We start from the raw sequence: 72,089 nt of genomic DNA on the forward strand, positions 1-72,089 counted from the left end.
GCCCCAAATAGGCATCTTGGCATAGTGAAAAGAGACCTAACTTTAGAGGCAAAGGACCAGGTTCAAATTCTGTTTCTGACATTATCTTTGTGACCTTGGACAAGTCACTTAATTTTCTTGGGTCTCAGTTTCCTCATTTGCAAAATGAAGGGAGCTGGATGTGATCACCTCTGTAATTGTTTTTATCTCTATATCAATGAACGTGTGACTTGTGAACCTATGACCTCATGGAAGGAGTTAATATTTGAGTTAGATTTTAAAGTCTTGAGTAGGAATTTAATGGGTCAAAATGGTGAGAGATGTCCCAGGCACAAGAAATAATTTCAGTCAGGGCAGAGGGGTGGGAACACACAGGCTGCATTTGGTAGACAAAGGACAGTCCAGTTTGGCTGCCTTATAAAATTCCTAGAGAAGAATAACAAGAGATAAGGTGGGTGCCAGATTGTGAAGGTCCTTGGTTTCCCAACAAAGACATGTGATCTTTATTCAAAAGGCACAAGAGAATCACCAAAGATTTTCTGAGGAGACAAGTGACTAGCCAATAGCAATGGAAGAGGCATATTTTCATATTTTGCAATCTGAGAACCACATTTTGGGGTCCATTGAATGAATTGTATCTCACAAAATGGCCTGAAGTCTAATATTTTACAAGTATTAGGAAGGAGAAGAAGTTCATGATCCAGTGACATTCTTGAAACTTGCCCATCTGAGGAAATTTTTTTTTAAGAGTATTCCATTTTTTTTCAGAAAGAAGAGTGCTACCACTGTCTTATATGAGATCTGAAAACCTACAAAAAGTGTAGCTCCTATCCCTCTTTTAAAATTCAATTCAACAAGTATTCATTGATGACTTACTTTGTGTCAGATGGTTAGGCATGGTGGGACATAAAGATGTATGATAGCTCCTGTCTTTACCAAGGGAATAGAATAAGCATTTATACAATGCCAACTGTGTACTAGGCACTAAACTAAGTACTTTCTCAGAAATATTATCTCACTTGATTTTCATAATAACCCTTTGGAGGAATAACCCTATGTATCCATTTTACAGTTGAGGAAATTGAAGCAAACAGAAGTGAAGTGACTTGCTCAGGGTCATATGACTGGAAAGCACCTGAGGCTGAATTTGAACTCAGGTCTTCTTGGCTCTAGGGTCAGTGCTCTATCTACTGAGCCACCAACTGCTAGATCCCAAAACTTACAGCTTCTCACATTGTTGCGAAGACCAGTGACATCACTGAGTGAAATCCTGGTTCACAAGTGAATTGTATTTAAGTGAGGCATCAGCCTCATGCTCGCTTACAGAGGCTCTGAAGTCCAGTGGCAGGACAAAAGTCAGGACAACTGGAGATGGTCCAGGGTGCAGTAGATACCCTGGCATCTTCAATGTCTGACCAAGCTCTAAGTGCTTTTCATCACCTGTGTCCATTACCCTTGGAACAAATTGTTCTCATCTACCCATTGTGCCCAAGGCAGTCTTCACATGCTTGGATTAGACACCCCACTAACCATGGTTTCTAAGCCCACTGGTTACTCTCAATAGCCTCACTTCTTTTGAAATTTAATTTGACTCAATAAGTTTTTGTTTTTCCTTCCAGGAAATTTTGAAATGCTATCCTAAATTGCCTGCTATGCTCCAATACTTTAGAAGAATGATAATTCCCTCTGCTTGGGATATTTCCTCTTGAAATGGAACCTGAAACCAATAGTAGACAGTCTTCAAGAGTTGCCATGGAGGCATCACTCTTGTCACCAGCCTGCTGGTGGTAAGCCTCTTGCAATGTTACGAATCTAGTCTTACCCTCAGAGCATAGTGGGACCTGACATAGCTTGAGCTTTGCTTAGTATAGCTGATGTAGCCACTGAGAACTCGGGGTCACCTTCATGCCAGGATTAAGTATTAGAGGAGTACTTTAGTGAAAACCCTAATTGTCACTGACTTTTTTCTTTTTTCCAAAATTGAATGCCACGTTGGCTGAAGGTCCTCCTTTTGAGTTTTCTGAGAGCCAATAGCACTGAAATTTCAAAGGAATTTCCAAGGATTACAGTGACTGTTACCAATGAGCTTGTGATTCTGAAGTGTCATTTCCATTAAAAAGAAATTTAAGAGGGACTTCTAGTTAAACTGATTAGACAGATCACCCAACTCCTACATACCAATTCCATCAAAAACCTGAAATCCACACCAGACTTACAATCAAACAATCCAATAAGAAACTACTGTAAGTGATTTCTGACACCTCAGAATTCTACAAAAGGTCAGCCCATAGGTAGCAGGAAAGGGGGAAAGCAGAAAAGTCAGTGAACAGCAACAAGCCAGAGACACATACAGCCTAAAGGGATCTGTGTCCATCAGTAGCAATAATAGAGGTCCCTCCCCAAGAAGCCCAAAGCAGGTCAGAAAACCCCAGAATGAGCTCAGAAAATCTCAGGGTGGTATCCTTAGAGCTCTGGGTAAATGAGAAAATGGAATAGCCATGCTCAGACTAGGACACCCCCAGTCTCCAAGGTCCCTGACTTTCTATTCTGAGATCCAATACTCTGAACCTCAAGGATCAGTATAAGAACACAAGACTGGACCAACCAGGACCAAATATTCTCCTCCCACTCAGTTCCACCAGAACCATACCAGGGAGCAGAGCCTGGTCCTTGGACAAAGCTCCAATTCATGAGCCAAGCCTGGAGAGATGAGTAAGCCAAACATAGTGCCTCTGGTCTAAATAAATAGATATAAATGTAAATAAATCTAAATAGATAAATGTAGATCTTTAGATTCCCCCAAAGGAGAGAACTACTTCATAACAAAGCAAAAACAATGCAAGGGGAAAATGGTTTTACACAAGGAATACATGAACACTTAGAAGAAATAATACAAAAAGCAAAAGAAAATGAAATACAAGCTCTTGAAGAAAAAAACTGGAGGGAGAAAAATAGCTTAGCATAGAAAGTGGTAAACTGAACCCAAGGACAGAATTCCTGAAAACTGGAATGGAAGAAACAGAAATCAATGACTGCACACGACAGCAAGAAATATTAAAACAAAATCCAAGTATTGAAAAATAGAAGAAAATGTAAGCTATTTGATATAAAAAGCCACTGACCTGAAAAGCAGATCAAGGAAATATAATTTAAGAGTCAATGGATTCCTTGAAAAAGAAAACATGCCTGAACACTATATTTTCAAGATTGTTAATGGAAACTTCTTTCATCCACTGGAATGAGAGCACAAATCCACTGATCACCTGCTGAAAGAAACCCCAAAGGGAAAAGTCCTAAGAATTTCCTAGCCAAAATATAGTGCTCCCATATAAAAGAAAAAAATAGCCAGTTCTGCTATAACTCGTGTTTTTAAAATGAGAATTTGCTCCAAGTTGATTGTGAAATTTTTTATTTTTTATTAGTGAATTTGTATCCAAGAACAACAACAGCTAACATTTACGTAGTGTTTACTATGTGTTAGACTCTGCAGTAAGCACCTGACAATTAATTATTGCCTCACTTGATCCTCAGAATAACTCTGTGAGGTAGGTGCTATTATAATCTCTATTTTACAGAAAAAAATCGAGGCCAAAAAATAGAGTTAAGTGACTTGCCCAAGATCACACAGTTAGTAAGTATCTGAGACCAGATTTGAACTCAGGCCTTCCTGACCCCAGGTCTACCATTCTACACTGCAACACCCTTCCAACATCCACTTCCACAAGCAAATTTCAGACTTTTGTCTAGGTAAAGTTCTATATTTATTCTGTATCTTCTGGTGCAGTAGGAACTGTGAGCTGAGAAGGTCTTTACCACCTTTACTCTGACTTTTCCACATCCCCTTCTGCCACAGCCTCTCATCTGAGACCCAGAGATGAGACATGCCACTGCCCAACTGGCTCATGCTGCCTGCCAGTCAGAACAGAAGCCTGAGGCTGTGGGTTTTATCACTACTTATTGTACCATATATATAATTTTTAATCATGTAGCGCAAATAAAACTGTGCTACCATTTTTAATTAGGCTCCTATCTTTTTTTTATGTCAGTGAGGAAGTTTTTGAGCATTGTGCCCCCAACCCCATTTTCCTCCTATGCTCTCTGTTTTTTATTGCACAATTTTGCATAGTGCTTTTGGAAATTATGCAGGTCAAATTAAAGCAGGACAGCATGCATTGCATATATTCAGAAAGAAGGAGTTCAGGATCACATGAGACCTGGCATCTTCTCCTACTAATGAGAAGAGATCTTGAAATACAATAGTCCAAAATACAAAAGAGTCAGGCTTACAACAGAGAATTACTTAATCTGAAAAGTTGAGTATAATCCCAGACTTTTAAAGAAATAGAAGGACTTTCAAGCATTTCTGATGAAAAGATCAGAACTGAATAGGAACTTTGAAATACAAATACAAGAGTCAAGAAAAACCCAGAAAGTGAATTTATTTGAGCAGTTGGGAGGGATGATATGATAACAAAGTACTATTGTTCTAATGGGGGAGAAAGGCTAAGTGTCTTTTCAGAACCTTAGCATCCTTAAAGGACACTAAAGGGGTTAAATTAGAAAAATAAAAGAGAATAGGGGGCTAGATTGGGTCTGTTCTGGGGCTTTTAGAAGGGGAAAGAAAATGGAGGTTAAAGGAATAAGCCAGTATAGAAAGGAAGAAGGGAAAAGAACGGGTTATTTCTCATCACTAAAGTGTGTGAAACATAGAGTACACAAACATGGCAGAAGAGGTGGAGGGTACAGGCAGCAGATGAAACTCACTCATCTGAAATGGGTAAAAGAGTGTTGAACACTCAGAGAGTTTAGTGCAGAAATATATCAAACTTGTCAGGGAAAAGAGCAGTGATATGGATAGAGTCAGTTAAGAGGGAAGGTCATGTTGGGGAGGGAATAGTCGCAACTGAAACAAACTTTTATCCTGAAGAGTGAGTTAAAAGAAAAAAGATGAAAAGCAAAGAACTAGACTCTAAGAGGGTGACTGCCCACCAACTGAGGAATACTTGAAAAAATTGTGGTATATGAATTTAATTGAATTTTATTGCATTGTAAGAAATGGCAAAAGAGATTATTTCAGAAAATTCTGGGTAGAATGAACCGATGGAGATTAATGTCAATAGAATCAGGAGAACAATTTATATTAGGGTAACAAGAATATAAAAAGAAATAGCTTTGAAAGACTTAAGAATTCTGACCAATGCAGTGATGAATGATGTTTCCAGAGGACTTATGCTTAAGCATATGGAGTCAAGGTACGGAAAAAGACACAAAATTTTTGGCATGACCGATGATTAATTATGCCTAATTGTTGCAATAATTGTTTATCTTCCTGTTTTTTAATTGGGGATAGGATAAGGAGGGAGAGTTAACAGTAGTAATGCAAAAAAGAAAGGACCATGGAAATATTTTTTAACTGCACAAAAGACAACAATTGTGGTATATGAATTTAATTTAATATCATTGCGCTATAGGAAATGACAAAATGGATTATTTCAGAAAATCACAATACACAAAAGTGCATTGTAAAAAAATGCACAAAAGAATGGAAGGATTTTCAGAAGGAAGCACAGGCAAACATTTTCGAAAGTAATGTGGAATTATTTTTTAAGTGAATGATATAAATGGAAATTCACAGTTTCATATATGATACTTTTCCTATATTTTGCTGTACATATGAAAACATTCTTTCTTTGGTATTTAAGTTGAGAATAAAAAATAAATTTTTAAAAAAGATGAGATATGGTGGTACTGGTAATATGGTAAAACTGGTGATATGTGTTTTCCCATTGCTTGAACCCCAGATTACAATAATTATTAACAAAGTGGGTCAATACTGGATGGGTCCATAAAGTTATTTTGTGGGAGGTGCTTTACAAATCCCCTTATAACACCTTGGGTTCTCTTTAGTAGCACCCTCATTTAATATACTTTAAAGCCTAGTCTTGGTGAAGAATGAAAGAGAATTTTGAGGTATTTTATTTTTTGCTGATACCGATGAAATCTGCTCACAGATTTCAAGACGGCAGTAAATTCTGAAGTGCCTTTACAAAGTTTCATTCCATGTCAATCTCCTATAGTTGTGTTGATGGTTCTAGACATCTTTCTGGAGGTGACTCTGTCCAAACTGTCCTTGGCCTCCTCCAGAAAGCTTTTCCTGGTGAACTGAACTCAGAAATCCTATCCCTTCTCTGAAATCCTATGACATGGACAGTATTCAATCAACATTTCTCAAGCAGTTACTGTATGTAAGTCACTGTTCTAGGTACAGGATAACAAGATAAAAATAAAATAATCCCTGTTCTTACAAGGAATTTACATTCTTCAGGGGATACCCACCATGGCAACAGACAAGATAACACAAAACATGAAGAAAGTTAAAGTAATTTTAAGAGGGAGAGAAGACTTACAAACAGAAATATTAGGAATGATTTTGGGGAGGAAAGGGGAGAGTAGCACCTGAACTATGTTTTGAAGGAAGCTAGTGATTTTAATCCTATAAATCCTTCCTGGACAAATGAAGAAGGAATGCATTCTAGTAATAGGGGACCATTTGAGCAAAGGTACAGAGGCAATTACATACTGTCTTGTGATATTCTTTATTTTTTTACTCGTGAATTTTTATCCAACAAACTCAAATGTACACATCCTATGAGCAGGGATTGTGACATCTTTACAGTTTACATCGCCCATTGCATCTACAATATATAGTATGCACCCAATGACAATTTGTTGAATTCAGTTGGCTGGTGGTCTTAGATCAGACCTTCATTTCCTGAAAATTGCTCAGGAAATTATTTCAATTTGGCAAGAGTGTGCCATCAGACATGAGACCCTTTGAGAATGAACTGGGAGCTCACACCGAATGACTTTTGAAGGGCAAAGGGGCAGTTGACTTCATGTGGAGGAACCTCCCAGTTCTGCTCTATTTCATTGCTTTGAAGCTGCCTCTGTTGGTAATCATTCACCCTCTCTTGGCTTTCCCTCTCTGCTATTGCTGGGGATCTGATGGTTTGAGATGGGTGATCTCTATCTTCAAAGCCACAGGGTTAGGATAAGCATGCCTTATGGGAACAGCATGCATCATTGAGACTTTGCTAGGGGAGGAGGACACAAATATCCCTTGTGGAGACTCTTTATGGGGCCAGCTTGAATTTTATTCTGCCTCTGATGCCTTTCTGGCCATGGTGTGGATGTCCACTATCATTTCTGGGCTTTTCCTTCACCCACTATTGGCATCCTAGTCATATTAGCCACAAATAACTAGGCTGGCAGAGATGTGTGCTGGCTCTAGTAAAAATTAATGTAGCCAGAGAAAACTACAAAGACCTCTCTAAATTGATACAGAGTGAAGTCAGTAGAACCAAAAGAACATATACTATAACAACAGAATGTATACAATAACACTATAAAGAAAACACCTTTGAAAGAACTTGAGAAGTTTCATCAACCATGCTTCCAGAGGGCCAAAGATGAAGTACGATGCCCACCTTCTCAAGAGGTGCAACGAGACAGGCATTTTTGGACGTGAACAATGCAGAAATCTGCTTTGCTTAGCCACGCATATTTGCAATAAGGATTTTCCTTTTCCTTTTTCTGCCCAATGGGAGTGAGTGGGAGAGAAAAATCTTGTTTGTTCACTGAAAAAATTAATTAAAAAAATAAATATATGCATCCATATGTCTCCTCAGTCTGCCTGGTCAGAAGCAACAGAGTGGCCAAAACATACCCCTTTCTAGTTCAACATCTTGTCTATTTCAAGTGCCTGGCTACTCAGACTCTTGTTCAAGCACTGTCCCTAAGTTTATAGCTAGAAGAGTATGTTGCTGCTCTATACTAACTCCTTCCAAAGTTGCCTTCATCATCATTGCCACAATCCTTTTTCTCATTCTCATGATGTATCTCTCAAGAATGTGCCTTAAAGGCAAGGACTATTCCATTTTTGTCTTTGCATTGCAAAGAGCCTAGCACAATAAATACTTAATTGATTGGTTGATTATCCTAGGATATTTTGAAAAGAGAGATGGATCTGGAGTCAGAGGAACTATATCTGTGACTTTGGACAATTCACTTAACTTGGCCTCAGTTTCCCTATCTATAAAATAAGACTGTCCAAGAGGAATTCTAAGGTTCCTTCCAATTTTCTATCTATGATCCACCATCCTATCTCTCTTTGGTAGTAATAATCAATAATAATAATATCCAGCATTTATATAACCCTTCAAAGTTTGCAAAGTGCTTTACAAACAGTAACTCATTTTATCCTCCTTGTAGACAAAGACATGGAGGCAGAGAGATTGAGTGACTTGCATAGGGTCACACAGCTTGGAAGTATCTGAAGCAGGATTTGATCGCAGCTCTTCTTGATCCACCTTGCCTCCTAGCTTGCAATCTAGTGAATGCATAAGGTGAACACAGACATGTAAAATAAATATGTAAAGTTCCTAATCTGCATGGGGTGATGACTTATGTCCAAGGTTCTTTCACTATAACACCAGTGCCTTATTAAGAATCAAAGGGTCCGGGTTTAAAACCTGGCTCTTTCTTTTTCTAGCTTTGTGAACTTAGGCAAATCCACACCCATTCAGTTAATGTGTACTAAGTGCCTAGTATGTGCTAAGTGCTGGGGAACCCAAAATTAAAACCAACCTATCACTGGCCTCATGAAACTCCCATTTCACTAGGAGGATACGCTGTGTACAGAAACAAGTAAATAAAGACTAATTTTAGGAGCGTGGGAGCCCCAGAATGGAAGGTAGATGGGGAGAATCAGGGAAAGTCTTACCATAGGAGGCAGCCCCCAAGCTGACCTTTGAAGAAAACTGGGGATTCTCTGAGATGGTGAAGAGGATGTACATTACAAACATGGGGGAGGAGGAAAGAGGGGGTGTGGTCCTCAGTGAGGGTCATGATTCTAAGGTCTGAATAATTAGAAGGCTGGTGATACCCTAAAAAGAAACCATTAGCACAAAGGAGAGAATGGTTGTTTTAGGGAAATACAACAGGTTCTGTTTTAGATATGGTGAGTCTGAGATGCTAATGATACCTGCAGGTGGAGAGGTCCAACAGGGAATGTGGGACTGAGGCTTTACAGATAAGTAAACTGATGAATCAATGGCCCAATATTAGCCAGCTTGTACCTATCGGATATGAATTTCGAACCCTAATTCCAAGTACAGAACTCTATTTATTTATTCTATCAACCTTAGTCACGGTCTTATCCTTGGCCTGATCCATTCTTATATTTTTTTCCACTTTAGGCCTCTTGGGAACATGTACATGAAAGACAGAGAGGGGCAGGGAACCTGTGACCGTGAAACAAGTTGTAGCCAACTGGCCCACACAGGGACTGGACCTTTGACCTTAGCTTCATTCTAGGCAAATGTAATGATTCTGCCCATGGAGCTCTCAGAGCTCATCTGCCTTATTGGCTTGTTCCACACCCACCTTTTGTGTAGGGAAGACTCTGAAATATCCAAATATGGTAAATAAAGGTAAAGTGCTAATAGCAGTAGCTGGGACCGCAAAGCTGTGAAATCTGCCCTCCTTGGCTCAGAATTATTTGAGGCAGTAGGCTCTTTCCCCACCTCCCATCACCTGTTGTCTTTCTCCCCTCCCTCTGCTCCTGCAATGCCAACTACCTGAATTTACACTGTCTGTAGGATATGCAAAAGGACATTTTAAAGGATCATCTTAGCCATTCCCCTGCCTTCAAGCAGGACTTTAGCCAGAGAAAACAGGACCATAACTTCCGGATACCTTAGGAGCATGTTACAATGGAAAGATCACAACTATTGTAGTCAGGGGATTGCCACCTACAACATCTGTGACATGTGGGTATTCACTTAATTCTCTGATGTCTGAAGAACTTCAGTTTCCTTATCTGTAAAATGAAACAGTTGAACTTAATTAACTTCAAGGTTCTTTCCATCTTGGAAGGAAATAAGCATTTATTCAGTGCCTACTGTGAGCCTGACACTACGTGCTTTACAAAACTTACCTCGCTTGATCCTCACAACAACCCTGGGAGGTAGGTGCTATTATTACTCCCATTTTACAGTTGAGAAAATTGAGGCAGAGAGAGGCTAAGTGACTCACCCAAGTTCATATCATGTCACTTAAGTGTCTGCTGTCAGATTTGAACTTAACTCTTCCTGACTTGAGACTTAGCACTTTCTCCACTATTCCACGAATAACTAGCTTCCAAGGTCCCTTCCCATTCTATTATCTATGAAGTCCCTTCTAATGCCACAATAATCTTTCGATCTCTGACTGTCCTCTAGGTAAAAAACGTGATAACATCCAAAGCTGACCAACTTTCTGAGGTTAAGAAGTCTTTCTACCTATCTAACCCTGTTCCCTCCTAATGTTTCTCACCAAAAGTCAAATCTATACTAATCCATACTATACCCAGCTCCTGTCTAAAGACTACAACCATAGAACATCTTATAGCTGAAAGGGGCCATAATGATTGTCCAATCAAACCACCTCATTTTATCCCTTATCCTTTAAATATAAAATAAGGTTACTAAAGGCATGAATTTCTATTGGCAAATTTCTGGCACCTCTACCATGGGGGAAATTTTGGGGGTAATGTGGGAAGTAGGATCATAGATTGAAAGCATGGAAGCCACCTTTGAAGAGTTGTCCAACCTCTTCATTTTATAGATAAGGAAATGGAAACTAAGAGATGTAAGGTGATTTGTTCAGGATTTGAATACAGGTCCTCTGAAGCTAAATGCAAGTGCTCCTTTTACTTGGTGCTCATTAAATAGTGCCATGCAAGGAACAATGGGCAAAGTTGACTCTGAGAATACAAGGGTGTCAGTGCCCATGCCCAGGGAGAATTTATTGGGGCTCATCTTAAGACCACCCTCTTTGAAGGGCTGTTGAGTGGAAGAGGGATTATTCTTTCCCTGCTGAGTCCCACAGATAAGAATTTGGAGGGTGAAAGTTGCTAAGAGGCAGGGTAAGTTTGGTGTAAAGAAAAGTTGCCTAACAATGAGAGGGATTGGGGAGGGGGGCTTCAGAAGGGAGATGATTCCCCATCCTCGAAGGTCTCATGCAGAAGCTGAAGGATCGCTTGCCCAGTGCCTTCTGGAAGGAATGCTTGACCAATCAATAAATCAATAGCTATCTGTTAATTACAGTCAGATGTATAGGTGCGGTGAGGTGGCCAATGACATCCCTTCCTACTCTGAGATTCTATGGTTCTATGACTGCCATTTGTACACGTTAAAATACGCCTGTGCTACAGATAGTGTGGTTGCCCCCTCCCCAAGGAGCATTCACCTCATTCACCTCCCTTCCTCTTTTCTGTGGGTGGGGGAGCAGAGAACAGTGGGAAAAAAAAGTCCCAAGTGGAAGATGAAGTGAGTAAAAGACACTGAAGGGAGGTCACAGGATGGGGTACAAGGGTAGGGAGGCATTTCTTTCAGCGGCACTCGATGTTCTAGAGCACAGGGACAGAAAGACTAGCATAGCCCTGGGCTAAAACCTTAAGACTTTATCCACCCTGTATAAGCAGTTGGGGGGCAGGTTAAAGGTGGGAGTGGCCTGAAAAAAATAGCCAGATGGCTGTTCTTCCTCCATTCAGATCCTCTGACTCCTCTGGGTGAGTGGCCATATCTGAGCCCAGTTCTTCAGTCTTGGAAGCCTCCTGACCATGGGTGACTTTGGTGGTCATATCATCCCGGGCCTTGCTATCTTCATCTTTGGGATCTACCAAGGAGTGTTGACATCACTGGCACTGCTCAGGGACCAGTTTCCCCCAGACCTTCCCAGGAGCCAGAAGAGATGGGGCTGGCTGTGGCAGTTGCCCCTGGGTGGGCTGCTGAAGGTGCTGTTTGGCATAGCCTCATTCGTGCATGAGATCTCCAGCTTTCATGCCACCTTGATTGTGACTGACTACAATGACCCATATTTTAGCATCATATTCCCCACAGTGTGGCAGCATGTCACCATGTTCACTGTCTTCTTCTTGAGTGGACTTGTGGATCTGGTGAGCCAGGGCTGCCTGGCCAGGAGACGGCAGGGCCTGGAGGTGGGGGCTCAGGTCTTGGCAATACTCGTGCTGATCCCGCTGATGTCCTGTCACCTCTGGCATATGGAAGGACTGGAGAAACAAAGCCATATTCTTCTCCTGTTTTCCATCTCCCTGCTTGCCTTAGCGATGACCATGGAGCTCTGGGTTCCCAACCAACCGCAGCTTTGGCTAATCAAGACCTGGCTTATACTAGTGACGGGGACATGGTTGATGCATATGGCCTTCATACTCTTCTATCCACTCACTGCGCACGCATGGCATTACTATACCATAGAAAACATCATGTTCCTCACCACCTTCTTCTGCTGGCACCTAGTAGCAGATGCCTTGATTCTGGGGGTCATCTATATCTTCTCCACCCTCTGGCACCAGTACTGTGACCTGGCCCCAGACTTAAGTGGGAGCGATGAGGCTAAGTATCACTTGTGTCTTGTTGAATCTCCAGATGAGGAGCTACAAGAGGCAGAGTTGGAAGGTCATATCCAGAATACGTTCTTTTTGGAGAGCACACCTTAAGATCTAGAAACCTCAGGATCCAAGAGTAATTTGGGTTCCTCAGACTTCCCTCTTTTCCTGACTTCTCTTCACTCTGTGTGTTTCTCTCTTCCACTGATTCCCAAATAAAGGCAGCAATCCTTCCCATCTATCTATCCAACAGTTGTCTGTGGGTGGGGTGGGGGTGATGATGAGGGAGGAGAGGAGGGTGGAATGTAGGGAAGAAGGAAGCAGGATAAGGAGAGGGAACTATGGACATTTATGTTCTTCCTCCAAAAAGGGTTTCCCTAGATGTCTCTATTTTTTCCCCTGAGTTCAGGCCAGGCCATGCTTGCATGTCCACACCACATTCCAATTCCTGGGTCTTGCCCTTATTCTTTTCATAGAATACTCTAACTCCCCTTACTTCCCTCTACCAATCCATATCCGCCATGCTCTCCAGGTGAAAGTCATCCCCTCTAGGAATGCTTTTCTGATGAACTTCATTCTAAATTGTTACTCCTGCATCCTTACAATTGCTTCCTTTCTGGGTACATATTAGATCATAGGCTCAAGGGAAGGGACTCTCTGTTCACCAACAGCACCTTGTAGAATGTTCTACCCTCAGGAAGTGTTCAGCAGAGGCCTGTTAGCATTCTCCCATCTCCAGCTTTCCCTACCTAAAGAAAGTCTGTAGCACCCCCTCCCAGGGTTGTTGATGGATAGCACTGTCTCATGCCTTCATTCTACCTGTTCCTATCACAATTCCAAAGCTTGAATCAATTCTCAAAAAGGAGGCAAAGTTTATCTAAATGATCTTTGTTGGTGTTTGCTTCTAGAGTGTCATAAACCCTCTGATCCAGCTCTGTACCATCACTGAAACCTTCTTGATAAGGAAAGAAAGTGGAGAATGGAAAGGAAATGAAACTGAAATGACCCAAGACAAATCTACAGCACAATAAAATTGTTCTAGGCTCTCGCAAACGGTGTCTTTGTGCTCTCTGTCCTTAAATATCTGGGTTTGGGGTCAAATGAAGACTATGAATGGAATTCTCTCTAATTCTCCTAGTTATTTGTGCATTTCTGGCCAGGTTGCCTTCATTTTTCCATCTGTAAAATGGACCTAATAATTCTTCTCTGATTTTCCTTAGCATTGTTGTGAGAATCTTATGAAGTACTGAATGTAAAAGCAATTAAACTATTGACTCTGTCTCCTCAACCTCTACTTTCTCCTTGTGGAGTCTTCTCCTCCATTTGTTACCCCTCATGTTTCTGGGGTGATCAGATGTCCCAGGACCCCTCAAATCGATGCCTCAGCTGGATTTGTCTTTCTCAGAAGCCCCCTATGTTTTAAACTTTCCCCAACGGCCTCCCCTCTATCAAAATTCACTTCTCAATACTGGGAAGAATGCCGGAGAGGGAGTCAGAGGACCTGGGTTTGAATCCTACCGCTTCCTCCAACTACTTTGGGAAAGTGACTTCATCTCCCTGGGTCTCAGTTTCCTCATTTGTAAAATTAGGGAGTTGGATAAGATGACTTCTAATGTCTCTCCCAGCTCTTCTATGATCCTATCCATCAGTCATTAAACATTTATTAAACATCTGCTATGTGCTCAGAATTGTGTTAAGCACTAAAGATACGAATAAAAGCAAAGATCCATCCCCACCCTCTAGGAGCTCAGTCTAATGGGGGGCACAGCATGCAAGCAACTATGTGCAAGCCAGCTCTGTACAGGATAAATAGGAAATAATCACCAGAGGGAGGGCACCAGGATTAAGAAGGCTTGGGGAAATTTTCTGAAAAAAAGTGGGATTTTATTTGGAACATGAAGCGGGGGACAGCAAGATAAAATGCCTGGAGCCAAGAGATGAAATATTTTGCTTCAGGGACAGCAAGGAGGTCAGCAAGCAGCTAGGTGGCACAGTGGATGGGGTGCCTGCTCTGGAGTCAAGAAGACCTGAGTTCAGCTTGGTTCAAGGCATCCAATAGGCACCATTGGAGATTCTTTACTGGAGGTCAGCAGAAAAGTTAGGGCTGAATAAGTAGATTTGGAAATCATCAGATTCTCATCCTATCTCAGACTATTAGAGCTAATGCTTTCTACCAATCCATCACCACTATTGTGCTCTTGGCCTTTAAAGTATTCTCTCTTGAACAATACCCCTCTCTGTAGGATTATTTAGTCCATGATTGGAAAGGTCCTTAAAAACCTTCAGGTTCAAACCTCTCCATTTTGTAGATTTGAAAAATGAGGCCCAGAGAGATTATGTATGTTTCCTGAGGTCACTCAGGAAGTAGCAGCATCAGAATTGGAACCCAGTTCCTCTGACTTGAAATTTGATGTTCCTTCCATTGTTACACACATGCCAAGCTAAGGGTACTTCATGAGGGATTTCCTATACTCACAAAATCTCACCTCAAAGATTGATCAAATCTAGATAGGAAGAAAGAAAAATGATAGGTAGGTAGAGAAAGAGAAGGGAGTAAGCACTTATATAATACCCACTGTATACCAGCAGCTGTGCTAAGCACTTTTTATAAATGTTATCTTACGACAACCCTGGGAAGTAGCTGATGTTATCCCCATTTTACAGTGGAAGAAACTGAGGCGAGGTGAGATATCTAAGGTCATACTAGCTAGTAAGTGTCTGAGGTCATATTTGAACTCAGGTCTTCCAGCATTGACCACTAGCAATGTAAAATGCCCTGAGTTAGATAGCACTTCAAGGACACAGAAATGACCTCTACTAAAGCAGTTAGGAGTCTATCACTTAATAGATAAGTCTTAGTGAGTTTCTTGAAACTCAATCAATCCCCATTTATTAAGAACTCTCTGTATGCCAGGTTCAGTGCCCAATACATTTAATAAATGACCTCCAGGAACCCAAGTGATTTGGCCAGGGTTGCAAAGTTGATATTTGAATGCAGAGCTTTCTCATTCCAAATCCAGTACTAGTCACTCACCTACCTCCCTGTTGAATTTGTTCATTTAAATTGGAGCCTTGCAAAAGATGTGCATTTTCTATTCAATTCCACCAGGGGGTACTATCTTCACACTAGCCTGACCAGTCTTTCCATTCTTCATAAACAAGATGTGACCAACCCAGAGAAGTGGGGGATGGGGAGAAGGAGGCGAGCAGAAGGGAAAATCCACAGAGAAAGCCCTGGGCAGCTTTTCGGGAATATCCAGAAAGCATTCGATGGGGCTGTTTCCCATTAAACCTTGGGTTGCTCGTACGGAATTAACAGAGATTCAAAATCGTGGAATTCTTAGAAACAGGGAGAGGAAAAACCCATTTGGAATTTCCTTAGGGAAAAAAAGGAAAGCAAAGAAATACATCCAACTCCAGCTTTGTTTTTCAATATCCCCAAATTTCTGGTTTTCTAATGAGTTCTAAAAATGTTCAGGACAAGCAGGGATAATCAAACGAGATTTATATATTCATGTAGATGAGAGAAAAAAGTGATTTCATTAAGTGCCCATAAAAACTAGGGAAAATACTTTTTCTTAATCTCAGTAAAATTGTCATTGACAAATATTGGTGAACTTTATGCAAACTCTGCATGTGAACATTCAATGAGGCAATGATGAATAATACTATTCTAATACTATACTATGAGTCCTTGAATCTGTGTTTACAAAGAACTTTAGATATATTCCTAATGAATTCAGCACCTGGCAGAAGAGCCTTGCCAAATACTTGTGAACTGATTACCCCATTTTATCTTTATAACAACCTTCTGAACAGTCAATGAGCATTTATTAAGCACCTACTCTTTTCTAGGCACTATGCTAAATTCTGGGAAATTATCCATTTTACAGATGAGGAAACTGAGGAAAGCAGAGGTTAGGTGACTTGCCCAGGGTCACACAAGCTAGCAAATGTCTGAGGCAGAATTTATAAAAACAGTGTCTTCTTGACTTCAAGTCTAGCACTGTCTATTTATAGAATATTTAAAAGACTTGGCCTCTGTATTCAAGGAGTAGTCATCACAACGAAGGAGGAACCAAAATGACATTTCTGAAGTTGATGAATATTAACTTAATAGTTGTAAGAATCTAGGAAAATCATTTAAACCTCGGTTTTCGTGTTCGTTCATTTTTAAAATAGGGATAATGATGCTGCCCCTCCTCCCACCTCCTAGGGATGTAGCAGTGAAAACCTGGGAAGTTACTAAAAAAAAAATCTGGAAAATGGGCTTGATAAAGGCCTCCACCTCCTGGTGCTGTGAGGATTAAATGAGATAATATTTATCATAAACTTAGCACAGTTTCAGGCATTCCCTTCCCAAAAGTATCTACAAAATTTACATGTTGCTGGTTCCTTCTTTAGAACATAAGATTCCTAAGGGTAAGGGTAAAGTTTGTCTTTACTTATGTACCTCCCCTCCCCCAGCATTTAATGCAGTACTTAGCACTCAGTAAGTTCTTAATAAATGCCTTTGGTTAGATTATTTTATTAGATTAGAGCTTTACAATTAAGATCTTATTTGATCCTTGGGACAATGCGGGGGTGGTGCTATTATTATCCCTATTTTACTGCTAGGAAGTAAAGTGACTTGCTGAGGGCTACTTGGCTAGTAAACTTTTGGGGCAAGATTTGAACTCAGGTTTTCCTGACTCCAAGTCTCACAGTCTCTATCCATTGAGATACTTTAGAACTAGAAGGAATCTTAGATACTAAGTAGTACCAGCTCTTCATTTTATTTGTGAGGAAACTGAAGTACAAGGAGATTAATGAACTTAACTGCTTAAAGCAAAATGGCAGTGGAACCCAGCTGTTCACTCCAAATCCCCACTCTATATACTAGGCTAGGCAATCCCCAACAGATTTGATTACATTTTTTCCGTAGACTCCTCCCTCCTTCGTGACTGAGATGAGACTGATTTCTCCTTGCTTCTACATGTATTTTTATATTTGAAGAGGAATTTACACCTTTGAATTTCTCACTCTCCTTGGCTTGAAGATCATTTGCTCAGTAACCAAGCTATGACCTGTGTGCTTAAAATTGTGCTTCTTGTGCAAAGAAAGTAGAATCAGACCTCTGCTGAATTCTTCCATTCATTGTGTTCAAGGAAATATACTCCAATGGAACTCTATGGCTCTCATTTTAAAAATCGGTCAATTTAGAGGAAAGTCACTTTCCTAGAATTCAATGTATTGACTTTTGGGGAAGGAAGTAGGGTTGACTTCCAAAAAAAGAAAAGACCAGTTTACATTTGGGGGCAGCTGGGTGGGGTACAGTAGAAAGAGGTCTAGACCTGAAGACTCATATTTGTGAGTCTCAAAATCCTTCCTCAGACACTTAGCTATGTGACCCTGGGCAAGTCACTTAACCCTGTTTGCCTCAGTTTCCTCATCTGTAGAATGAGCTGGAGAAGGGAATAACAAAACACTCCAGCATCTTTGCCAAGAAAACCCCAAATGGAGTCATTAAGAGTCAGACATGACCGAACAAGTTCATATTTATATTTATACATTTGTATTCCTGAAATTGATTCTCTTTCATATTCCTCAGCCTTGGATTTGGTGCCTTTTTTTTTTTTTCTGGTAGTTAAATCTGTGTTTACATGGGCTTAAATGGGTTGCATTGGGTGCCCATAAAAGTCATTCGAATATAGAAAAAATGTTCTTAATGTAATTTGAAACTAAAGGGACCAGTATAGCAGGTTGTATGTTATAACTGAAAACTCTGTGCCTTTGAAAAATCCTCTCCAGCTCCAAATTCCTAGATCTCTCACAAAGCACAAAGGAGAAGTCACTAAATGTTACCTGTAATTTGCCTGGCATAACTAGGTCTCAGATAAAGAAGGTAAAGTGTTTGAAGTGGATGAACAGCCGGCCTCAGTCAAGAAGAGAGGGGTTAATGCTCAATTCTTCACATACTAACTGTGACCCTACAGAAGTCTTAACTTCAGTTTCCAGGATTGTAAGGTCATTTAACTTCTTAGTCCTACAGATAACTATGAAGGTGAGAGAGTTTTCTCAATAGGAACCTTCTACGAGGATGTAAACACAGGTTTAGAGAGGGAAGGGGAGGAAGGAAGGAAGGAAGGAAAGTTTTAACTGTATTTAACAGAGATGCAGTTGGAATCAGTGGATAAAAGACTGACTTTGGAGTCAGGCAAATCTGCATTCGAATCCTATCTCTATACTAAATGTTTGAGCCTGAGCAAGTCACCTAATGTCTTCCTGCTAAAGGCAATTAGCTTTCTAAAGCAAGAGTTCTAAACCTGGGGACTTTCTCACAGATTTCAGGAGGTCTGTGAACTAGTTTTTAGAAATATTTTGATAATTGCATTTTTTTTCCTACTCTCTTCTTTACTTTTTTGCTTTCCTTTCCTAGTTCTCTCCTTCCTGTCTTCCTTCATTTCCTGTCTTTCTACCTTCTTTCCTTTCTCTTCTTTTTAACTTCCTTCTTTCCTTCTTTTCCTTGCTTTCTTCCCCAGGGAGCTTGCCATTGGATCATAGACTATTAGAACCAGAAGGTCCCTTAAAGATGAGGTACTCCAGCCCCCTCCTTTTATAAATGAGAAAGCTGACACCCAGAAAGTTTGACTTGCCCAAGGCCACAGTAAGTAGCAGTAAAAACAGAGCTATATTTCAAACTCTGGTCTTTATGATTAGTGCACATGGGCAAGAGATCACCATTTCACAAACTCTTTTATTTCTTTATTAGATCTATTGTTTTGAGCTGTAACTGAAGCATCCCCAACTACAAAACTTACTCTCCCACTCCTCCAATTTGAATTATATTCTTACAAGCCATGTCCTTGCTAGAGCATAAAAGGGTCATACCCTTACATACTTCCTGCTTATCCCCCTCCCCCCCCCCATATTATAGAATCTTACAACCAATAGGATCAAAAAAGTAATTTAGCCTTTGGCAACTGGTGGCACAGTGGTTACAGCACTAGGCCTGGAATCAGGACCTGCTTTCAAATCTGACTTCTTGTAATAAGATATTTACCAACAGTGTAATCCTAGACAAGCCATTTAACCTCTGTTTTCCTCAGGTTCCTCAACTATAAAATGGAAATATTAATAGCACCTACTAACAGGGTTGTAATATTTGTAAAAAAAAAAAAAAGTATCTGGCACTTGGCAAGCACTATATAAATCCTTATTCATTTCCCCATTCCACCCCTACCTCCTTCATTTAGTCTAAAACTGTCACCTTGCAGAGGAAATGGACCCAGAAACTATGCCAAAGGCTATAAAACCCTGTATACCCTTTGACCTACCACTACCACTACTAGGTTTGTATTCCAAAAAAATTAAAAAGAAAAAAGACCTATATGTACAAAAATATTTATAGCAGCTCTTTTCTGGGGGAGCAAAGAAATAGAAATTGAGGGAATGTCCATCATCTGGGGAATGGTTGAAAACATTTCGGTGTGTGACTGTGATTCAACATTATTGTGAGAAATGATGAGCAGGATACTCTTAGAAAAACCTGAAAAGACTTACATGAGCTGATGCAAAGTGAAATGTATTGTGCACAAAGTAACAGCAATAATGTAAGATTATCAACTGTGAATGACCTAGCTATTTTCAGCAAGATAATTATCCAAAACAACTCTGAAAGATATAGGATGAAAAATGCTGTCCATCCCAAGAGAAAACTGATGGTATCTGAATACAGATTGAAGCACACTTTTTTTTAACTTTATTTTTCTTGAGGATTTTTTAAAGTCTATGTTTTCTTTCACAACATGACTACTATGGAAATGTTTTATATGACTACACATGTATAAACTATATCTAATTGCTTGCCCTCTCAATGAGGGTGAGTGTGGGGTGGGGTAGGGTGGGGTGGGGAGGGATGAAGGCAGAGAATTTGGAACTCAAAGTTTTAAAAATGAATGTTAAAAATTGTTTTTACATGTTATTGGGGAAAAATAAAATGCTAAATAAATAATAAAATAAAATTGGAACAGTTAAGGACATGGAGCAAGAAAAGCAAAATGACTTGATATGAGGTATGTGAGTATTGAAATGGAAACTGGAACCTGATTTGGCTTCTTTTGCCTCTCTCTGCTCTAAAGGAAAAAAACTCAAAGGTAGAGGAGCACTGGTATTTATGTCCCAGGAGACGCTGAGAAGGAGAATCCAAGGGTTCAGGGATCCTCATCCCTTTTCTGAGGGGAGAGAGATTGATTAAAGGACATCCAGACTGCTGTTGGTGGGTGCAGAAATGTGGAAAAAATGCCAGCTTTGAGTTTCTCTAATTACCTTGGGATTCAGAAAGACAAACCAGTCAAACTTTCCTTCTCCATACACTCTCTAGGACTGGCTTTCTTTAGAGTTTGGGTTGGGATTCTCATGCATGGGCTGGTTAACTCAAATGGCTACGATGCTATGGATGCAAAGGTTACAGGTACAGTTCTACAGCAGGTTTGTTTGATTCTCAATCCACTCTATGGTCCTGGAATGCAGCCCCAAAGCCTAGGACCCCTATACCATGAGTCAAACTGTGGATTAGTGTAATTCATCTTTACTTTCAGGAATCAACCAAAAGAGATAACAAAAATACCCCAAACCTTTAAGAATAGATTAATATCCTTATTATATTGGGAAATCCTCTGTAACATCGTATTTTAAGAAAGTGTTTCCTGTTCTCTTTTATCTTAGTCCCTTCTCTTTATACATGGCTTGTTTGTACATAGTTTACACATAGCTATTTGCCTATTGTTTCCCCATCAAAGTTTGAGAACAAAGACTGTCAGCCTTTTGCCTTTTTTTGGAGACTCAGCATTTAGTAAAAGTGTCTGGCACACAGCAGGTACTAAACAAATACTTGTTGATTTAAGGAGCTGATTCTTCTAGTTCTTTTTATCCCAAGATTTATTAAAAGTACTCTGTAGTACTCTGTGCTTAAAGTGGGCGGTGATGATGACATTTGACAGTGAACAACAAATTTTGGCATCTAAAAATTTATAATTATGGGCAATATGCTAATTGTGATTGATGATGAACTTATTTTGATATTGTATTGAAAGTTTATAAAGCCATCAGGAATTAATGATGTTATATAAGTTCCCGGAGGACAGGAACCTTTTCATTCTCTTGGTTTTGAATGCAAAAGCACCTAGTTAACATGAATGAATAAATGAATCATCTCACTAACGGCTTGAAGTCCTTATAGACACGTAAAGCAAAACAAATAAAACTCTTTGGCCTCCTCTTTCAAGAACTGAACATTCCAAAGTTTCATCATTTTTTTTTTGTTTGCTTTTGTTTGTTTTTTAGAATCTCCTCATTTCCCCTCACAGAAAAGTAAAATGTCAAATTTGGAAGGGACCTTTTAATTCAACTCCCTTATTTTATAGTTGAGGAAAACTGAGACCCAGAAGAGTTGCATAACTTAATCAAGGTCACATAGGAAAAGAATTAGAAGAGGAGAAAACTGAATTCAGGTCTCCTGATTTGGAGAATAGTAGCACTTTCCCCTCTATTAAGGCCACACAGAGCTCTACACTCAAACACGACTAAAAATTCTTAGCTCTTAGATCCTTTCACTTCCTTCCCTTGCATTTATTTGCTTTTTCCGAACTTCTCAAGTACTGAACAATCCTATTTTAAATGTACACAAGGTATGTTACTTTAACAACTTTTAAAATGAATTCTTATCCGCATTTTAGGGAATGGTGATTCTGAGGACTCAGAGAGGTCAAGTATGGGTGCCTGTGGTCCCTCACAGGACAGATTTCTCTTGCATGGCTTGGACATTCAGCGGAAATGTTTCCCCGTTTTTTTCTTCCAAATCAAGAAGTCAGGGCAAAATTCTACTTTCTTCAAGCTCCTTGAGCAAGTGGTTTGCCAAGTCTTAAAACTTCCTAAAGATGAATTGCTATTAATGATCAATTGGGTTTCTAGTGACTACGTAACAGTACCATTCATTTGGTTAATATATCAAATAGCACTTCTTGCACTTTTACAGATTGTGTACTTTTCAAAGGGCTTTCACACACTAGTGAGGTAGGTACTTTGGAGAAGTTATTATCCCCATTTTACAGAGAGAATTTTAGGGGCTCAGAATCAATGAAATTAGGAGTGAAAATGGGGCAAGAGGAAATTCCCCTCCATGCTTGGAGCGTCGGCTCCTCGTTTTTCTGAAAACATTCATGCACATTTTGAAAGGGCTGGGCTGGTCACTTTCCAAGAACATTTGGGAGAGAAACAAACCAATCAACCCACAACCTCCAGGCTTTAGGAATCCCTGTGGATTTATTCTGGTCTCTATCCCTCCTCCCCCAGGCTTGCTCGTCCGTACGGGCTGCCACCCAGCCAAGTCTCACACCTTTACCCTATCTCCTTCCTGGGCCTGTGTCTCTCTCCAATTTAAAGGGGAAGAGCTGAAACCGCAAAGAAAGCGCTTGAAGCAAATGCCTCCCTCGTGGTGGGGGCAGCATCTGCACAGCACAATTCTGCTGGAAGGGTGGGGAAGTTCTCGGCTCATTTCAACCCTGCCCCGGTTCTTGGGGGGTGGAGAGCCCCAGAGCGGGAGGCGTAATCGGAGGTCTCACAGAAGTTGCACAGACGCTCCCGGGTGCAGAGCGGAGTGGGCGATTTGGCAAAAACAGGGGTGAAGGAGGGCGCGGCCCAGCTACCCCACACTGCGCCAGGTTCTTGAGCTTTGCGTTCCGCGGAAAAGGGGGTGGGGGGAGAGAACACAATATGCTGATTGCCTGGCAGGGGTCGGGCTGCGGCAGCAGCTGGAGGGAAGTCCCTGGTCCGGGCAGCCGAGGTTGTTTTTCTCTCCTCTCTCTCTCTCTCCCTCTCCCTCTCTCTCTCTCAGCTGCAGTGGGCGGGGTTCTCCCCGGGCGGGCCAGGCGCGAGCTGGATCGGATGACCCTCCCCACCCCCGGCCCTGCTTTCTCTCTCTTCTTCTCCCACCCAGCCCGCCCCATCCCCCACTTCCCTTTCTTTCTTCTCCGCCCCCTGGGCAGGCACCACCCCCTGCCCAATGGCCTGGACCGTTTCGCCCCTCATCAGCTGAGCAGGTCGGGCGCTGGGCTGCGGGAAGCCAATCAGGGCTGGCGGGGGCCGGCCCTGCGCGGGGAATAAATGGAGCTAAGCGGGCTGGCGAACCGGGCAGAGCCGAGGATGGAAGCGGCTGACTGTTCTGTAGCCACCGGAGCCATCTGCACGGCCACCCCCTAGAGTCTCCGACCAGCCCCGCCAGCCAGCGAGCCCGCGGAGCGATCGGCCTGTGCCCTCCACCTTGACAGCTGATTTCCGCGTCTTACAAGACCCAGGTAACCACCCAGCCCACCCCGAGCCCTCTCTAGAGGGGCGGGGAGGGACCCCGCAAAGGATGTTTTTCAAAACTTGTCTTTTCCCAACCCCGCCTCCCCGCCCGAGCCCCGAGGTCTTTCTTCTTCCCCCTTACGCCTCCCTCCTTGGTGCACAAGTCGCCCCGAAGCGTGCAAGAATGCCTTCTTGTTTCCAAGGATTGTGCTGATGCTGGGCGCTCTATGGAAAGACTTGGGCGGGGGTAGGAGGGGGAAGAGGATTGTTTTTCTTGGTGTCCTCAGGACCTCCCCAAGGGCCTTTTCGATGGTCGCCCCCGCATGCACAGTGCTTTTAGACGTTGGGGTCCAATGTTTGAGTATCCGGACTGGGATTGCGACGTTTCTGTTTGATCTTCTTTGTGGGAGTGAAACCCAGAGATTGTGTTTGGGGTTTCGCGTTCTTCTAGGAGGAGGGGAGGAGAAAGCTTTTCGGGATTTTGTTCTAAAATTTTATTGGAAAGGGAGTGGCCGGCCTGGTCACAGCTCAGTTACTTGTGCACCACCTCGGCGGCTTGCAACCGCGGGATAGGTCCCGGAGAAATTCCGGGGCAATTCGAGGCTTCCATTTGTGACCAAACAATGGGACCTCCCGAGCTGCTGCGTTACCTTGAGAGTCGGCGGAGACTGGAAGAGGCCAGAGACAGAAGGCAGCCGGCCTGGCCTCTTTTACATTCTGCCTGGCTGCCTCACCCTCCCCCCGGCACCCTCTTCTCTAAGGAGGGGCATGCTCCTTCTTACAGTTCTCTCTCTGTAAGATCGTAAAATCAGGAGCTGGAGGGGAGGGGCGGGGGGTGGGGGGCAGGGGGTCCATCTCCTTGCCAACCACTGGAAGGGAAAGAAGCGAGGGGTAAAGGGAGGGAGAAAAGGGTGGAAAGCCCAGAAGACTCGGGGTCATCCGCCTCCTCGTACAGCTCCTATATTCCTCGGACGTTGAAGTCAGAGGGGACCCCTTTAGTGATTATGAAGGCAGTTTCCTCCCAGACTATTTCTCCTCGATCGATATCCCCGCACCTGGTTTCACGATCCTCTTCTCCTCGGGCCCGGAGGGGAAAGGGGGAAAAGCGAAATCACAGCGATCAGTATGAGACCAGCGACTATGAGGAAAGGCATGGGCAGAAGCTGAAAAAGAGACGGTTGAAGCGTAGGCCTAATCAGATCGATTTCCTTATCCCACAATGGCCGGGGTGAGTGGAGAAGAGGAGGAGACGGGGGGGGGGGGGGGGGGGGGGGGGGGGCGGGGGGGCGGTGATCTCGAAGAAAGAAGAGAGAAAAAATTCGGGAAAGCAGCAGCTTCCACCCCAGACCACTTTTAAGGCCCTACAGGTGTTCCTGCCTAATGTGGTTTAGCCTGAGGTTAAAACGCTGAAGGAAAAACTCCTTGGCCAATAGAGGAAGTATACTTTGTCTTTAAAAAAAAGTGCCCCGGGATGAATTGACTAGACTTGTGTTTTTTTCCTTTCTTTTTTGAAGAGGACCGTGGCATCAGCGAAATGTTGACATGACTTGCAGTAGACTTTGATTTGAGTGAGGTTCTGTGCAAGGTCACCAGCCTCACTTTCTCCTCCAGAGTCATCTGTTTCTGGTGACCAGACAGACCTCAGGATGACTAGAGATGGCCAAGGAAGCAGTGGGACACCCTTGCCCTTTTAGGCTGAGGTCTTTTGAGGTACTCAAGTGAGTTAAGGGTCATTCAGTGAATAGGACTAGACTTGGTAAGTTAGTGGAAGGGAGGTCTCCTGGAAAGAGTCCAAGGAGAAATGGAATTTCCCTGGTATTGTTGGAGAAGCAGTTGAGGTATTGACCCGACCATGTGAATTTCCCCCCAAAGTCTTGACTGAGTAAGTGGGAACTGGGTTGTGGTTACCTATGGAAACTGTTGCTTCTGTGTTCAAAGTTATCTTTGGTAGATCTCACCAACCACTCTGCCCTTCTAATTGTATTTTCTCCCTTGATTTGGGAGATTTCTTTAAAAGAAGCTTGAACTGTATGCTTGGGTGCTCTCTGGTTTTTCAGGACTCCTTCATCTTTTGATTAGACTAATACTTGACCCATGTTCTGGACATGGGAGTTTTCCTGACTGATTTGAAGTTAGCCCTAGTGGGGGCAGGATGTGGGTTGGTAGATTTGGATTTGATCCCAACTTTTAAATCTGATGGTTGCTCCTTCACTACTTCAGTGGAATGAAGAAAAATGCCATCTCCCTGTCTTAAAAGCTGTGTAATGGGTCAATAAACTATCTGTACCGTTGGGTACATATAAGGCACTATAAGCCTTTCCATTTATTGATCCTTCCTTTGGAAACCTGCTGGCCTTCTAATTTTTAAAGTTTTTCTCCAGGCACACCTCCCTTTTCTGTTAGGTATTTAGAGAATTTGTGGCTTTGTTAATGCCTGAGAGAAGCGGCATAATTGATAACTGATTCAAACATCTGTGTATCTCTATGCAGGGAGCTACCATCTCTGAAGCCTTCCTTGATTTCCATCCACCCAGCTGCCAGTGTGTTCTTTGATTTACTATATATGTTCCATTATTCTGTGTACACCTGTAATCCCAATTAAAGAAGCTCGGAGTAGGGGCTGTTTTGGTTTTGTCTTTTATGTCCCTAAGACCTACCTTAGTACTTTGCTTTATTCATTTAACAAATATTTGAAAGACTAATTGACTGAAAGCTTGGGAGTTAATGCTTTGGATATGATTTACCTGTCTGGGTAAATCTGCTTTTCTGAGGAATCCTAGCAACAGATCAGCTTGGGGTCAGTGTTCTCATGTTTTCTTTCTTTTTACCTCCCTTCCTGTCGTCTTCTCTTCCCTCTCTTTAACCAGGTCAACTTCCAACATGGCCACCTCAGCCAGTTCTCACTTGAACAAAAATATCAAGCAGATGTACCTGAACCTGCCTCAAGGGAACAAAGTCCTGGCCATGTATGTTTGGATCGATGGCACTGGTGAGGGACTTCGCTGTAAGACTCGGACCCTAGACAGTGAACCGAAGAGCATTGATGGTAAGAGGAAATCCATCCCTGCAGCTACCCTTTCTTTCCATGTTTCTTCTGTCCAAAGCATTTACCTTTGACTGTTTTGTATTGTGTATATCAGACTCTGAACACTTGAGCAAAACCTATGCTACCCTTAGCCTAATTCCTACCAGATTAATTTTTATTGTATTCCAATTGAAGACAAAAGAATGGGGGCCTCTTATTTAAATCAAAATCTGCAAGAGAAGAGTTGACCCACTCCATTGGCTACTAACACTATATTAGTAATTAAAAATCTCTGATCCTGGTGAATTGGTCTCACCTTCAGTTTGCTTCCTGTGCAAATCCAAGGGCAGTCCTAATAATAGTTGGCATCTGCAGACCTTTAAGATTGCTAAGTGCTTTATATTCATGTCATTTTAGCCTGTGAAGCAGGTATAGTTAAACCTTTTTTACACATGAGGAGTTTTAGATGTTAAGTGGCTTGTACAAGATCAGAATGTACAGAATGAGAATAGGATAGTGACTCCAACTACCTTAGAATATAATTTTTCTTACTGAGGAAGAATAGGGTGAATGGTAAGGGGGAAAGACACTTGGGCAAAGTATAAAATAGTAAAAACCTTTGTAATTTATAAATTAGGGCAGCTAGGTGGCTCAGTGGCTAGAACACTGGCCTAGAGGCAGGAAGACTTGGGACACTTACTAGCTTTGTGACCCTGGACAACAAGTCACTTACCATGTTGGCCTCAGTTTCCTCACCTGTAAAAGGAGCCAGAGAAGGAAATGACAGTACCACTCCAGTATCTTTGCAAGGAAAACCCCAACAGGAGTCATGAAGAGTCAGACACAACTGAAAAATGACTAAATTACTTACAGTTAAAGTACTTAAATTATTTGTACTTTGAGCAAAGTTTTTTACTGAAGGCTCTGGTTTTGGAATCATAAGAGTGCCTGAGGTTGAATATACTGTTTCCCTTACCTACTTGTGTAGACATTGGGGTAATAGCTTTCCTTTGAAGATCATTTTCCTCATCTGTAACATGAGGAGGTTGGATTAGTTGATCTCTGGCCCTTCCAGGTCTAAATCTGTGACTAGTAAGAACTCTTCCTGGTTAATCTCTTGTCTTTCTCTTTTTTCTCTTATCACAAGAATTCATTCTTTCTACGGGGAAAAAAGAAACAATTAGGTGGGAAGGTTGGGAATAATAATCCAGACTGAAAAACGTACATCTTTTAATGGAATTGATTGTCTTACCTCCTACCTCTTCTCTCCCTATTCCTCCCAGAACTACCTGAATGGAATTTTGATGGCTCTAGCACTTTTCAGTCCGAAGGCTCTAACAGTGACATGTACCTTATTCCTGCTGCTATGTTCCGAGACCCCTTCCGAAAGGACCCCAACAAACTGGTTTTCTGTGAAGTTTTCAAGTATAACCGCAAGCCTGCAGGTAAGGATTAGTTATTTTTTCTCATCTGACAGGGAATGAGGGGAAGCCCCCTCTCCTCCCCATTCAGAATGATTTGGATTTTAGCAAGGTATAGTGATTAATAAACTCTTGCTCTTGGAGAGCAGGAGAACCAAAAGAAGCTATTGTAGTAGTTCATGTAAGGGTCATGAGACCCTGAATGAGGAGCCACTCTCTAAATAAAAAGTGACTAAATGGGAGAGATATTGTAAAGGTACGAAATACAAGGGTTAACATTTCTTAGCATCTCCCTAGAGGAGAGGATAACAGGGGAGCTCATTAAGATCAGAAATAGAGGGGGCTAAGAAGAAAGCCTGGCAGTCTACAAGTATTTGAAAAAGGTCTTTTCTTGGAAGGATTCTATTTGGAACTATGAGGAGGCAGATTTTTGGCCAAACATAAGGAAAATATTCTTTTTTATTGTGTGTACTAAAATGAGTATGTGGCCTCCCTCATTAAAACATGAAATCCTCGGAAGGCACTTTTTGTCAGTGAAGGTCTTTAGAAGAGGCTAACGATGATTCACACTTGTTTAATTTGCAGATAGGATTGATAAAGAGTTCCAGGGGTTGAACTAAAGTCTGTATGCTCACTATGAATAGACTTTCCCTCTCCTATTTTCTCAGGCCCCAGTCCAGGTACCTTCTTTACCAAGTGACTGTTTTAGGGATCAGTACCTACCTCACTTGGACAGTGAGGGGAGTTTGGCCTATGCCAATTAGCATCGAACCACTTTTAAATTGTATTTCAACCCATCCTTATTTCACTGAGCCTCAGTCACTATCATGGGGCAAGAGAGAATAAGCTTTTGTACAGTATTTGCTGTGTTCCAGACTAGCAAGCTAAGTGAGTCAGGAAGACCTGAATTCAAATCTGGCCTCAGACACTTAAAACCATGTAACCCTGGGCAAGTGTTTTAACCCAGTTGACCTCAGTTTCCTCATCTGTAAAATGAGGTGGGGAAATAAATGACAGACCCCTCCAGTATCTTTGCCTCATGGGGTTTTCAATGAGATTTTGTTTTATCTACAACTTCCCAGTGTACTCAGATGGATCTAACTACCACATTGACTACTGGTTAACCATCAGCTTAACTAGAAGTAAAGTTTTTCTGGCATCCCTCAGAGAGACCTTAGAGCACCACATGCTGGTAGGACCATGGGGACTTTTTAGAGAGCCTCTGGAGTCCACCCTTCTCATTTTATAGTTGAGAAAACAGTCAACAGTGAGATTTTTTTAAGTCACTTGCTTAGGGTCACATAGTATTTCAGAGGGGACTTTGAACCTAGTCTTTCCTGGCTCCAAATTCAGTTTTCTGTCCACATTTCCTCCTGGCAATAAAACAATGCATGTGACAAATCCAAGGACAGTTTTCTTCTGTAATTAGAACAAATCTGTCTTTGATTCTTCAAATGTGAGTTCTGAACAGCGAATGAGTTCTGAAACAGATGTGGCATTGAAAGTGATAGACTTGAAACCTCTTTCACGTAGCTGGTCATATGTGGCAAGCAACCTTTCTTTAATTCTGCTACCAGATCAGTGATGGCCTTTTTGGGATGGTACACAGATCCAGGACTGATAGTATGTTTTTTCACTTTTTTCTTCTATTCCAGAGACCAATTTGAGGCATACCTGTAAACGGATAATGGATATGGTGACCAACCAGAAACCCTGGTTTGGTATGGAGCAAGAGTATACTCTTATGGGGACAGATGGACACCCTTTTGGTTGGCCTTCCAATGGGTTCCCTGGGCCCCAGGGTAAGCTCTCCCTGACTACTGAACCTAGCTACTTCCTTTTCTGAACACCTACAACTAATGCTATTGGACACTTCCGTCAAAAAGCCATGACATTTTCCATGAGGTCTATTTTGCTGCATCTAGATATGGTCATATCCTTGTACTAAAGGTATTACATTATAATGTGAAGGGGAATTGATGGGACCTTCAGACTTGGCCAAGGAAAATTAGGAAGGGAGAGGGATAATCTTCAAACTTAACGAGTAATAGTCATCCAAGGGATAGCTGTGCAGGCCTTACCATCTCACCAACTCTTTCCCTCTGTAAAGGGGTTTGAATTTCTTCTGGGACTTCTGCCTTATGCGTTTGCCCTCTTGTTTTCCTGGGCCCCATAGGTCCATATTACTGTGGTGTGGGAGCTGATAAAGCCTATGGAAGAGACATAGCAGAAGCTCATTATCGTGCTTGTCTATATGCTGGAGTCAAAATTGGGGGGACGAATGCTGAAGCAATGCCAGCTCAGGTAAAGATTTCCCCTTTGGTCCTTCATTGCCAGGGTTCAGGCTGGTCCAGAGGAAACTGGGTTGCTTCTGAATCACTGGGCCAAGACAAGATAGGTGGTGGAAACTAGGTTCTATACAGGGTGTTCTTGATTTTTGTGGCAAAATTTTAGGGATGGAGGTGGGGAAAAGAGTTGAGGGGAAAGGTCACTTGGACAAACATTAATACCTACTCTGTGCTAGCCACTGCCTACACTTTTAAGAATACAGTTCAAAAACAAACTCTGCCCTCACAGAAGCTTATCTTCTAGGTTGCCTAGACTTTTGAGAATGCAGATCTAGAAAATAAACTTACCATTCTACTGGATGGTAACATGTACACTGATAAAATCAACAAGTCAAATGCAATTTATTAAACACCTATGAAACACCTGTGAAACAGGCAAGTTGAAATACATACCCAGAGTAATTTGGAGATGGTAGTGGGAGAGCATGAACAAGTAGGTACACAGAAAAGCAAGTTCTAACTTGGGGGGAGGGTCTCTGAGTTGGTGTGGGATGGTGGCAGCTAAATTATTAAAAACTAAATGAATCCTGTTTGTGTTATCTTCAGTGGGAGTTCCAGATAGGACCATGTGAAGGGATTGAAATGGGAGATCACCTCTGGATTGCCCGCTTCATCCTTCATCGAGTGTGTGAAGATTTTGGAATGATTGTAACATTTGATCCCAAGCCAATCCCTGGAAACTGGAATGGAGCTGGTTGCCATACTAACTTCAGCACCAAGGCCATGAGAGAAGAGAATGGTCTAAAGTAAGAAATTTGATTTTTTCTGGATAGCTTGCTGATACTTAGAAGAGGGGTATGGAGGAGTGGGAGAAATGAGAGAATGGGGGCAGTTTAGGAAGTCTGGATAGCTAGAAATGGATCCACCATGGACATCCACCAAAAGCACATCTTGGTTCCCGTTGATTCTTGTAGCTGGAAAGAAAATAACCTCTTTGGTTTATGTTGAGATTGTTTTTGTGACTAGGGTCCTCAAAGCATGGGGCACATTTATTTAGGAAAAAAATCTTTCCAGAGGAACAGATTCAGTGCCTGGTATTAAATCCTGGTGAAGGAGGAAAATCAGTGAGCCACAAACAATTGGATATTTTAAAGGTTATTAATAACCTAGTGCCTCTCCAAGGTGATAACACTCACCCCAACCAATATAGGGATTTACAGTCTCACAGCTGTGCTAATTTCTTACCCATAATTTCTCATCTTAGTATTAAATTTCAGTGACTACAAACCAAATTTGTACTAACACAAGCTGATATAAATGAGTAGGAAATAGAATACCTCCTTTACAGAATTGGGCTGTACCTTTAAAATTTACAGAGTATATTTCCATGGTTGTGAGGAAGGATAGATACAAGACCCTTTTGGCAGATAAGTTGAAATGACTTGTCCCTGGTTAATACTTGTCTCAAATTCTGGGTCTCCTACAACTTAGACACTTTCCCTATTATACCACAAAGTCTTGAGACATGAGCCATAGTGGTTTTAATCAAAAATAGGTTGAGAAATTTGCCTTCTCAAGGAGGGGAGAGAATTTGGAACTTAACATTTTTTAAAATCTTGAAGTTTTGTGCATTTAATTAGGAAATAATTTAATGAAATACATAATAATATTTGGGGGGGAGGACCAGGTTGAGAACTCCCGTGTTTCAGATTTGAACTATTGGGCAGAAGCGTTCTAACCCTTTACATTTTCAAGTTAGAAGCATTGCTCTTTTCTCCATTCTTTGCCTTTCATTGGGCTGTTTCTCTGACCTCACCTTGTGTTTACTTTTTCTTCAGGTTTATTGAAGAAGCCATCGAGAGACTGAGTAAGAGACACAAGTATCATATCCGAGCTTATGACCCCAAGGGGGGTCTGGACAATGTCCGTCGCCTGACAGGTTTCAATGAGACATCCAACATCAATGAGTTCTCTGCTGGAGTGGCCAACCGAGGCGCCAGCATCCGAATTCCCCGGATGGTTGGGCAGGACAAGAAGGGCTACTTTGAAGATCGCCGCCCCTCTGCCAACTGTGATCCATACGCAGTGACAGAGGCGCTTATCCGTACCTGTCTCCTCAATGAGACAGGAGAAGAACCCTTTCAGTATAAAAACTAAGTGGACTAGACCTACAGATACCTTCTGTATCCCCCACCTCATAACCCTTTTCTCATGCCCTCTTCCACCTCACCTCTCCCCTCTTCCAATTTTCCCTACTAGATGTAACTCAGGGCACAAAATACGATGTGTTTTTGTGCCCACAGATAACTCCTTGCTTTTTTTTTTGTGGGGGAAGGGGAGTAGGGTTGGGATGTTTTTTAATCTTTTTTTTTCTCCCATCATTGACTTTTTGAAGACTGAGAAATAGTATGTTAGTGGGGAAAAGGGGGTTGGGGAACATAACCACTGCTTCCATCTAATCAAGTTTGTACATCAACAGAGACTTGTGGCTTCCAGGAAAAATAAAAGAATTTAAGTATTTCAGATGGGCTGGTTGGGAGAGAGTGGAAGGTGGGCGAAAGGAGGAATTTTCACTGAGTTTTTTGGAAGGGAGGGAGTAGAGTATTAAATTCATATGAAACTCTAATTTTACTTTAATTAAAAGATAAGGATTAGACAGGGATGGTGGTCTCAGCTTACAGGAAAACAAAAGCTTTGTCTTCTAGCTGTATGGGCTTCATTATATTTTCCCTGGTCTAGTGGGCAAACCCTTGGCCAGAAGATAAGTCTGTAGGCTTTGAACCAATGGGGACTGCTCAGCTTTAGAAAAGAGGGAACCTTGCCCACTCATTTTCCCTTCACCCAAAGCAGAGTGGTATTTTTATATTTAAATTTAAAAACAAAAAAACCTTTGGGGGGTGGGTGTAGGTACATGGGGCAGGGGTGGAGAGGCAAAGCGGCTGGGAAAAGTGTGGTCAGAAGCAGGGACTTCCTGCTAAGAAGAAAGGACTGTACTGGAAGGGAATTAGTACAAAAAAAAAGCCTGCTTTGGTGGCTGGCCATCTTTTCAGCTTGCCCTCTTGCCCATCCATGTAGAGGTTGTCACAGCTAAAGGCAGCAGGAAACACTGGGTAGCTGTGATTTTTAACAAGCACACATTGAATGAAGCGCACATACTGGGAGGGGGATGGGGGATGGGGGATGGGGGTGGGGGGATGATAAAGTGTGAGTTGGCTGGTCAACTTAACCATGTTACTGACAAGGCTGGGAGGGGTTGTGGGTGTTTATTTTCTGGTGGGACTAGCATGTCACTAAAGCAGGCCTTTTGATATATTAAAAAAAAAACTGTTTATAAAGGCAAAACAATTTTAATTCTAATGTTTATAGGGTTTTCAAGTTTTTCAGAGTTGGATGCATGTGTACCCTAGTAAGTGCAAACTGTCCCCTTGCCTGTCTTTTAGTGATCAAGGTTGGGGTTGGCAGAGCTGGGTTCAGACATTTGTGATTTTGTATCCTGGTGTCATTTCTGAATGCCAGATCTTTCTTTGCCTTTTTGTCAAAAGATTTCTGATTAGTGTTTTTCCTTTTATAATAAAAACAGAACAAAAATACCCTTAATCCCTAGCTCTCCCCCTTGCTGGTCTCTGATTATTTACACCATCTCTGGCTTGGTTAGTTGGACACTGCTGTGTTGAATATCCTGGTTTTGACCTCGAGCTAGTTTTTCCCCCCTTACCCTTCCCATGAGGAATTCTCATGGCCGTATACAGCATGGCTAGGATAGCTCCTGTAAATCAACCCAGAGTGCTTTTCCATTGACATTGTCAACAAGTTTTGTATGGTCCTATATATGCTTCTATATATTCTGTCTGCCCATTACCAAAAAAGAATGACCCCATCTGTTCCCTGCCCTTCAAGTTACAAATTCCAGGTACCTCACTGCTTGGGAGCTGATGGTTTTTGACAACTAGGGAATTAAACTAAGCTTAGGGATGCTATTGCCTTCAGAGAAGAAAAAGGTCTTATTACCACTGTTTTGAGACTTTAAATAGTAAATTACTTGAAATGATCTTGCCTCTGTAATAGATATTTGTATACTTAAGCTCTTCCCCTAATAGCCTAAGAGTTTGTAGAGACTTTCATTTGTCTTTCAAATGCCTCCAGGCCTTGTTCAGGTATTCCAACTGTTGCTATAACTTTCTCTACTCTTAGAAAACTACTTTCACTGGAATTGGTGGTAGGCCTGAAATAAAAAGCAGTCCTTTTCCTCCGCTAAGTACTGGGGGTAGGGTGGGGGTGGGGAGGAGGATTTGTAGGCAGGACCTAGTTTCCATTGATTGACAGTATTTGCCTGACCTTGAAGTTATTTACCATTTCTGACTCAATTTTGGTGGCCTTACGGGGGATTGGACTAGATTACCTTTAAATTGTAGTTCTACATCTGGTAACCCTAAATGTGAACCCGGTCTGCTCCCCAGAGCCAATATTTTCACTGTTGACATGGTACTTTAAGAAAGTTAGTTGAATTATACACGTCCAGTAGTTGAAAATACAACAGAAGGAGATTAGCAAAGGCAGTACTAAATGAATCTCACACAATGTGATTACATCCACAGAATGAACAGCTTCTCTCAAACTATGTAATAACACTCCCGGAAGATGAGTTCTGGGTGGTTAATGTGGTTTACTGTCCAAAACCAAGTCATGTCTGTTTGTTCAACCAATCACTTAGTCTTCTCATCTCTTGTCTCCCACGCACCTAGTTGATTTTTAATACTTATAAGTGAACCTTGGGATTCTAGGCCATTTCACTGGTTCTAATTTGCCTTCCTGTGGAAAGGGATACTATTGCAGTCGGAATGAGAGTAGGAAGGAATTACCTACCATATTCCCATCTCCACCCTTACGTGGTATTTTGCTCTGAGCCACCATCGCAAATTTCTTTGTTTCTAAGATGTGTTTTGTGGTTCGAGGGCTCCTTTAGCAGACTTTTGAGTTAACTGATTACTTATCACTGACAAATAGGCAGCCACACCTTCAGTCTTGGAGATAATATTGGTTGGATCTTCCAGGACTTAAGGAACTCCAGATCAGTAACATCTTCCATTGAATTCTGTGAGGATAAAAGCCTGGAAGATAAAACTGTTCTGATAAAGCAGTAGGTGCTAAGGGTAACATTTAGTGACCTGTCTCAGTTCCTAAACCAATGAAGTTTTGGATGAATCTTCCCCTTCTTGTCACAAGACACTTGGGCCGGTAAAGTCCAAAGTCTAAAAAGAAACTTAAGAATCCAGACAGCTGATACCACTATGTTGTGCTCAGTAAGACTTATTGATTTGGTTTGCTGGCATTAAACTTGACTATTTTAAGTTGTATCCCAAGATTGCAAATCTTCAGCTGGGTTTTGTCAAACCAATTTGTTCATAGCTTTGACTGTTTAGTAAAACAAGTGAATAAACCCTTACTCTCAAGTCTACTGGGATATTAAAAGAACTCTCTTTCTTCTGAGCTTGAATCTTTAAAAGAAGTCTATAAAAGAGGTAATAATAGTCAACCAACAGTAAGTGCCAGCTGTGTGCTAAGTGGAGGTAAAAATACAAAAAGTCCTAGCCCTTAAGGAACTTTGGTAGAGGAAGACAAAAGAAAGCTGAAGGGGGGTGGGGAGGGTGTAGAGGAAGGCCAGATGGAGGAATCAAAGACATCACGAGTGAGTGCTGTGGGGCAAAATGAGATGTATCTGCAGTCTTACCTTAATGGAGGTTAAGGAGTTGATCTTCCAATCAGAGGGCACTGATGGAGTCTAGCTGATTAGATCTTACAAGATATTTCCCAAAGATGAATTTACTGGGAACGTTGTGGAGAAGTCAAAGTCTAATATAAAACAGGAGGAAGGGAGAAGAAAGGGCCAGGATATTGTGGAGAACGGGTATTTTTAATTTCTTGAAATGATGAAGCGGGCGGGAAAGCCAGTTTACTTTGTAAAGTACCCTCTCTAAATGGTGGAATGGTGTTTCCCAAAGGGATTCATTATGCCTTATGTAGTTGACTATCTTAGAAAATTAGGCATCTCCAATTCACAAACTATCTCCACCCATATCCATCAGATGTTAATCATTTCAGTGTCTAACTAGCCTAGCACCAACAGGAGGTACTCAAAAGAGAACTACAAGTGATCCTTAAACTGAACATTTTGAAAGTACAAATCAAAACATATCACAATGTATTAACATGTGGTATCACACTGTTCCAACCCCTCCCAATTGTATCCACTTGTTGTTCAGTTGTTTTTTCAGTTTTGTCTAATACTTCCTGACCCCATTTGGGACTTCTTTGGCAAAGATACTAGAGTGGTTTGTCATTTTCTTCCTCAGCTTATTTTACAGATAAGGAAACCGAGCCAAACACGGTTAAGTGACTTGCCCAGGCTCACACGGCTAGAAAGGTCTGAGGCCAGATCTGAACGCCAAAAGATGAATCTTTCTGACTCCAGGCCCAGCACTGTAACTACTGTACCCCTGTATCTAAAAACATCCAGCTGTTTCCCCATCCTTAAAAAAAAGGATATCCTTGTTAGGGTAATTGATACGGGATCAGAGTACATCTATTAGACATAATAAGCATTCACATTTTTTTGCTGGAGTTCATTATGCAGAATATGTATCAATCATAAGAACTTTACATTTTGTAGTCATAAGACCTGGTTTCTGATTCTAACTCCCTTGTTTTACTACCTGTGTGACCTTGGGTTCAGTTTTCTGACATGAAATGGTTTGAACTAAGATCATTGATCTAGAGCTGGAAACCTCATTAGACACCAAAGCCCAATTCTCTGGTGAGAAGGTACTGGTTAGGGCTTATGAGCTATATATAACAGTAGAAAAAAAAAAAACCCCAAACCTCCTAATCACTTCTAACCCAATATGCTAGCTTCTACAAAATCCTCATGAGAATAAACTACATTTAGGGAAAGCTATTCTTTCCCTCAAGGCATTTGTATTCTGTTGATAGTATGGTTCTTCAGATCACATGGGTGACATCTTACTGATTATCTAAGACCTAGAACATTTCAGAGTCTCCTAAATGAAATCCATCATCAAGCAAATGAGTTTAGCCTAATTAAACAAGTTTAGTATGAATCCAGTAGAGGGGTCAAACCTATTGACTTTTCTGTGATATATGATGGAATGGAAACTCTATAGAGCTCATAGGTGTCCCTATGAATATATCTATCTTGGACATATGGTACTGATAATCAATTGGGACCAAAATTGAATAGGATGAGAGCAGGCTCTTTTGTTTTGGGGCAGTTAATTGCTCAGTGCTTTTAATGACACCAAATGTTTTCCTGAAACAAAGGCCTATATTTCTAACTCCAAAAATCTTCCAATGAAGTTCCATGACTGTAAAGCACAGATGAAAACCAAAAAATGAAAGCTGAGATCACCCAGAAGGCAATGTTCTAGGCTACAGTAAATTAACAAGGAGGAACTGAGTAGAAGTGGGAATGAAAGAGTTCTCAAAGAAAAAGTATGACCTAAAGAAAAGCTGGTAGTTGAGAGTGAGTCCTGGTGCTTCATCAGTACTCATGCAAAGAAAAAAAGATAGATCTCCAGCACACTGGAAGAACCCTAGAGAAGGATTTATCAGAGTACAAAGAGAGGAATCTTGAATGAATGAAGAAACTAATTAATTCCTTTGTGCTAAGCAGTATACTAAGGGCTATGGATCCAAATACAAAAGTCTGTGACCTCAAAGAGCTTACAATCTTATGGGAGGAGGGGGAGAATACACAAAAAAGGAAGCGTGAGCCTCTTGGGATGTTTTGGGATGGAGCTATAAGGCAATTGACATTTCTTTCTGGTAGCCATGGCAGTATTGATTTGATTACAGTTCAATTAATTAATCAATTAACAAACATTTATTGAGTACTTACCAAGTGAATGGATCAAATTAAATCATCTTTAAGGTCCCTTTCAGTCCTTCCATTATATGTCATCAACTTCACCCTCCCTAAACCCCGTCTACATCATCCTTGAATCTGACACTGGTCCCTGTTTCCTCCTGTGGTATAAATGGAAAAAGGAGAGAACTTCAACTCAGGAATTGGTCTTAAGATACCTAATACTTATCATCTGTCTGGACGATCTTGAACCAGTCAATTCATCTCTATGTATATTTCTTAATACGTAAAATAAGATTGGACTGTGTCATCTCTGAGGTCCCTTTGAGCTTAGCATTGTCTGATTAATGATTTAATTCTCATCCATTAAATCCTTTTTCTCATGTCAGGGGACCCCCACGGGAAGGATATAGTCACCCAAAGTCCTGCTTTTTTTGTTGGTCACTGTTGACTGCCAGAAGGGGGACAGATTGTGCCAGAGACTTTTGAAATCTCCCAATAGCCAGTGTTACCTTAGAAGAATTACTTTTGGGTCCTGAAGGCATTTGTTTGACGTTGTTTTCTACACAGGCTCAAAACCTCCAGGAAATATCACTAAAGTGAATCGTAGAAACTTGCGAAGGAAGCTACGGTCTGAGAGCTTAAGCCCAGGAACAACATAGGAAGAATGGAGATATCCTGGTTAGTTCTCACCCTGTTCCTGTATCTCCTTGCTGGTTTATTCTGGTTCATTTTTGTCGATTCTCTCTCTTGTCTCTGTCTCCTCTCTTTTTGTCTCTCTTCATCTCTCTCTCTCTTTTTCTTCTGTCTCTCTTTGATTGTCGTTCTCTATTTCTTTTACTGTCTCTGTTTCTATCTGTCCATCTCACCCCCTCTTCCCTTCACCCCTTTGATTCTCTGAGCCTCTGTCTTCTGTTTCTTTCACTGTCTCTACGTCTTTCTCTCTTTTTCTGTCCCTAAAGCTTCCTCTCTGTCTGCCTGTCTCTATTTTTTCTCTCTCCATTCTATATCTTTTTCCTTTCCTTCCTTCCCTTTCCCTTCACCCCCACTCCCTCCCTCAGTCTCTGTTGCTTCAGGTCTAAGAATCCCAACCCCATTAGTAAGGTTAGTCTATGGAGGAGTTTAGATCCCACATATATGTCAGAATCAGGACACCCTTTCCTGCAGCAGCCTCTAACCAAATGGCTGTTGTTCTGTGCCCTCTGGGCTTTACCCAGGCTGGCAAGCTTGGGGTAATTTTGTTTTCATAAGCCACATTATGTAACTCACATCTTGAAGAATGACATTGTGCCAATTTGGAGGTCACTACTGGTAGAAAGGGGAGAGGAAGAGAGAAAAGGAAAGAACCGTGGAGAGGGAGAGAGGGAAGAGGAAGAGACAAAGGAACAGAGAAAGAGGAGGAAAGGGCAATGGGGAAACAGTTTTTCTTTTTTCCTTTTTCTTTGCTGCCTGTTCCTACCCCAGGGTTTAAAGCACCAGGCTAGTGACCTGAAGGGCTCCTGACCAGGTTCTTCTCACATCTCCACATCTGAAGCCGTATACCAGGCTTTGGATCTTACCCTAGCCCAGCAGCAGCCTTCTTTGGAGAATGGCACAACGCCTCTTCATTTGTTGTTTTCCTTCTCCTTTCCCTCCCCTTTTCCCTCCCCCTTCCCCTCCTCCCTCTCTTCTCCTTTTCCTCTCCCTTCTCCCCCTCCCTCTCCTAGGCCTCCTCCTCTTCCCCCTCCTTCCCCCAAGGCCTCTTCCTCCTCCTCCACCCAGGGGAGGGAGGGGCAGGCTCTGTGGGGAGACAGGAGGCAGCAGCCCATGGGCTAGGCTCCTGTTTCCCCAGTTCAAGGAGGCGGCAACTTGTTAGGAGAAGGAAGGACGAGTAGCCAGCGTGGCACGCTGTGTTCTCTGGGGAAAACAAACATATTTGGCTTTGTTTCTTGGTGCCCATGGGCCTTCACACCTGCAATCTGACTTCACTGAGACAGGACAGAAACTGAGGAGACAGGGGCCTGGAGAATGGAAAAGACATTTTTTTTCCCTTCCCATTTTCTAGGAAGCTGTGTGTGGCATGTCCATCTCCAGCACATGCACATGATCCCTCCCTCCCTCTAGTCCCAGTGCAATGAGATTACAGCTAGCCCTGGTTTTTTTCCCCTCAAATTAGTTTTTTCTCAATTAAAAATCAATAAAAATTAACTAAAAAGTCCTGGTTTTTTTTTTAATTAATTTTTTCTCAACAAAAATCTCTCACTACCCTGGTCTTTTGTTTTTAAAAGTCTTTTGATGTTCATTCACTTATAGAATATGAAGTGGCCATTAAAGCTGACATTGTATCCAATGCAGGAATTTCTCCACCCCTCCTGCCCCCTATCCCCCCCTCCTCTCGACACCTTTCCCCCACGCCCCCCACAATATTCCTCTAACTGATCATCTACACTTTCCTCAAACATTTCAAATTGGGGTTGAGGGGAAAGGAAAAGGTAGATTCACTACCTTATAAAGAAGGCCATTACATTTTTTTTAACAGAAGAAAGTTCTTTAGTGATAACGCAAAAAGCTAACTGGATTTGGGATCAGAGGGCTTGGGTTCAAATACTTACTTAGTCATTAACCCCCCTTTTAACCTTAGACAAATAACTTAACCCTTCAGTTAAAACCTCAGTTTTCACATCTGAAAAATGGAATAGTACTTGATGATCTCCAAGGTCTTTTCGAGCTTTAAATCTGTGATCCTATCAGTATATTGAACCAAAATCAGCCTCACTCTAATTTTCATCCATTTAACCCTCTGAAGGAATTTAACTTCCTTCCCCAATTTATTATTTATTAATTTTTAAACACTCATTTTGTAAAATTTTGAGTTCCAGATTCCCTCTGTCCAGCCCCTCTTGCACACATTGAAATGGCAAGCAATATGTCAATTATATATGTAAAATCATACAAAACATTTCCTATTAGCCATGTTGCAAAAAAAGCAAGAAAAATAAAGTAAAAAAAATATTCATTCTTTACTGGGAGTTCATCAGTTCTCTCTCTGGAGATGGATAGCATTTTTCATCATGGAAGCTTTGAAATTGTCTTTTGTCACTGTCTTGATCAGAGTAGCTAAGTCTTTCAGTTGATCATTGTTACAATACTGCATTACTGTGTACAGTGTTTTCCTGGTTCTCTTCATTTTCATTTTACATCAGTTCATATAAGTCTTCCTAGGTTTTTCTGAAACCATCCCCCCTCATCATACTTTACAGGGCATTAGTATTCTATCATAATCACATTCTACAACTTGTTTAGCCATTCCCCCAATTCATGGGTATCCCCTTAATTTCTAGTTCTTAATAAATTTTATTCTTAATTCACATGATAGTCTTTAAAATATCTGCAGATAATTTATTTGTTTGGAAAAATAACATTAGCCAGCATTTACATACCACTTTAAAATTTGCAAAGGACTTTTGCATAAGTTTTCTCATGTGATTTTCACAATAACCCTGTGAAGTAGGTACCTTTCCCTGCTCTTCTCAGAGGGGGGTGGGATCAGGCTATAATTATATCTATCTATTCCTTTAACTATTATTAGTTTGGAGGTGTGGTTTTTCTATTTCAAATTAAACTTCTGATTGCTGTTCGTTATCAGGGAAAAGAAGATCCCAAGCTTTGCATCTAAGATTTGACTACCTCCCTACCAAATACCAGTTTTACAATGGATACACATAGCAAGCAGCTAAGAAACTCATTTGTCCAAGTGGATAGCAAAAAATAGATCTGAGAAAATGTACATAAGAGAATGTATACCAGAGAATACAGAGTGAAGAAGTCTCTTGTTGGTCTTGAGGTAACTCAGCTCAATCAGAAGTGAGAGTCCTAGATCTCACCCAAGGGGAAATTCCCTGGTCTCTAGAGTATCCAGTTGGGGATAGGGGCATGATGGAGCATGCCAGCTCCTCTCCTATAAGCTTCTTCCCCAGGTTTTATTTTCCCCTTAGCAACCTGAAGTGGCTGTTGAATTGTCTGTCTGTCTGTCTGTCTCTCTGTCTGTGTGTCTCTCTCTCTCTATACATATATGTACATATATATGCTATAAGGCAGAAAGTACCTGAAATAACTGTAGGTCTTGAAGAGTCAAGAGACTAAAACTCTCTTTTCTTCTGTTTTTCACAACTTAGCTTCTCCTCTCACACAGTTGAGAAGTATTGACCTCTAATGAGGAGAGAGCCCAATGGGCCCAGGGACTCAAACAGGCTCTGAGACTCAAGTTACATATATAAGTTTGTTGTTTAGTTGTGTCCAACTCTTTGTGACTCCCTTTGGATTTTTCTTAGCAATGATACTGGATCAGTTTGCTGTTCCTTCTTCAGCTCATTCTACAGATGAGAAAACTGAGGCACACAAGGTAAAGTGACTTGTCCAGGGTCACACAGTTACATATCTGAGGCCAGATTTGAATTCAGGTCTTCCTGATTCCAGGCCCAGCACTCTATCCACTGTGCTGCATATGTAAGACCAATAGCTATTTTCCAATAGGATATGGATAAACAGTTCTCAAAAAAAAAAAAAAAGAATTCCAAAATATTAACAGCCACATCAAAGAATGTCCCAGATCATCAATAATAAGAGAAATCTAAATCAAAACAGTCTTGACATTCCACCTCAAAAACCCTTTGCAAATTGGCAAAGAGATGACAAAAGTAGGAAAGCATCAGTGTTGGAGGGATTGTGGGTTGATAGGCACACTGGTGTATTGTTGGTGGAACTGGGAATCTGAACAACCATTTTAGAAAATAATTTGGAATTATATAAAAAAAAAAAAGTGGTATAAACGTCCAGACCCTTGGAACAAGATTGTCTGTTACTGGATTTATAACCCAAGAAGGCTATGATAAGAAAAATGTCCCCATACAAACCAGAATATTGGTTTGAGAATACAAACCAGAATATTAGTAGCACATTTGATGAGGACAAAGCATTAGAAACAAAGTAGATAGATGATCATTGATTGGGGAATGATTGTACAAATCATGATACATGAATGGAATGGAACATAATAGCTGAAAGAAATGACAAATGTGATGAATATAGAAAAGCATGGAATGATCTTCCTGAACTGATTCAGAATGAAGTAAGCAAATCCAAGAAGTCAATATGCACAAGAACTTGCTAAGTCATGACCCTGTGGACCATAGCACACCAATACTGTCCATGGGATTTTCTTGGCAAAGATATTGGAGTGGTTTGCCATTTCCTTCTCCAGTAGATTAAGGAAAACAGAAGATAAGTCACTTGTCCAGGGTCACAAAGGTAGTAAGTATTTGAACTCAGGTCTTTCTGACTCCCGGCCCAGAGTTCTATCCACTGAACCATCTAGCTGCCTCATAAACAAAAACTAAAATGATATAAATGGAAGAAAAATGATATTATAAATAAAAAAATTAAAGCTGAATGTTTCAAAATTGTAAAGAACAAGTATAGCCCAAAAGAAGAGATATGAGAGACACTCCTATCTCAATCCTTTGCATAGATAGAAGATCCATAATTGTTCTACATTGTGCATATTTTCAAACTTTTTAAGTAAATTAATGAGATATACTGCTTTAACCCCCTCTTTTTCTCTTCAAATGTATTTATTAAGTGGGTTGGCTCTGTGGAAGGGGTTCAGTAGGATCCAAAGGGAAAATATGATAATGTAAAAAACAAAAGATATCAATAAAAACTTAATTTTTAAAAGGAACTTATATTCTGTTGGGGAACCTTTATCAAAACCATGGTGGTAATCAAATTAGAGTCTACCTATAGCAACTTCAATCTACCCTTGTAACATAATCTTATCAAATAAGTGAATTAGGTTAATTTGTTATGAGTTGTTCTTAGTGAACATGTCTGCTCCTGATTATATTTTACATCACTCTCCTGTGCCAAATTGGACTGCCCTCAGTTTGTTTGTTGTTTTTTATCTGTTCTTGAAGAGGACCAATGACATCAGGAGGGTGATGTCTTGACTTGTGAGTGAACTGGATTTGAGTTAGGCAGAGTTTTGCAAAATCATCAGCCTTGTTCTCTCCTTTGGAGTCATCAGAGTCCAGTGGTCAGCAGATGGTCCTGGAAGCAGTGGAGATCTCCATCTTTTTAACCTAAAGTCTTTCCCAGGTCTCAGTTTGTCTGAGTCAACCTGCATTCAATATTTAAAGGCTAGGTAAGAAAAGAGGCAAAAATGGCCAAGTTTGCCTTCACAAAAGACTCAGTCTGGGAGGGGAAGACCCTCAGATTTTTTCACCACAATAGAAACGATTCCTTCAGCCTGCCTACATCTATGATAGATCATACAACACAAAAGTATAGAATTTAGAGGTAAAAGTAACCCTAGAGGTCTGAATACTCTAACCCACTGACTTAAAAGATGAGGAAACTAAAACCCAGAGAAGTAAAGAGATTTGTCCAGTGGGGTCCCACAGCATTCTCACTCAGATCTTCTCCCTCAAACTGATTCTTTTCCACTATACTTTTGTTTACTCTGCTCTCTCTCCCTGGTTTCTCTATCTTGATATCTTTTCTCATACTGTTCCCTCTCCCTGAAATATCCTTCTCCCACTTTTCACCTGATTTTCAATTCTTTCAAGTCCACTTCAAATACCAACTCTCCTGGCTCACCATCATCAGTAATGATCTTTCCCATTCTATTTCTTGTAGGCACAGAGTGGATTTAAATACTAAATAGTAATTGTTTCTGTTTTACCCAGAAACCATGAGGGTCTTCTCCTCACAGTTTGATTTTTTTTTTTATTGAAGGGGCCACTCCTTGAGCAACTACTTAAGGAAGCCTAGTCATTGAATAGATGTATCTCCCTCAAAGTGAGAATGCTATAGAATCTTAGCCTGAAACTGCCAGGGTCTCCCATTGCATCCTCGGCCATCTCCAGTCATCCTGATGAATACCAGGCCACTGGACCCAGATGGCTCAGGAGAAGAAAGTGAGGTTGGTGACCTTGCACAGCCCTCCCTCACTCAAATCAAAGTCAACTGCAAGTCATGGCACCATCTTGATGTCATGGTCCTCTTTGACAATGAAGGACAAACACAACAACAACCACAACCTGTAGGCAATTCATACTGCTCTTCTCTAAGTTGTCATTGAACAGTATAATAGATATCCATTAACTGCTTCCCCTGGTTTTCAAGTCAAAAATGAAAACTTCTCTGGTGACAAGGAGCTTACATAGACTCTAGTAGGCTAGGGTAGGGGGAATGTATGTGCAGGCCCCGATAAATATGCTAGAAGGAGCAAAGAGAGTTTAGATAATGTGCTCTAGGAATATTTGAGCTCAGAGACATTGTGAACCAGGAAGGATCAGGGAAGGTTATGAGCAAAAGATGGCTCTGGAGTTGATTCTAAAAGAAAGATAAGGAATCTGAAAGATAGAGAGGTGAGAAAAGAGTCCATTCCAACCCTGGGGTGGTAGTGGCTTGTATCAATGCTCAAAAGAATTGATGTCCAGTTTCTCTGGAACAGAGGGGAGCAGTGGGAAGATCATTTGGAATTAAACTGTGGAGAACCATGGATGCTGCATTGGGGAGACTGCATTTTATCTTAGAAACAAAGGAGAACTTCTGAAGATTTTTGAGTAGCACAGCAAAGAGTTGAAAAAGCATTTATGAAGTCCTTCTTAATATAAGCCCAGTAATAGTCTAGGACCAAGGATATGGACATTAATGTCACTTTATTTGCATAATTCCAAATTGCTTTCTAAATTGGTTGTACTGATTCCCAGATCCAGTGCACCAGTGTACCTATCTACCCATGAACCATCCAACACTGACTGTTTCCACCTTTTGCTATATTTGCCAATTTACAAAGCATGAGGTGGAATGTCAAGGTTATTTTAATTTGCATTTCTCTTATTATGGATGAGTTGGAGAATTCTTTGATGGGGTTGTCAATTTTTGCAATTCTTTTGTGAACTATTTGTTCATATCCTTTGACTTCTTCTTCTATTGGGGAATGGCTTTTAGTTACATGTATTTTTGCAAATTGCTTATATGTCTAGACACTAAACCCATATCAGAGATATTTGATTCAAAGCGTTTTTTTTTTTTTTTAACTATTTCATCCCTCTGAATGGGCTTTAAATGGAAATCACAAGACTTTATTTTTGATCCTGGAGGTAGTAATGAGACATTAGTTTACTGAAGGAGCAGTGTATGTAACATAGTTAGACTTGCTTTAGGAAAATCTCTTTAGCTGCAGAGTAGAAAATTTACTGGATTAGTGGAGAGGGAAAGGTAAAGAACACCCTCAGGGCAGTAGTGGATAGACAAGTGGCTATGGGACCTGGAGCCCTGGGGTGGAACTTCCTTTGGAATTTGGTCTCTGGTGGGAATAATTTAATCAGACCTGTACCTTAGGAAGATTGCTTTGGTAGTTGTATGAAGTGAGAGCTAGAGAAACTGTCCTGATCAAATGAGGTGGCTAGATGGATGGAGATTGCCAGAAATGTGGAAGAATATCCAGCAGATATTATTATCTGATTAGATAATATTGGATAATATGGACAATTTATGGATCATGAAGAGTCAAAGATGATGAATTCCACTGGGGACGTGTTGAGTTTGAGAAGCTGACATGGCATCCAGGTGGAAATGTCCAATAGGCAGGTGGAGATGTGTGGAAGCAGTTGTTGTCCTTCATTCTCAAAGAGAACCAAAATGATATCACTATGCTACAGTCAAATTTCAGTGTGTTCAACTATGGCTGATCAGACCAATATGAACTTGGAATGCTCTACCATAGGTTGGGCACAAATAATCTGTATGAACATTTGGGGTGGCTTCTCTAAATTTGCACATCGTATGTTTCCTTTGAGTTGTTTCAATTCTGCTTTGCTCATAGCACCTTCTCTGATGTGGGCACACCATACTGAGTGGTCCTGTGACAGGGTCTCCCATGTCACAATCAATTCCAAAGTTCTTAAGAGAGACCTAGAGAGTGTCCTTGTATCATTTCTTCTGACCACCATGTGAATGCTTACCCTGTTTGAATTCTCCATAAAATAGTTTTTCTGGCAAGTGTATATTTTTCATTCAAACAACGTGGCCAGCCCATCAGAGCTGAGCTCTGAATCAGAGTTTGAATGCTTGGCGGTTTAGTTCAAATAAGGAACTCAATGTCTGTTATCTTATCCTGCCAGGTGATATTCAAAATCTTCTATGACAATTCAAATGGAAGCAACTCAGTTTCCTGGCATGGTGCTGGTAGACTGTTCATGTTTCACAGGCATACAATAATGAGGTCAGCACAATGGCTCTGTAAACCTTCAGTTTGGTAGTCAGTTTAATAACTCTTCTTTCCCATACTTTCCTTAGGAGCTTCCCAAACACTGAGCTAGCTCTGGCAATAATGCATGTGTCAACCCCGTTCTCAATGTGTACATCTCTGGAAAGTACACTACCAAGGTAAGTGAACTTATCCACAGCATTCAAAACTTCTCCATTTGCTGTAACCAATGGTTCCATGTATGGATAGTGTGGTGGTGGCTGATGGAGCCACCTGTGTTTTCTTGGTGTTAATTGTGAGGCCAAATTTAGCACAAGCAGCAGAAAATTGATCCATACTTTGTGTCATCTCAGTTTCAGAGGCTACACTGAGTGCACAATCATCTGCAAACAGAAAATCATACACCAACACTACCTCCACTTTGATCTTGGCTTGTAGCCTTTTCAAGTTGAAGAATTTACCCTTAGTACAGTAGCTGACCTTGATGCTGTGCTCATCCTCATTGAAAGCATTTGACATCATGGCTGAAAACATCATGCTAAAAAACATGGAGGCAAGTACACAGACTTATTTCACTCCCCTGGTGACTGAGAAAGCACAAGAGCATTGTACATTATTCAGAATCTGGGCAAACATGCCATCATGAAATTGATGTACAATGCTGATCAAATTCTCCAGGCAACCAAATTTTGACATAATTCTCCATAAGCCCTCAGGATGGACAGTTTTGAAGGTCTTGGTTAGATCTACAAATGCTGTGTACAGACCTCTGCTCTGCTCCTGGTATTTCTCCTGCAGTTGTTGGGCAGCAAACACCATATTGACTGTTCCTCAACCCTTTCTGAAGCCACACTGGCTCTGGATCAACACTTAAGGAGAACTCTAGCAAGAATTTTGATGGCAATGACTAAGAGAGAGAATCTCATGTGATTGTCATAGGACAATCTATTTCATTTACCTTTATAGAAATGGAAAATGGAGGCATCATTGAACTTCTAGGGGATAACCTCTTGCCATATAACCTGGAAAATTTCAGTCCAATAGAATATCTTAAGGATCTGTGTTATTTAGTATTTTTATCAATGATTTGGATGAAGGCATAGATGGCATGCTCATCAGAGTTACTGACGACACAAAGTTGGGAGACCTTGGGCAAGTCAAGTAACCTTTGTCTGCCTCAGTTATCCCAATTGTGAAATGGGAAGAATAATAGCACATCCTTCCCAAGGTTGTTGTGAGGATCAAATGAAATAATATTTCTTAAATATTCAGCACAAGGCCTGGCACGTAGTAGACACTATATAAATACTAGCTTGTGGATTTTTGTTACAGTTTTATACTCCGTGATAGCCATAATTTATAAATATCTTGACAGTCTAAACCATTGGGTCAAATTTTGAAAAAGATGAAATCACATGGGGATAAACGTGATATCCTAAGTTTGGGTTGGGAGAAAAAAGCAAATGCAGAAATATAAGATGAGAGGTGGTTTAAAAAAAAGGTTGGAGCCTCAGGGAACTTGAATCTCAACAACACAAGTCAACATGATAATATGACATCCAAGAAAGCACATATGATATTAGACATCATTAAGAAAGACCTGGAATGAAGAAATTGTGGTTCTACTCTACTGTACTCTAGCTAGACCATATATGGAGTATGGTCTAACTGTGCTCAATTTGAGGCACTATTATCTTAAGAAAGACACTCATAAGCTAGTGAGAGCCCAGAGAAGCATGACTAGAAGGGTGAAGGCCCTCAAGTGCTGGTCAAATGAAGACCCTTTGGAGGGGTTGGGGATTTTTATCCTGGAAAAAAGAAGAATTGGGGGTCCAAGAAAATAGCTATCTTTAAGTATTGGAAGGTGCATTGTATAGAATAATAGTTTGCATTTAGGGTTTGCAAAGTGCTTTGCCTATGCTAACTCACTTAATCCTTACACAACTTTGTGAGATAGGCGATATTATCTTCCCCATTTTATACATGAAGAAACTGAGACTAGCAGAAGCTAAGTGACTAGTCCAGAGCTATATAGCCCCGTTAGTCACTGTATTAATTGGTTAACTTGTTCTTAGTACAAGAAAGGAAGAACTTGGAGCAATAGGCTGGATTGAAGAAAGGAGAATCTAGTCTTGACAGAGGGAGAAGCTTCCTGATGATCAGAGCTATCCAAAAGCTGCCCTTAAGAGGTAGTGAATTCCCTCTCACTCCAGGTCTTCAAATACCCTGTCAGGTAAATTGTTAAGAGAATATGTTTTCAGGTACAGATTGGACAAGCTGTCCTCTGAGGCTCCTTCCAGTGATGAAATGTGATTCTGAGACATTCTCTAAGAAGAAGAAATTAAGACAGGAGCTCAGCAATTTGATTTCCTCACTCATCAGTTAGCGTTATGTCATGTCCTTTCAACTACAGATTGAAATTTTCTTGTTTGTTCTTCCTGTTGTAGACTCAGTCAAAAAGCCTTATTTCTTCTTGGTGACCTTAACAATTTCTACAGCCTTCACTTCGTAATGAATTTTTACTGTTTGGAGGACTTTTCCTTCCTTCCTTCCTTCCTTCCTTCCTTCCTTCCTTCCTTCCTTCCTTCCTTCCTTCCTTCCTTCCTTCCTTTCTTCCTTCCTTCCTTCCTTTTCTCCCTACATTGATTGACCTTCCATTTTTTTATAACTGTCCTTTAAAAATCTGACCTCTTGAGAGAACCTCCTTCTCTGGCACCCTTCCTTGTGCATAACTTTATATACCTCACCCCAGTTCATTGCTCAAAGAGAATTCAGCTAAATATAATCCAACAAGCATTCTTAAAGTACTCACTAGATGTAATGGGTTCTGGTCCAAGTTTTTTTTTGTTTTTTCTAATGACAGTTCCTGCCCTTCAGCAGTTTGAAATTTAATAAGGGAGATACAACATATAAATGAGCATGATATGAAGTAGGCTGTGTTAAGAACAAAAGAAAGTTAAGTAAAAGAGCTTAAAGACTTCAGCCTCAACAGGTCAAAATCCTTCTGTTATGGATTTACTTGGGTCAGGCATTGTGCTAATGAGATTATAAATGCAAGCTGAAAGTAAAACTGATAGTACTTGCCCCTGAAGAGCTATTTTCTGATGGGGAATCTGAAAAAGTATGTAGGCTGTGAGGAACCCAACAGGGGCAAGGGTAGATAAAGGTTGGAGAGTCAGGATCAGAGGTTGGAGAGGAACAAAGGAAGCAAACATGACTTGCTGGGCATCCTCCTTCAAATGGAGGGTCTAGGAGGAACCAACCAATTAGACCATAGGCATGGTGAAAAATCCAGTGTGGGAACTATTTATTAATCTAGAAAACCACGTATTTACATTATTTATGTTCCATTGGATTTTTATTTTGTTATATAATTCCCAGCTACATTTTAATCTAGTTTGGGCTATAGTTGAGAGTATTGCCGTGTGTGGCACATTTGACATCTCTTGTCTAGACTGTAGAAATTATAATAACATAATCACTGGTTGGCAATGTGGTTCAAGTAGTTAGAGATTTGGTTCTGGAGTCAGAGAACCTGGATTCAAATCCTACCTCTGATATTACCTATGTGACTTTGAACAAATCACAGCTCACCTGTTCCTCATTTTCCTCATCTGTAAAATAGTGGGCTTGGATTAGATGGATACACTTTTAGATCCAGGATCTCAAGGCTCCTTTCACTTTCAATTAGCCTAGAGTAGCTCTTGCCTTCGTTACTTCAACTTTCTGCCCACTGTGACCATGGCTTTCTACCCAAGGAGTCGTCTGTGTGTTGTTTGTGTGAATGCTGACTGCACCAAGCCATCTCTGCCTTTGTCCATTCCTACATCTCCGTAGCCCTTCCAGGTTCCCAGGCTGATCTCAGAGGATCATAAGATTTAGAGGCCAAAGGGAATATTAAAAGTTAGCTGTTTACATCTCAGTTGGTTGTTCCAGAGAACAGGAAAAGGTAGCCATAGGTCACTAAATTAAATCATTACAACTGCTTACTCCAATTCTTGTTCTATTGTTATAAAGCACTCTCCCATACATTCTCCATTCAGTGCTTACCACATCGTCCATTTGACCTTCATTTACAAGCTCTTGCCATAATAATGTAGGAAGGATTGTCTCCATGGTGGAAAATGTGGAACTAACATGATTAAGGTGTAATTAGAGCCCAGGTGAAGCAATTGTAAGCGAACGCCTCGATGCTTCAAATGAATTCATGTTTCCTGAACCATGAGTGAGGTAGGTAGTGAGATAAAATATCAATGCAACTTTTCCAATGAAGAAATTGAGCCTGAGAGAGCTTAAATTACTTGAATAAGATGACAATCTGGTCAGAGACAGAGCCAGGACTCAAATCCCAAGACCCTTTCCCCTAGTTCATACTGCCATTTCATGACATGAGACTTGTTGGTTCTTTATCTGTCCTGGGCATGTCTATAGCTTGGATAACTTAGTAAATTTCAGGTTTTTTTCATTTATATTACAGCGATGAGAAGTTGCATGTGGGTAGTGACTAGAGAACCAGGCTTGGATTCAAGAAATTTAGGTTCAGGTTCAGCCTGTGACCATGGATGAGTGACCATTTTGACTACTTGACCTTTTGGTGACTCAGGCAACTTCCTAAGACTCTAAGTTTCAGGTGAGTTTCTGATCTTCATTGTTTTAAGAAGTTTCATATTAAGAGTTTCTGATAACAAAGAGATTAAAGAATTGGACAACACACACATATGTATGTGGATGAATGAAAAATGTATTTATCAAGCACTTAGCACATACAAAGTGCTGTACTATAGTGCTGGAGATACAAACAAAACCATATAGCCCTTGCTTTTAAAGGAGCTCATAAACATAGAAGGTTTCAGGTGCAAGTCAGATGGAATGCTCCCATGGTCCATGCTAATGCCTCTTCTTTAATCTAATTTCCACTAAAAATATCTGACATTGAACCATTTGACAGTGCCAAGGCCTTGGGTGGCAAGAACTTTCTTTCCTGGGTCTCGAGTAACTGTGATTTTAGCACTCCTGACATATACGACATGGAGAGAGTAGTGTCAACTGTACCAAGGATACAATGGTGTCATGAAGTGATATTCTCATTCTCCCCCCGGTGGAGTATCAAACGTGGAGGATCTATATAAGGAATAAGTAGGACTAATTTGTCCTTTGCAAATAGAATGGACTGGTAGTTGATAATGTTGACCCTGGATGAAAGATAGTTGGCTGTTGTCCTTTGTTTTTGAAGAGGACCAAAATGACATCACCATGATAAAATGAAGTTTCAATGTGTCCGACTGTGGCTGATCAGACCAATATGAGTTCAGAATATTCTACCACATGTTGGGCACAGATAGTCCGTACGAATATTGGGGTGGATATCCCAAATTTGGGCATCCTGTGTTTACTTTGTGCTGTTTCAATTCTGCTTTACTCAAAGAGCACAGCACCTTTTATTATGGGGGCACACCATGCTGAGCAGTCCTGTGCCAGTATCTCCCATGTTGCACAGTCAAATCCAAAGTTCTTGAGAGAGACCTTGAGTGTGTCCTTGTCTCGCTTCTTCTGACCACCACATGATTGCCTGCCCCTTGTGAGTTCTCCATAAAATAGTCTTTTTGGCAAGCTGTACATTTTGCATTCAGACAACATGGTCAGCCCATTGGAGTTGTGCTCTCTGAAGCAGAGCTTGAATGCTTGGTAGTTCAGCTCAAGCAAGGACTTCAGTGTCTGGTACCTTATCATGCCAGGTGATCCTCAGAATATTCCTAAGACAGTTCAAATGGAAGCAATTCAGGTTCCTGGTATGGCTCTGGTAGATTGTCCATGTTTCACAGGCATACAACAATGAGGTCAGCACAATGTCTCTGTAGACCTTCAGTTTAGTAGTCAGTCTAATACCTCTTCTCTCCCAAACTTTTCTTTGGAGCCTCCTAAACATTGAACTAGCTCTAATGCGTGCATCACCCTCATTATCAATTGTACATCCCTGGAAAGCACACAACCAAGGTAAGTGAAATTATCCACAGCATTCAAAACTTTTCCATTTGTTGTAACCAATGGTTCCATGTATGGATGGTGTGGTGGTAGCTGATGGTACACCTTTGTTTTGTTGATGTTAATTATTAGGCCAAAATTAGCACAGGCAGCAGAAAATTGATCCATACTTTGTTGCATCTCAGCTTCAGAGGCTGCACTGAGTGCACGCACATCTGCAAACAGGAAATCATGTACCAACACTCCCTTCACTTTGGTCTTGGCTTGTAACCTTTTCAAATTAAAGAACTGACCATCAGTATGGTAGTTGACCTTGATGCTGTGTTCATTCTCATTGAAAGCATTTCGACAACATGGCTGACAACATCATGCTAAAAAGCATGGGAGCAAGCTCACAGTCCTGTTTTACTCCACTGGTGACTGGGAAGGCACAACAGCATTGTCCACTATCCAGAACCCAGGCATGAAATTGACATACAATACTGATGAAATTCTCCAGGCAACCAAATTTTGACATAATTTTCCATAAGCCCTCATGACTAACAGTGTCAAAGGCCTTGGTCGGATCTACAAACATTGTGTACAGACCTCTGTTCTGCTCCTGGCATTTCTCCTGGGGTTGTCGGGTAGCAAACACCATATTGATTGTTCCTTGACCCTTTCTGAAACCACACTGGCTCTTAGATATATGACCATCTTCCAGGTGAAGGATCAGCCTATTAAGCAGGACTCTAGTAAGAATCTTGCCACCAATGACTAAGAGAGAGACCTCCCTGTGATTGTTGCAGGAAGATAGTATTATGTATTGGAAAGAGAATTAGACTGAGGGTCAGGACACTTGGGCTTCTAGACCTAGTTCTGCTACTAATTAATTCACTATATAACTTGAGACAAGTCACTTTTCTAGATGATCTCTTGGTCCTCTTCTAGCTCTAACCTCAGATGGTGATGATAAACTTGCCAGGGGCATAAGACTGAAGATTTAGACTTGGAAGGGACTTTGGATGCCATCTAAGATTTCAGCCTTTCTATTTGGCAGATGAGGAAACTGTGGTGCAGGTGGGTTTACTGATTTTGTCCAAGGTCACCCAGTTACTGAAGATCAGAGGTAGGATCAGAGCCAATGATCTGTATTCCACTATTGTGTGACTGAGCTGGAAGCAAAATCATAGAGAACAATATCCCAGAACTTGGATTTTTCTCCAAGGAGCCTGTAATAGTCTGAAATAAAATCTAGTAGGGGGTGGGGAGCGAGACCCTGGCTTTCCTTGCAACAGACTGCGTCTGTTTTAGACATACTTTTTCCTATCCCCTTCTCTTTCCTAGAATCTTCCACATGAGAAACTTTCATGATGAATGTTAGGTGAGTCAATCCCTCCTTCCTTCTTCATGTCCTTGAATAGGGCATTGCTAAGTGCATATTCCTGAAGTCTGTCTGGTTTCAGGAAAAAAGATATGCTTATAGTCTCTGACCCTACCAATCTGGGTTGACAATTGGACCCTGTGGGTCACTTGGAGTCAGCTGGATGGCTAAATGGTTAGAACATTGGGCTCGAATCAGGAAAACCTGCGTTCAAATTTAGCCTCGGATACTTTCTAGTTGTTACCCAGGGCAAGTCACTTAACCTCTGTTTGCCTCTGTTTCTTCAAGTGTAAAAAGAAAATGATAGCAATACCTACTTCCCAGGATTGTTGTGAGAACCAAGTGATATAATATTTATAAAAAGCAGGCACTTTGCTCAATGCCTGGTTCATATTAGGCATGGCAGAAATGCTTATTTCCTCCCTTCCCAGGAATACTGGCCTCTGTTTTTTACCTTTTAGTGTTTCTTCTTTTCTGCTCTGAGATGAAAGAGTATTGGATTAAGATGAGACTCTACCAGCTTCCAACGCCAAGAGAGCAAGACACCAAAGGTCCTGGAGCTGGAGTCCATGTCAGATTTTCTGAACAGCCAAGCCCAATGAGGATCCAAGCCCTCAGTGACCTAGTTGACTCTGGGAAAATAGTGCATTGAAAACAGCCAAGAAGCAAGAACAGCAACTCATCATTGGTTATATGCTACATTTTGGAAATGAACTGAAATGAATGGAGAGAATACCTTGTAGGATCTGCTTTAATGCTGAACCTACTCTCCCTAGGGACTGAGAAAGTAACAGAGAAAGAGTGTATCCCCAGCAGTTGGTGGAGGTGAGAGGGGAATCATTTGTACTTCTGTTATAAATATATCTTCTCAGAAACTATTCCTTTGTAAAAGCTAATTGGGGTTCATAGGTTAAATGATAGTTGGATACTAATCACTGGGCATTAACAAGGGGAGGAATGTACCAGAATGAGAGTTTGAGTCAACCATAATAGAGAAGACTCATGCCCTTCAGGGGTACCCCTAGAGCCCTGAAGAGGAAGAATAATCAATCTTGCTCTGGAAACCTGACCACCTGGTGTAGGTTGAAAAGAGCAAGGCTAGATTCTAGAACTTCACTATTCCAACAGTACCTTTGTCTTACTCAGTAACATAAACTATCTCCAGTTAAAAATGAAAATAGGTTTGTTAGCTGATTGTTCTCCAAGTTAACAAGTAGAGATTTGTGATGTATCTTTTTCCTTAGTGGGTGAAAATATTTTTGTGGCTAACATTTTTCAGATTTTTTTTTTTTTACAAAGCTGGCCCATTTAATTACATTTGTCCTATTTATCAAATGAAATATTTGTAAAGCTCTTAACACAGAGATTGACAAATAGTGGGTTCTTAATAAATGCTTGTTTCCTTTCCTTCCCCACCCCCACGCAAGCCTAAGTGGTCATAGCTTCTTTTATATTGACAAATGACATATTTCAACAATTCAATAATCTATGCTGCTAGCAGAAAACTTAAGCATTCTCTGTTTGAGTGAAATGCTTAATGTTTTAAGATGTGAACATGGTCATACACCAAAGGTTTTAAATATGGCATCCATTGCTTGGAAGTACAGTGGTACTTAAGTTAAAATATAGTTGGATAATATTTAACAAGATCAATAAAAATACAATAGAACACTGATAACATTAATATATGATTTTCTAAGTCAAAATGCATCAGCAGAAATATTTATGTATGTTTACTGGTCCCTATTTCTATCTGAGTTTCACACTGCCATTTCTTCTTCTCTTTTTCCTTCTTCACAGATAAGAAAGGAAATATTTTGGGGGCTTAGATCCAATTCAGTGGACAATCAACAAATATGTACTAAAGCCCAGATGGTTCCCCTAAGGGTTCCTTATCAAGTCAGAATCTTGTTTTTGCAAGGCAGGCAGCTGGAAGGTAGAAGGGATGAATATTATAACATAAAGGAATGTTGTAGAACAGTGCAAAATAAGGCTTTACCCAGGCAGTTAAGGAGAATTATGCCATACATATTTGCTTTAATTCTTATCCCTTGGTCTTTGTGTGAAAGGACTTGTTCCAGGATTATTTGAATAATGTTTACTGGAAGTAGAGATGTGCCCATTTGAGGAGAGCCGGGCTGAAACAGAACTGTTGACATTTCTTTCCTTTGGGAGCCAAGTAATAATTACCTTTTAAGTCCCCTGGCCCTTTCCTTCCTCAAACATCCCAACCACCTTAACCAAATCCACTTCGGGTTCCAAACCACACATGAAAACCAAATAGCAGCCTCCTCGAAGATCCAGAAACTCAAAGGAATGTAAAGATAGTGTGTGTTGGACCTCCCTTTTTCTCCTACTGGGTTTGGAGCACTGTTTTTCCATTTACTAATTTACAGAATCCCTCAGTTGGAAGGGACCTCAGTGCACATCTATCCAATTCATACCTGAAAAAGAATCCATACTATAGGATATCACAGATCATAGATTAAGAGCTGGAAGGGCCATTAGATGTATTCTAGTCTAACATCCTCGTTTTACAGATGAGGAAAGTGAGGTCAAGGGAGGATACTACATAAGCAATAAACTTCAGAGGCAGTATTTGAGCCATGGTTTCTCTGCTTTGAGAGCCAGGACTCTTTCCATCATACCATGTTGCATTCAAGATAACTGTCAGTTCTAAAATTTTATGAATCTATGAACAGCCTCATGTTACAACTTCCTGCGAAGTTGAAAGTTTGATGAATTTTAAATTCAGTTAAACAGTATGTAAGGTATTATGGTAGACCCTGAGGATGAAATGATGAAAAAAAATAGCACAGTCCCTTATCTCAAGCAGTTTACAATCAAATGGGAGGTAAGTGATACATTAACAAATCAGCATGCTGCAGGACAGAATGTGATGAGTAAATGGAGGCCAAATGTCCTGGGAATATCTGAGGAGGGAGAGAGAATTTTCAACTGAGGGAGTTGGAGAAATGGTATCACAGTGTTACAGCTGAAACCCTTCATTTTACAGATGAAGAAACTGAGGCCCAGAGATTTACACAAGGTCCCCAAAATAGTAAGTGACAGAGGAGTGATTCAAATCTAAGTCCATGCTCCTTCTGTTCCAGCTTCCACCCCCAAAATAGCACTCCAAGCTTCTTCCCTAGGATACTGGCCTTCTGATTGGTGAGGAACATTCATCAAATGTAGGCTAGACCTAGACCCATTATGTTGCTTCCTAGGCATGACTCTGTGACCTGCTTCAGGGAACCAAAGTGAGCTAGCTCATTTAAGAGCAGAGTAGGGGAAATTGTGTGAGGAAGCAGGGACTGATGTTACCCCTGTCAAAACCTCTTAGCCCAAGCAACTCATGCAGAATACTGTACCCACAGAGCTGTGGAAATAGAATTTGATGAATTCCACTCTTCATCTTCTACCTTTTACCCACTCTCTCATTCTCTTGTGGTCAGGGATTCTTAATTTTTTTGGTGTCATGGACCCCTTTGGCAATGTTGTGATGACCACAGACCCCTTCTCAGAATAATATTTTTACATGCATAAAAAAAATGCATAGGATTGCAAAAGAAATATATTGAAATACAGTTATCAAAATAAAAAAAAAATTAAACACAAGTTCACAGACCTTAGATTAGGAGTACCTTCTCTGGGGAGTGATAAATCCTCTTTGTCAATGCTTGTGAAGAATGTTTGCATTCCATTTTGTCATCTGCTTTAAAATAAGTCAGTTTTTCTAAGACAAAGTCATTGTGCAATAAATTATTGGTTTATGTGTATCCCTGGGGGAAATATTACCCAGAGAGGGGGGACAAATAGGTGGTAAGGAGGGAGAGAGATGGATAGTCTTCATTAAAGGTATTAATTATTATTTTATTAAATTATCTTTATTAAAAGATTTAGTGTGTTACAGTAAAACTGGGAGTTCAGAGCAACAAGGCAGTTATTATTGATCTATATTTTATGGCTTCCTGAGATCAGAGGCATCAAAACTTAGGCACAACTAAAACTAAGGATGTTTTGGTGGAGAAAAGAGAAAGCAAGCTGGTTAGTTCTTCTGAGGTCATCTGCTTCAGGTACCTTTCATTCCCTTTGTTCTTCCTGCATCAAGTTTGAAAGATGAAGGTAGCTAGGTGACAAAGTGGATAGTGCACAGGCCATGGAGTCAGGATGACACTTACTAGCTGTGTGATCCTGAGCAAGTCATTTACTCCCGATTGCCTCCAAAAAAAGAAATCCATCTCCCTCAAGGACTTTCTTTAAAGAGAAAGGTAAACTGAAAGAGGGAATTGGGAACCAGTGAGTACTGCTCACTCAAGGGTGGGGACCAGACTCACTCTACTCACCATCCTTCACCTTGTATCCTATATACTTCTAGGAATACATAACTCTACTGTTGAAAGCGCTAAGGTAGTGTGAAATAAGACTGGAAAGGTAGGTCGCAGCCATATTGTGAAAGTTGTTAAATCCCTGAATAAGGAGTTTGCATTTGGTCCTATAATAATAGGGAGCCCTGAAGGTTTTTGAGCAGGTAAATATCATGGTTAAAAATGTATTAGGAAGATTTTTTTGGCAAGTGTGTGAAGAATGAGTAGGAGGGGGAAAGAGATGGCGAATTCTCACACAGTGAAAAACAAAGCCCACCCCTGGGAATGGAACAATGTGGTCATTCTTTTGAAGATGCCCCTTGAGGAGAGGTACCAAATCTATTACTTTTGAATTTTCCCATAGTTCAAAGTCTGGCATTCCTTAATTCCAGAGTCTGTGAGGAGAGTCACTGACTCTCCCTGCTGTGTAAAGATGTCTTGTCCTCTTACATAAGGGAATAAAGAGTAGTCTCAGCTTATGGAGACTCCAGCTTCTGGTCTCTTTAACTATGTTCTAGGAGGCCTTAATCCAGGCTCACATATTTAGGTGGAGTCATAGAATTTATCATCTTCCCTAGTTCATATCTGCTCTGGTAGTCCATGAAAGTGGTAGTGCCATAGATCCTGTAGCTATTTAAATCAACTGACCTTTCTCTTTCATGTACTGGGCCCCTGCTATCTTAGGATGGTGTTGGCCATTGCTGGGGGTGTGTCAGGAGGTGGGGTAGGGTGGAGGAAGGGTAGGCACTGTCCCATACCCTGTCTGACCTCCCTGCTCTCGTGAATGAGCTCTGCAGATTTCAAATTTGGCATTAGGGACTCTTGCCAGGCAGACCTGGAATGTATGAAGGGACAGAAATAGCCAGAGGCCTTTGGCTTTCTTCCTTGTCCTCTACCAGGCCTGGCATCGCTCTCAGACAGTTCCAGTTTTTTCTTTTGCTCTGTGCTGGCTGCCACCCATGCTTGTCCAGGTGGTATAACATGCGACTAAGCTTTGGAAGTACAGACACGAGAAGAGAAGGAAAAGGGAAAGGAAGAGAGATCTCAGCTCGGCTCCTTGGAGTCTAGAGATTCTGGATAGCCAATATTCATTACTCAAGAAGCATCCTAAGTGTGAGAAGACTAGAGTTCCCATTTCCCTGGGGAAATAGGGATTAGTTTTTGCTAAAAGGAAACAAAGCCGTCCTTTGGACTTCATTGAACCCTGCTTCCCTTGACACGGTTTCCTGGTCATCCAAGGACATTAACAAGTACCATCCATATCTGGGGCTTTTCCAGTGTGATGGATTTCTGGAGACCACATGAATCATCATACCTTGCCCTGCTGACCAGATGCATTTTCATATGGAGATGGGGACATATACAGAGAAACTAAACGTTCCAATTCCTTGTCAAATCTCCTTGCTATGTTAGAGCAAAGTAAACCTCCTTTTGTTAACTTTTGAGTGCCTTATTGTTCCAACAAGGAACTTAAACTAACAGGGTTAGGTCTGATACTAACTTTGAGGCTGTTTTCTTTTCATACCAAATCCAGAAACAAATGGGAGAATCCTATGCTTAGTTATTTGTATCACAAAGGCCACAGAAATAGTTTCTTTGGGGTTTGCATTATTCCTGTTTTGTAATGACTCCCATTTCCTCCTAGCATTCTTTCCCTACTGGCTCTCTGAATACTCAAGGACCTGACTCAGCTTCCCCTTTCTTCCCTGGATGACATCATCGTTACCACCTCCACAGCTGACATGGATTTAATCGACTATTTCATGTTCACCATTTCCTTTGAGCCTCAAGGGAATTCTGTAAGGGAGGTAGTTATTTCCATTTTACAGACTAAAAAAAAAGTAATGTTATCAAAAAGGCTAAGTTACTTGTCCAAGTCCACATGGTTTGCAAACAGAGAAGCAACTAGGAATCCAAGTCTTTTGACTCTAAATCCAAGGATCTTACCACTAAAAATTAGCATTTTTATGGGGGCAGCTAGGTGAAGGGGATAAGAGCACTAGGTTTGGAAGCAGGAAGACATCTTCTTGAGTTCAAATCTGGCCTCAGACATTTACAAGCTTTATGACCTTGGGCAAGTCACTTATTCCTGTTTGCCTCAGTTTCCTCATCTGTAAAATGAGCTGAAGAAAGCAAACTACTTCAGTGTCTTTGTGAAGAAAACCCCAAACAGGGTAACAAAGAGTTGGACAGGACTGAAACAACAACAACATTTTTATAATGATTTAAGCATAGAGTGCTTGAGAAACATCATCTCATTTCATTCTCACAGCAACCTTGGGAGAGAGGCTATGTTATCCTCCCCTTTTATAAATGAAGGATCTCAAGGACAGAAAAGTTAAGTGGGTCAAACAGCTAGTTTCTGAGACAGGATTTGAGTTAAGGTCTTTCTCTAACTCTATTGTACAACCTAGCATTCAAACTATGATATGATGCTTACCATGAGTACAGAAAAAAAGAATTGTCCTATTGACACCAGGCAGCGAGGGCACAGTGTCTTCTTTCAGATGTTAAATTTTCTTAACTTCCTTTAAATTACGTTTAACTGGTTTATGTTTAAGAGCAAATACCCAATAGGAAAAGTTAAACCTAAAGCTACAATCAGCTGATACCTTAATTATCAGAAAGTCCTTGACCTACTTTCAGGAAACCTAAATTAGACATATGAAAGAGATTTGGCAAGAATTCCTTGAGGGTCAGATGAGAGGAAAAAAAACCAACAACACAACAAACCTTTCACCTGACTTCACTCCTCTGAACATCACCATGCCCTCAGGACCTCATCATCTTGTAAGATCACATGAGCTCAGGAACTCATGGCTCAACTGTATCCCTTTTCCCAGAACTCCCTCTCTCCTTATTGGAGAGGGTGGAAGGTGGCCAGTAGAGAGCTCCTCTCAGCTTCTCTATTTAAGGAAGGTGACCAAGGCAGGCCTATCTCTTTATTTACCACCCTGCATGTTGTCTTCTCCCATTAGATTATGACTTTTGTGAGGGCAGCGATCGTCTCTTGCCTTTCTTTCTTTGTACCTCCAGGCTTAGCACAATGCCTGCCAGAGTACACTCTTAATGTATATTTATTAACTGAGTGACAGAAAAAGGGATGAAAGAGTGGTAAATGATAGTTAAGGAAGGCTATAGAATGGTACCATAAAGGAATATTTCCTAATATATAATTTACCTAAGTCTGGTTTTATTTGCTTTGTGGTCTATTATATTACTTAAAATGGTATGAGGTACGCTGATTACTTACTGGCCATGAAATAGAATCATTTTTGTGAAAGAGATTAGGGATCATTTTAGTGGCATTTGACCTCAGTATGAATCAGCAGTAAAGTGGTGAAAACCTAGGCTGTCTTAACAGAAGTATAGCATTCAGAATTAGGGAGTTGAGCAGCCCCCTGGCACTCTGCCCAGGTCAGAAAACTTTTGGAGCATTGTTTTCCACTCTGGGTGCTACGTATCAGGAGTAACCTTGTCTAACTGGAGTAGACAGAGAGATCGTTCAGGCTGGGGATCATGCTGCACAAGAACAGTTGACAGAAATGTTTTAGAATGGAGAAGATGAGGAAGACATGGTAGCCATGGGCTGGTTATCTGAAAGAGAGATTCAATATATTTTGCTTGATCATGGAGGGCAAAACCAGGAGAGAAGATAGAGACAAAGAGGATAGACTGATTCTGAGCCAACATAAGGAAAAATTATTTGACCTTTAGAATTGTCCCAAAATGGAATAGGATGCCAGGGCATAGAAGTAGGAAAAAGGGGTAAGAAATGGTGATTGCTTGTCAATTAGATAGTCCATAAGCATTTACTAAGTGCCTTCCACATACAAAACATGGTCCTAAACTCTAAGAATACAAAATATACAAAGTGGTCCAGCAGATATATAGCACAAGACCAGAGTCAGGAAGACCTGAGTTGAAATTCATACTAGCTGTGTGACCCTGGGTAAGTCACTTAACCTATCTTCCCTTCCTTTTCCTCAACTTGTCAAATGAGGATAATAATAGTGCCTATCTCCCAGGGTTTCTGGGAGGATAAAATGAGGTAATATTTGTGAAGCACTTTACAAACCTTAAAGCATCATATAAATGGTAGTTATGAAAATGACAATAATGATGATAGCCAGCTTTTATAAAGAGTTTTATGGTTTGCAAAGTACTGAAAATTATGATGATGATGATGATGATATAACAATAAATTATTAGTATTCCTCTCTACTCTCCTATGCACGTTGTTTCTCCTATTAGAATGTTAAGTTCATTTAACAATTGCTTATTAAATGCCTATTACATTCCAGGTACCCTCCTAAGCTCAGAGAATACAAGGAAAGACTAGAAAGAATCCCTGCTCTCCAGGCACTCCCAGTCTAATGGGGTAAACAATGTGTGTGTTCATCCTTCGCTGCTGAAGAAGACCATACTATCAGAGAAATGATGACATGACTTTCACCTGACTTTGTTTTGAGGGAGGGAGGGCTGTGCAGGTCACCAGTCTCACTTCTTCTCCAGAGCCATCTGAATCCAGAGACCAGATATCCATCAGGATGACTGGAGATGACCCAGGATGAGGCAATTGAGGTTAAGTGATTTGCCCAAGGTTATATAGCTAGTGAGTGTCAAGTGTCTGAGGTGAGATTTGAACTCAGGTTCTCCTGACTTCTGCACTGGTATTTTATCCACTGCACCACCTAGCTGCCCCTAAGGGGGGGGTGGTGGTGGGAAACTACAGATAAACAAGACATATACAAGATAAACTAGAGATAATCAGTGGTGGGAAGGCATTAACATTGAGGAGAATGACAAAAGACTACTTGTGAAAGGTTGGGATTTTCCTGGGGACTTAACGGGAGCCAAGGAAGCCAGAAGATGGAGCTGATGAGGGAAGAACTTTACGGATATGGAGGAGAGCCAGGAAAAATGTCTGAAAATGCAGACATGCAGCATCTTGTGCAAGAAACAAACAGGCAGCCTGTATCACTGGGTCATAGGGTAAATAGAGGAAGGCAAGGTGGAAAAAAACTGGGAAGGTAGGAAGGGGATAGGAAATGAAGACCTTTGAAGGTCTAACAGAGAATTGTATACTTGATCCTGGAGATAAAAGGCAGCTGCTAGAGTTTATTGAGTAGGGGGAATAACATAGTCAGACCAGAGCCTTAGAAAGATCACTCAGACAGTTGAATGTTTGTCCTTCCTTCTTGAAGAGGACCATGATATCAGGGAGGTGATGTCATGTCATGCAGATGAATTGGATTTAACTGAGGCAGGACTGTGCAGTTATCAGCCTCACTTTATCCTCCAAAGCCATCTGTGTCCAGAGGTCAGAGATAGATCAGGATGACTGGAGATGGCCTCTGGATGGACAGAGAACAGGAGTGGCTAAGGATAAATTGCCTTTCTGCAAGGATCTTCAAGTGGAAAGCAACCAAAGCACAGGATCATAGAAACTTAGAGTTGATAGAGATCTTGGAGCTCAACCTACGCCTGAACAGGAATTCTCCCTCCATCCCTGATGAGGGGTTATCAGGGACTTTCAGTGAGGAACAGACCCCACTGCCTCCTAAGGCTGTCCTTTCCATTTTGGAAAGCACTAGTGGTCAGGAAATTTTTCCTTACATGAAGCCTAAATCTGTTTGTGGCTCTCCCCGTCCCCCAATTGTTTTCTACCCTCTGGGGCTAAGTAGAACAAATTAAATCCTACATGAGAACATTTGAAATGTTTGAAGACAGAGATTACACCTTTCCCTAAGTCTTAATCTTCTTCAAACTAATATTCCCAATTCCTTCAGAACCTTCTCTCAGGTCTCCTGTTTTCTACCTTCTCTCCACCATCCCCTGGAGGCTCTGTTGTTTATCAAAGTCCTTTCCAAAATGCCAGATGAAGAACTGAACCCAGTATTCCCAAAGTGGTTTGACCCAGGCCAAGTCCAGTGAAGCTTTCACTTCCCTCCTTCCCCTTCTGAACACTGTGTTTCTGTAAACAAAACACCCTGAGATCCAGTTACTTTTTTTTCTTGTTTTATTTTGTTTGCTTCTGGGTCACACTGTGGAATAATACTGAACTTGTAATCCATTAAACCTGCTACACTGTTTTTTTTTTTTTTTTTTTAATTTTATGAGAACTGCTAGAGGATCCCTTGTTAGGCTGACTAGAACTGAAGGATCTATCTTTGAACCTGTGTGAAGGTAGGTGACCAAGTCGCCCAACCTGTCTTGGCCTCATTCCCTTATCTATAAAAAGGGGATAGTTCCTTTTTAAGGCCCCTTCTAGTTCTAAAGACTATTCAGAGCCCCTCCTTCCAAGTCCCTTTCAATGCTGAAATTCTATTAAATCATGTAATATCAGTTCTGTCCCAGAAAATGTTTAACAACCAACTCTATGGGAGAGAATTGTGTACCCCAGGACACACTTTTAGCTTTAATCTGCATTATTAATGTTAATATTTTCTCTGTTACTTCCTTAAATCTAGCCAATCAACAAAATGATACATCAAGCCTTAATTTGTAGTGTTTGCTGATTTCCAGTGTGTAGATTTAAGAGATGACTCTCATCAGACTGTACAATGTGGCTCCAGCAACCTCTTCACATACTCATGGAATTTAGTAAGTTAAGGGACTTGAGAGATTACCTAATCCAAACCTTTGATTCAATTGAAGTGGCCAAACCCAGAGAAAAGAAATGGCCCTTGGGCCACATAGTGATTAGCCACGGAGATAATATTAGAACACACGCTTATTACATAGTACAACAGTTAAAAAATTGAGGAAGACTGAGGCACAAAGTTCTGAAGATGATCACTTTATTAGTGAAGAGTGAATTTACCAATAAATAGGAGCTCAGTTTCCCCAGCAAAACTAACAGCCAGTTATGGGTAATACAAAAGTATTGTATACCCAGTTGGGTAATACAAAAAATAGAAGAGTTAGCATCATGGATGGAAGAAAATATGATTAGATGGAAACAGGGCTAGTAACAACCCCCTTCTTCCCTCCTTATACTAAGAAATGTCCATTGTTTAAGTCCAACTGTATTTGTAAGGATGGAGATAGCAAGCCAAATATCTTTAGATAACAAAGCAAACATCCTTGAAGGATAGCTTGCTGGTATAAAGATACTAGATCAGATCCCTGGTATCCACTGACATTCATCAAATGTAACAGATTTCCTTAACATAAGAATAAAACAGTGATTGGCAGGAGAACTGGATTTCTAAACTTAACTCAGTACAAGCCAACTAAATTTCTGAATCATATTCCAAGACAAAGAATCATGACTTAGGCAATTACAGGACAATATCAATCAATTGTAAATAGGATCAATTAAAAAAAGACAGAATCAATCTAATTATTTCAGTCCCCCCTCACCCCTTCCTCTTTGATCTACATACTAATACGATAAGACTTTCTGACAGTCATTTTTAACAGTACATACTGACATCAGTTTTTCTGATACAACTTCAGAACAGGCTTTAACACAGCAACTAATGCAAAGTCTAAGAAGGATAACAAGGCAGAAGGCAATAAATTCCCTTTTACTAAGGGGGGTTAACAGCCTGTTTCCCTGTAGCCAAGTGAATCAAGAGAAGGGATTCTATCAGAGGTTACCTGTGGGAAGTGGTTGCATTTCTGCCATAATTTGTTGGATCTTTTGCAGTCTTGTCACAACTTGTACTCACTGGTTAATGAAAGAACAAGATTGAGTAATTGTAACACAAATCATAGTAAGAATATTTAAAACCATAAACCGGTTTTAGAGGGGAGTTTTATATGTCTTTAAAGTAACCAAGAAAACTCAGCAAACAGATATTGTGAAATAAAAACCCCAAGTAATATATTAGAGATCATCAACATTAACTAATATCAAGTCTCTTTGTAACCTGGTAATGCACTCCCAATGTCCATTTAATTGGCCCACTTCATCTTTAATCTTAGATATCCCATGTAGTCATCTGGTCTCTGGAAAGATCTTTTCTTAGACATTCTGGAATAAACCTTGTTCTCAAGGCAGCTCTGAAGGGGGCTCCTCTTCAGTAGATTTACTTTTCTGGTTCCAACTCAGTTGCAGAGATTCCTAGGTAGTTCTGTTAAAATCTGCCATTGATTGGACTCAATACTACACAATCTTAAATTTTGCTTTTACAATACCTAGATCATATGGTGAAAACAAGTTCAAACCTTATTGTTCTAATCCCATTAACAACAGAGCTATAAAGAAGAACATCAAACTAGGAACCCATAATTCATGTGAAACTTCAGAGAATTTAAGTTTTTATATACCCCTTGTTATTTTTACCTTTATCTAAACCCTGTACTTGATGTAGACACTGCCAACAACAGGCTGAAGAAAGAATCTATGAGGATTTGATTTGTGAAATGAGCTCTTCTGGTTAAAGATTTAATATTTACCAAAGTAGACATGTAAATTTGGATTAAGAGTTCTTTTCTAAATTGACATTGACTCCATTATCATTTCACTTTTTAAGACTGGTGTTCGTGTATTTCATTTTTTATTTCAGATTTAAACCTCATAAAGGGAAAGATTTCAGCTTTACTACTCATAACTGTCCTGTGGCATAAATGAGCAAATTGTTACGTTGATGTATTTAAAAAATCCAACTAAAGGATCAAAATTGAAACATTCTAGAGTACCAGTTTATGCAGAAGGTGAACAATAAAATTTTAAATATAAATTCCTAAACCAATTTTTGAAACATTATTAGAATGTACTCAAGACCTACATATCCCATTAAGAATAATTTGCATTTTACATACACAATCACCTGTTCTGTTGTTTTTTCAAATTCCATTCTAACTCATTCCCTCTTCGGGAGGATGAGATACTTTAGGGACATAATCCTAAATATAAATAAATATCAGCACTCTTTGTTAGCAAATAAGTGTTATTCATTGGCTACACAAATGGACTTGCAAAAGATGTTCACTTCAATTGGATCCAATAATAAAAGACTTGGAATGGGATGTGTATATACACTAAGTACTTAATTTCAGACTGTATACAGAGAGCAGCGTATATCTCAAAGGAGCTATCTATAATTGCCTGTGCTTCATGATGTGCTCTACACACAGGTGTTATTCACAAATTAAATAACCTCAATAAAATTGGATTTCCCTTTGAGGGAACACAAGATAGGCCATATATTACTCTTCTCTAACATAACTGATTGTATGGAAATTCTTTTCTTTGTGACCAAATAGAAGATATTTCTGATTTTAATTTTAATAATTAATACATTTATATCATTGTCCCACAGATTTTTTCATCTTTGTCTAATTATTCCCATATCATTCTGAGATATTTCAAGGAACTCAACTTATACAGCAATATATAACTATTAGCAAGAGAATGACAAACTCAAAAAGTAATTTATTTAATTGCCTACAAATTCAGATTGAAAACAGTATCTGGCATGCTTGCATTTATTATAGCAGTGCAGAGGTACTGGAGTATTGCAACAAATTAAATTTTACCCACATTCAAGTTGCTTCTCAAATAAGCTTTTCTTTCCATTAGCAAGAAACAAGACAGTTCTAAAAATTCTAATCGCATATTTATTTTGAAATTTAGTCCAAACTAGTTTCCCCTTTTCTAACTCGCAGTTTTGCGTTGTAGAGTAGGGGGGGAACACCTTTTAGGGGTGTAAGCTCTCCTTCCCTTCCATGGAGTGGGGTGCAGATTTTTCTCTTCCTTTGTTCTTTCTCTCATACACATCTATGGAGATGCTTCTAAATTTGTCTATAGCCTTTTCATGCCACCTAGGGCAGAAAACGAAGATGTGCCACTTAATTCTTAGCAAACATTGATTCACAAAAGCAGACTTAATAATTTCTGCATCACGTGGTTTGAGTGGATCTAGCCCCAAATTCTATCTAGCACTTCCATGCAAGCTATTATAAAATGGGTAGGAATCTCATTTTCTTTTTGACAAATTGTTCAAAATCTGCTCTAATTAATATCCATGCCCAAATAGAGGAGTCTATATAGTTTACACAACTATCTAATTTCAAAATACATATCAATTTAAAAAATTTCCTTCTAATTTGATTTGTACTTAACTTTAATTTGTAAAACACCCAAGTATTTAATTAGATGTTTTAGTAAAACATTTACTTTTCAATTGCTTCCTGTTTTATATAAACTTTTCTCTTTTTCACGAACCATTAAAGAACTAATAATAGGGAGCTAATTCCTAAGTGCCACAGTTATTCAAAATGCAAGTTGCAACCTATTTTTTTTACCTTCATTTTGGAATCTCATTGATACTACTTTCAAACTAGTTTCAGTTCCCTTTTCTCTAATTAGTGAAATTACCTTCCCCTTTTACTAGAGCAGTAAATCTATCACTTTCCAGGTGAAGCATAATACAAGGTCTAATTGTCTCTCTGTAACTTTCACAGCTATTCTTTCATCCTTACAACAAATTTTGTGGAGAATTAAAAGTCAACAAAACATGTCAGCATTTGTGAAATAAGACATATAGACTATAATTTGGAAATTCATAGTAGAAAATTTATATTTCAGTCTGTGATTAGTTTATCATGCCATAAATTTCTGCAGATTGGTGAAAGATGCCTGTTCCTTTTATCTGTGCTTCTCTTGTTTGCCTTTCTGATTTGGAGGGCCGGAAGGAAGAAGGGAGGGAGAGAAAGAGAGAGACAAAGAGGGAGAGAGTGAGAGAGAGATTGAGAGATTTTTTCTTAAGAAAAAAGTTTTTATTCTTTCTTCTTGGGCTGTTATGGCCCCAGAAAAAAGCTAGTTTGGTTTTCAAACATAGGTAATACAAGACAGACACAAAAACACTTGTTAACAAGGTTCTTTAAAAAAAAAAAAATCAGCTTGCATAAATGAAAGTCCTCTTTTTAAGTAAAAATCTAGGACCCTATGAAATTTATACGTATCTTTTCCCTTTTTCTGACCGAAAAGAATCCTCTGCCAGTTTGCAAGTCACTCGCTATCTATAGTTATTTGTGACTGCCAGCTGTACCACTTGCTAAAAATGGTTACTTATGACACAGTGCTTCCTCAACCCCTTCTTTAAATAGGGAGTATCTCTGTTTGTTACCCCTTAACTTCCTGGAATAGATGCTGGCAAATTCTCTAAGGGAGTGTCTCAATGTTATAGTACTTCCCTGAAGGGGTATCAATAGTTTGTGCTGCTCCCAGTTGGAAACCAGGAGCCCTTTAAGAAGAAAAGAAAATTATCCAAAGGTCTTAATATCTAATTTTGATTCCTGGGTTTACTATTGTCAAATAGTAAACTTAAACACAAACAGGATGCCAAGGTAAGCAAGTAATATTACATCTTCTTTAACAGTTATGGAGGGTTTACCTTAGCTCAGAAAGTCCAGGACTGAGGTGAGGGGAGTCTAATCCTGGTGCAGCTCTCAGATGAGAAATCTCTGGAAGGAAAATATTATCTGAGCAATTTTAAAGAAGAATTTCCCACAAGAGGCTACCCTGGAGATCAGCTTCTCTCCCCCATGTCCCTTATTGGTTGTCAAGCTGTAACAGTTAAAATTTAAAGGAGATATGAGGCACAAAGTTGTGAGGATGATCAATTTATTAGTAAAGTGAGAATTTACTAACAAATAGGAGCTCAGCTTCCCCAGTAAAGCTATCACCTAGTCATGGGGTTAACAGCACTTTTTATAGTTTGGGAGGGTACAGAAAATTGGAAGGCTATCACCATGGATGGAAGAAAATATTAGATGGAAACAGAGAAAGAAAGCTAGCTACCTCTCTTTCTTTCCTTGACTAAAAATGTTCATTGTTTGAGTCCAACTGCATCTGCAAGCTCAGAGGTAGCAAACTAGACATTTTTTTTGGACAACAAAGCAAACATCCATGAAGGATAACTTGGTGGCATAAAGATAGCAGGTCAGACTCCCTAGTGTCCACCTGAGTCCTTCAAGGGTAATACATTTCCTTGACACAAGAACAGAACAGTAACTGACAGGAGAACTGTATTTCTAAACTTAATTCATTATAAGCTATATAAATTTCTTAATTAAATTCACAGACAAAGAATCATGACTTAGGCAGTTATAGGACAAAATCAATTAATTTTTAAAAATTTATTTGTTTTCAGTTTTCAACAATCACTTCCATAAGTTTTAAATTTTCTCACTCTCCCTTCCCCTCCTCTTTCCAAGATGGCAAGCAATCTTATGTGGGTTCTACACATGCATTCTTATTAAACATATTTTCACATTAGTCATGTTGCATAGAAGAATTACAATGAATGGGAGGAACCACGAGAAAAACCAAACCAAACCAAAACATAACACAAGAGAAGATAGTCTGCTTCATTCTGTGTTCTGACTCTATAGTTCTTTCTCTGGATGTGGATGGCATTTTGCATCAAGTCCTTTGGGATTTTTTAGGTCCGTGCATTGCTGTGAAGGGCTAAGTCTATTAGAAACAGTCCTCTCATACTGTGGCTGTTACTGTATATAATGCTCTCCTGGTTCTGCTCATTTCACTTAGCCACCAGTTCATATAAATCTTTCCAGGTTTTTCTGAAGTTTGCCTGTTCATCATTTCTCATAGCACAATAGTATTCCATTACATTCATATACCACAACTTGTTCACCATTTCCCAATTGATGGGCATTCCCTTAATTTCCAATTCTTGGCCATCACAAAAATGGCTGCTGTAAATATTTTTGTACATGTGGGTCTTTTTCCTATTTTATGATCTCTTTGGCATAGAGACCTAGAAGTGGTATTGCTGGGTC

General features: G+C 40.5%; 2 protein-coding genes across 3 annotated transcripts; both read left to right on the top strand.

Moving 5' to 3' along the window:
* Nucleotides 1-11,506: 11,506 nt before the first annotated feature.
* TEDDM1 (transmembrane epididymal protein 1) lies at nucleotides 11,507-13,471 on the top strand. Its single transcript, XM_072638609.1, has 2 exons — nucleotides 11,507-12,563; nucleotides 13,336-13,471. Exon 1 carries the CDS (start codon nucleotides 11,642-11,644, stop codon nucleotides 12,536-12,538), a length of 897 nt encoding a protein of 298 aa, XP_072494710.1. The 5' UTR covers nucleotides 11,507-11,641; the 3' UTR covers nucleotides 12,539-12,563; nucleotides 13,336-13,471.
* A 10,009-nt stretch (nucleotides 13,472-23,480) lies between these two features.
* GLUL (glutamate-ammonia ligase) lies at nucleotides 23,481-34,089 on the top strand. 2 transcript variants are annotated; one of them, XM_072648468.1, is made up of 7 exons: nucleotides 23,481-23,760; nucleotides 26,620-26,798; nucleotides 28,061-28,222; nucleotides 29,854-30,000; nucleotides 30,375-30,502; nucleotides 31,093-31,292; nucleotides 32,325-34,089. In XM_072648468.1, the coding sequence occupies exons 2-7, from the start codon at nucleotides 26,633-26,635 to the stop codon at nucleotides 32,641-32,643; spliced, it is 1,122 nt and encodes a 373-aa protein (XP_072504569.1). In that variant the 5' UTR covers nucleotides 23,481-23,760; nucleotides 26,620-26,632; the 3' UTR covers nucleotides 32,644-34,089. The 2 variants fall into 2 exon arrangements, with proteins under 2 accessions (XP_072504569.1, XP_072504568.1); XM_072648467.1 differs by lacking the exon at nucleotides 23,481-23,760 and adding an exon at nucleotides 24,398-24,980.
* Nucleotides 34,090-72,089: the final 38,000 nt, after the last annotated feature.

Source organism: Notamacropus eugenii, chromosome 2, assembly GCF_028372415.1.
Source record: "Notamacropus eugenii isolate mMacEug1 chromosome 2, mMacEug1.pri_v2, whole genome shotgun sequence".
In the NCBI taxonomy this organism is placed as follows: Eukaryota; Metazoa; Chordata; class Mammalia; order Diprotodontia; family Macropodidae; genus Notamacropus; species Notamacropus eugenii.

What these genes read in the sequence shown, in the direction of transcription:
- TEDDM1 (XM_072638609.1), top strand. Translation starts at nt 11,642, where the DNA reads ATGGGTGACTTTGGTGGTCATATCATCCCGGGCCTTGCTATCTTCATC.
- GLUL (XM_072648467.1), top strand. Translation starts at nt 24,757, where the DNA reads ATGAAGGCAGTTTCCTCCCAGACTATTTCTCCTCGATCGATATCCCCG. An exon ending in TGGGTTCCCTGGGCCCCAGG is followed by an intron (nt 30,001 to 30,374) that starts GTAAGCTCTCCC and finishes TGGGCCCCATAG; the next exon opens with GTCCATATTACTGTGGTGTG. An exon ending in CTGAAGCAATGCCAGCTCAG is followed by an intron (nt 30,503 to 31,092) that starts GTAAAGATTTCC and finishes TGTTATCTTCAG; the next exon opens with TGGGAGTTCCAGATAGGACC.